Source organism: Rattus norvegicus, chromosome 1 (assembly GCF_021556685.1).
Source record: "Rattus norvegicus strain SHRSP/BbbUtx chromosome 1, alternate assembly SHRSP_T2T, whole genome shotgun sequence".
Classification (NCBI taxonomy): domain Eukaryota; kingdom Metazoa; phylum Chordata; class Mammalia; order Rodentia; family Muridae; genus Rattus; species Rattus norvegicus.
In genome coordinates this window covers 74,529,172-74,601,260 of record NC_141534.1, presented here as the reverse complement: position 1 = coordinate 74,601,260, position 72,089 = coordinate 74,529,172, and the positions used below count along the sequence as shown (strand labels likewise).

At 36.3% G+C, this 72,089-nt stretch overlaps 2 protein-coding genes across 2 annotated transcripts; both read right to left on the bottom strand.

Moving 5' to 3' along the window:
- Positions 1-4,709: 4,709 nt before the first annotated feature.
- Positions 4,710-18,192, bottom strand: LOC134484882 (vomeronasal type-2 receptor 116-like). Its single transcript, NM_001099651.1, has 6 exons — positions 17,996-18,192; positions 16,815-17,106; positions 15,639-16,451; positions 14,118-14,345; positions 7,302-7,425; positions 4,710-5,629 (listed from the first exon to the last, which is right to left on the bottom strand). Exons 1-6 carry the CDS (start codon positions 18,190-18,192, stop codon positions 4,710-4,712), a joined length of 2,574 nt encoding a protein of 857 aa, NP_001093121.1.
- A 19,517-nt stretch (positions 18,193-37,709) lies between these two features.
- LOC134484881 (vomeronasal type-2 receptor 116-like) lies at positions 37,710-64,559 on the bottom strand. The gene is made up of 6 exons (XM_087609993.1): positions 64,345-64,559; positions 53,138-53,429; positions 51,901-52,701; positions 50,564-50,791; positions 49,415-49,532; positions 37,710-38,632 (listed from the first exon to the last, which is right to left on the bottom strand). Exons 1-6 carry the CDS (start codon positions 64,557-64,559, stop codon positions 37,710-37,712), a joined length of 2,577 nt encoding a protein of 858 aa, XP_087466119.1.
- Between the last annotated feature and the right edge of the window lie 7,530 nt (positions 64,560-72,089).

Genomic DNA, 72,089 nt, shown 5'->3' with positions numbered 1-72,089 from the left:
TTTTATTAACTTGGGTATTTCTTATTTACATTTCAATTTTTATTCCTTTTCCCGGTTTCCAGACTAACATTCCCCTAACTGGCCTTCCCGTTCTATATGGGTGTTCCCCTCACCATCCTCCCCACATTAACGCTCTCCTCCTAACAATCCGATACACTGGGGGTTCAGTCTTTGAAGGACCCAGGGCTTTTCCTTTCACTGGTGCTCTTACTAGGCTATTTATTGCTACTTATGCAATTGGAGCCCAGGGTCAGTCCATGTATATTCTTTGGGTAGTGGCTTTGTTCCTGGAAGTTCTGGTTGGTTGGCATTATTGTTCATATGGGGTCTCAAGCCACTTCAAGGTCTTTCAGTCCTTTCCTGATTCCTTCAACGGGGTCAGGGGGGTCCCATACTCAGTTCAGTGGTTTGCTGCTGGCATTCACCTAAGTATTTGCTGTATTCTGGCTGCGTCTGTCAGTAGAGATCTACATCTGGTTCCTGTCAGCCTGCACTTCTTTACTTCACCCATCTTATCTAGTTTGGTGGCGGTATATGTATGGGCCACATGTGGGGCAGGTTCTGAATGGGTGTTCCTTCAGCCTCTGTTCTAAACTTTGCCTCCTTAATCCCTCCCACTTGTATTCTTCTTCCCCTTTTCAAGAAGGAGTGATGCATTCATATTTTCGTCATCCTTCTTGAGTTTCATGTGTTCTGTGCGTCTGGGTTAATTCGAGCTTTTGGGCTAATATCCACTTATCAATGAGTGCATACCATGTGTGTTTTTCTATAATTGGCTTACCTCACACAGGATGATATTTTCCAGTTCCATCCCTTTGCCTATATATTTCATAAAGTCATTGTTGTTGATAGTGGAATAGTACACCATTGTGTTGATGTACCACATTTTCTGATCTAGCTATTATAAATAAGGCTGCTATGAACATAGTAGAGCATGTGTCTTTGTTATAGGTTTGGGCATCTTTTGGGTATATGCCCAAGAGAGGTATAGCTGGGTCCTCATGTAGTTCAATGTCCAATTTTCTGAGGAACCTCCAGATTGATTTCCAGAATGGTTGTACCAGTTGTAATTCCATCAACAATGGAGGAGTGTTCCTCCTTCTCCACATCCTCTCCAGCATTTTGATCTTAGCTATTCTCACTGGTATGAGGCAAAAACTCAGGGTTGTTTTGATTTGCATTTCCCTTATGACTAAAGATGTTGAACATTACTTTAGGTGTTTCTCAGCCATTCGGCATTCCTCAGCTGTGAATTATTTGTTTTGCTTTGAACCCCATTTTTAATAGGGTTATTTGTCTCCCAGCAGTCTAACTTCTTGACTTCTTTCTATATTTTGGGTATAAGACCTCTAACTGTAGTAGGATTGGTAAAGATCTTCTCCCAATCTGTTGGTTGTCGTTTTGTACTAAAAACAGTGTCCTTTGCCTTACAGAAGCTTTGTAGTTTTATGAGATCCCATTTGTCGATTCTTGACCTTAGAGCATAAACCGTTGGTGTTTTTCTCAGGAAATTTTCTCCAGTGCCAATCTGTTCGAGATTCTTCCCCACTTTTTCTTCTATTAGTTTAGTATATCTGGTTTGATGTGGAGGTCCTTGATACAGGTGGATTTAAGATTTTTACAGGGTGATAAGAATGGATCGATCTGCCTTCTTCTATATGCTGACATTCAGTTGAACCAGCAGTATTTGCTGAAAATGCAATCTTTTTTTTTCGTTGGATGGTTTTGGCTCCTTTGTCAAAAATCATGTGACCATAGGTGTGTGGGTTCATTTCTGCATCTTCATTCTAATGCTCAAAGATAATGTATTCTCTCTGTCAGACTAAATGACAGTACCATTTGTGGACGATGTCATGATTTGTTTGTAATGCACTTCAGATTGCGTTATATATAAATGCATGTTGACTGGGACCATGTTCACAAAGGCAAAGCAGACTGTATATTTTCCTATCTCTGTTCTCAAATGTGATAGAAAGTGGATGACCTGATCATTGAAATGGCCAGACCAATCCAGTTCCAACTGAAATGAATAATGAAGGGGACAAGGGCTAGGGCAAAACATGCTTCCTTAGGAGGCAGCTGATACAGATAGGGAAATTGTAAATTCAGGACATTATGGAAATTTCCATAAGTAAGGTAAAGAAACTCGAAGACAGACAGCAGCATGATGCTGAATATGTACAGAAGAATAGTTAAATATAATTTTCTAAAAAATATTCTAGAAAACCTCTCATATGTCACTTCTTCCTACATCTCTGTTTCAAACAAGGAAATGTGAAAGCCCCATCAATTCTTGGAATAGTGTCCTACAACTACATAGAATACATAATCCCAGAATCTGATATCTTTACATTGTTCTTAGAATTTGGGAATAGTACCAATGGAGACCTTATTCCATGAATTCTCACCCTACAATATCTTACTTGCTGAGATTTGCATAGGTCCAGGTATGTCAAAATTATAACACATGTATTTCAATTTGGTCCTGTCAACAACAATGTGCATATGGTATCATAATCACAAACATAATTAGGCAAAATATTATGATTTTGTGCAGACCAATGAATAAGTCTGTTTAATTGTGTGTGACTCTTACAAATGCAAAGTCTGATCTCAAATACTAAAGAGTCATTTGGTTAAAAGATTAGGGTTTCTGTTCATTTCATCCATGGGAAAAGCAAAGGTCACAGTTATCTTTGATTTTCAATATTTCTGTAAAAGATTAGAAAATTTATTATGGACAGAGATCTACAGATATCATTTGTAGTCAATTTAACGAATATACTGAACAAGGTGGTATTGCTCCAATCCCTATGCTTTGAAACACATAAGAGATGGGAGAAAGAAGAAAGTGATTGGAATATATTTTTCCACCCATCAACTATGTGTATGTATGCATTTGTGTTATGTTTATGTTAGAGAATTTTGGAACTTTGTAATATGTATATATGTAAGTATTTTTGTATGAGATTAGACTCATATATGTGTTGTGTGTGTATTCACACACATACATGAATATATGTTTGGGTTTGTCTGTGTAAAGTGTGTGTAAATATGTGTTCCATTTTTCATATCTTCACACACATATTTATGTAAAGATGTCTGGGTGTGCTTTACAACTTACTCCTTCTACCAATTGTATATATATATATATATATATATATATATATATACATATATATATATATGTATGCATTATATGTATGCATTATATGAAATAGTTGAGGCCTTTTTGTTGGAACTTTGTAACATCTACCCACTAGTGTGTGTGTGTGTGTGTGTGTGTGTGTGTGTGTGTGTGTGTGTATATTTGTGTGTGTATGTGTGTATCTATGCACAAATATACATATATACAAAAGCTTGGATCCTGCCTGTGGGAAATTTGTTACATCCTCCAACTAGTATGTGTATGTGTATGAGTATGTTTGTACACGTGCACATGTGTATATGTGTACATAGGTGTTTTTGTGAACTGTTTGGAAACTGCTTGCAGTAGCTGGGCTTCATCCATCAAGTGAGTGACTATGTATGTCTTTGACTGTATGTCTTTTTTCCTAAGTGTCTACATATATACATTTGTACTTGTTAAATTGCTGGAACTTATCTTAGCTTCAACCAGTAAGTGTGTGTGTGTATGTGTGTGTGTGTGTGTGTGTGTGTGTGTGTATTTGAATGTTTGATCTTTTTCTTTCTTTTCTCTTCTCTAAATTCAGCATGTCATAGCCAGTAGTCCCTGTGAGTTTCTGAGTAAACCCATGTCTACTGTTCTAAGTACTGACTTGCACAACCTGCCTGTCTTGGGTTACTCTGTGCTGTCAAAGCTGATTTATTGCATAGAGTAAGCTAAATTCCACACAGAGAAGAGATTATTTCAAGAGGCTGTTCTTTCTCTGACAATTTCACAAGGGTGTTGTTGATGATATACTTAAAGATGTGTGTTATAATGTAAAGTGTCTAAAAAATAAGCCCAGTCATCTCTACCCATTTGTGATCCTTTCTTTGTGGGTCCCTATATACTAACACCTTAGGGGAACATGGAGAAGCAAACTCCCAGTATAAAGTCTTTGTACCATTCTTCTATCCTCTATATCTTTTTTTAAACCTATGTAATTTTAGTTATTTGCATCTCTCTCTCTCTCTCTCTCTCTCTCTCTCTCTCTCTCTCTCTCCCTCTCTCCCTCTCTCTCTCTCCTGTGTGTGTGTGTGTGTGTGTGTGTGTGTGTGTATGTGTATGTGTGTGTGTGCATGTGATTATGGGCTTAAATAGCTTCAGTTAATTATAGTACCCAGAAGAGAACATCTATTTCATTGTAGAAATTGGTACAAGTGTTTGGTAAGTTCTGTAGGTTGGACTAAGTATTGAATCAGTCCCCCTGTAAGAGCAGGCTGTAATTATGAATGAAATTACAACAATTCATCTTTGGAAATATTCTAACAACCTGTTGGTAAAAATATTCCTTTTCCCTCTGTGCTCCTAGAATAACTCTTCTAACTATTATATAGCATCAGGAATTCATTATCTCCTGTTAAAGAGGAAGACTGTTTTAAACATTGTAGAAGATTGTAAAAGACAATGGGAATGTCAGTAAACATGGTATTGCTAGGCAATATAGTCACAGGAAACGGTGAGAGCCATTCCAAACACAGATAGGTATGGCAATGTAATCCAATATTTGGTGATAATGAACCAAGTATATATTTTTAAGAATTTATGAAATATGAACATGGGAAGATGATTTCACCCTGACCATTTGAAGAGAATTTTGTTCTGGTCTGAACAATACTGTGTAACATTTGGGAACAAAGATGCATCCCAGCATCCCTGCACTGGAGGCCAAAGTGGAGAATATCTCCACCGCCACCATCATCTTGCCTTTGCTGCTATGGTAAACAGGAATGAAAGTGACCCAGACACTGCAGAACACCAGCATGCTGAATGTTATGGATTTGGCTTCATTGAAAGCACCAGGAAGATTTCTGGAAAAGAAAGCCAGAGTGAAGCTCCCAAAGGCCAGGGTACCCAAGTATCCCAATACACAGTAAAAGGCAGTGACTGAACCCTTATGACAAACAATGATTATATGGCCATGCTCAGATTGTGCATCAATATCCACAGAAGGAGGAGAAGCTCCCAACCAGACTGCACATAAAATGACTTGAATGAGAGTACACACGAGAATGATGTAGTTAGAAGCCCTTGAAACAAGAATATACTTCATCATTCTTTGTGAGGCTGTGATTTCGAATGCTAGAACGACAGTAATTGTTTTGGCCAACACAGTGGAAACAGAAACAGAGAATACCACTCCAAATGTGATTTGTTGCAGGATGCAGGTAGCTGAGTTTGGATGGCCAATGAAGAGCAAGGGGCAGAGGAAACAAAAGATGAGTGAGATGAGCAAGATGTAGGTGAGAGTGCAGTTATTGGCCTTGATAATAGGAGTGCTGTGATGCTTCATAAAAATTCCAAGAACCACAGTTGTGAATGCAGAGAAGCACAATGAGATTAAGGAAATTGCCATTCCCAGGGGTTCTTCATAGCTGAGAAATACAACAGCTTTGGGAATGCAGTGACTCTGCTCTGTGTTTGGATATTGGTCCTCTGGACATCGGGCACACAAATCAATATCTAATAGAGAAATGAAGGTATTGTTAGTTCAACTTCAGCAATTTGACTGATAGGATATTTCATGTAACCGTGTAGAAGAGGTGTTGCCGTGTATGAGTCTAGTTGCTGAGAATGCATTGAATGTCACTGCTACATGAAATAATGGAATCTATTTTGTAATCGATTTAATCATCGTTAGGGAAATGAAAGTAACAAATATTTTTGTCTATTTTACAGTATTGTTGTGATCTTTTATCATGGGTGCTTATATTTATTAGTGTCTTTGCAGGTAAAAGTAAGAGAAGTTCTCATTAACATGATAATTGTGTTTATATAGGGGAAGCATGACAGTGAGAGTGAGACTAGAAATTTATATGAATATAACATTGGTGTTTGTCCGTGAAAAACTAAAAGAAATTCATAATTTATCCAATTATGCAGTAGTAACACCACATTCCTAAACCTTTTCATAAGAAGAATGCAGCCTATTACTGAAGGTACAAATGTCAGTAATTTCCACCATTGTATGTGAAGGAATCTGATAGCCATGGCACTGAGTCATTGACTGATTGCAATAAGAGATAATGTACTTCCTAGTGTAGAAGTCTTTTACATGGAACAATGCATTTGTGGAGAGCCATTATCAATTTATTTTAAAAGAGAATACAAATTAAGCTTGCTTTTGAGCAGAATATGTTGGTCTTGGCGAATACTCGAGTTTGCTTCATAGCACCAAGGTTACCTATCTCCAAACAGTGTTGTTGAATTTCTTATGTCTATGTCTAATGTGAAACTGCATGAATATTACAAAGCAACAGGTAGAAGTTGGTTACCTCCTACAATTTGATGGGATCTGGAGGTAAACCTATACCATCATGCTTAGTGGGAAAGGATTTAACTGCTAAGCCAACTTACTGACAAATAAATGTCCCTATGAGATGTCACTTTAATTATATTGGTTCGTACAAAATAGACCAGAATAACAACATGCTTGTCATTTGTCTTTATTTTGTCTTGACTAAATAGTTATTTGATTAACTTGGGCTTTGGTAGTGTCAATGCCATTTGAAATCTGTGGCTAATTCCTTTCAGATCAAAACAATTTTATGTGTTTTACTGTGGAAAATTTTAACTAAACAATATGTAAAATTACTATTATGAATATGAATAGAGGAAGGAAATACTAACTTGAATATATAATAATTTTGTAAGTTATTATTTGCTGTCTTCACTCATCTTACAGAGAATAAGGATTATTTTTTTAACCATACTCAAATGGCTAACTTTGTCTTCCTTGTGTTTCTGTACATGTAATGTGTGCATAGAGTTATGTAAGGGTACAAGATCAAGACAACATAAAGAATACTTTAAAGATTCATGATCTATGTATGTTTTTTGAGAACATTAAATATTAGAAAATATCTTGTCTAGGGTACACTGGCACTGAAGTTTTCTTCTCACAACTATTCAGTTGATAATATGCCATCTACTATAACATTTGAAGGAGGCAAAATATAGAACAATATCTACTTTTATCTTAATAAGGACATTTTAAATTATTTTATTCCTATGATGACTAACTGGGAACAAGACATATTTTATTTTAACTTCCACTGTAGACCACTTAAGCATTCCAATAGAGAAACAAGATGATGATCTGTTTGAAGAACTTATTCCAGCAGGAAACACTCACTTGTCTCATTCGAAATCTCATTTTCTGGGCAGGGTTTGCAATGAAAACAGCATGTTGCCATTCCATCCTTCCCGAATTTTCTATATCCAGGACCACAATCAGCACTGCATACAGAAGTTGGCATCTAATGAAAAGTAGACATATGCTGCTAACAGAAATTTTGCTTACTGCTTCTATAATTATACTACATTAGCATGTGATGTTAATGAGCTAATTTTATATATACCAACTGATTACCAGATTTTACTTAGTGCATTGTATGATGACAGACATCAATATATGGAAAAAATTGAGGAGACGTTGAATTGTTTCCCAACTCCTTGAAATTCATGAGCAAAAGCTGCTAGTGTCCTATGTGCAAACACTACAGAGATTTCAAGGTTGTTATTCTAGTTAATTTCTCTCCCCTAAACACATAACACAATATAAAGATATAGAGAATCCTATTTAAAAAATTAGCACCATCACTTTAGCCTGTCATCAAATATGTGAGGCATATATTAAATTGTTAATTGATGTAGGAGTGCTCAGCCTATTGGGAACAATGTTGTCTCTAGCCAGTGGAATATTAGAAATCATGCAGAACAAGCCAGTACGCAGATTTCAACGAGTTTCCCTTGCATTATCCAAATCCATGTCTTGTCTTTTCTTGAGTGTACTCCATGAGCCAAATTGACCTTTCCTCCTCACTTTGTAGTAACTGTATAATAGCAGCAACATAGTAGCAAATTAGGAGTAAAGGACATATAAAACAGGAAACAAGGCCTCAAATAAGGCATCACATAGAGCTTGCAAAGGGTGTGAAAACCTGAGGAAGATTTTGATTTCCTGAAGTTAATTCAAGTATTTCTTAAATTAAGAAAATCTTGGTTTTCCAATGAACCTCATGATGGGTATCTATATGCTGCATTGGAATGTTGCTGATATCTTCATTCTGAATTTCCACCCTTTTTTCTTAGTTTCCTATTGTCATCACAGAGTTGAATATCTACAGATTCAACTCATGATCTCTAGGAATCTGGTTAACCACAACTCTTCCTTTTTTGTGTGAAAAAAATATCTCCCTTTATAGTATTAGTAGTTCTCATCTTCCTTTATAGATCAAAGCATAAAATTTTTCTTCCTTTTACTGGTAGTATTTTTCATTATTCATTTTCTCACTAAGATTTTAAGACATTTAGGATGAGTTGAGAACATGCATTTCCTTGTCCAAATTCTTTTCATTTCACTTAAGGCAGAGTATCCATTTCAGCCCGGGTTAGAAAAGTGTAACTGCGAAAGTCTGAGTAGCCCCAAATGCTTAGAGATTCTCCTCACACATAATTCAAAGAATGCAGATTAAAGGCATGTACCACTACAAAAATTGGCCTCATTTCTGATTTTAATGGAAATTATATAATACTCCTGTTCATGTAATACAATTTGACATAGACAACTTCATTATTGCAGCATGTGTTCTCGTAGATTGCCAGATACTTATTTTTTCTCTTTTAAATTCTGAAATGATACTAGACTGCATTAAGAGCGTTTTCTGCACTTTTTTGTGTAAAATATAATTTTATCCTTTAGTTTATTTGTGTGATGTTTTAGACTTAACTGATATGCACATGATTGGTCATGCTTACAATCATGGAGTAAAGTTATTTGAGCATAGGGACTAGTATTTTAGCTCTGTTCTTTACGTCTATTAGGAGATGTTCAGTCAAGAATTATTTCAGGCATGTTGATCAATGGTCAATGAGGTAGTAATATAATTATATTTCTTCTGTTCAACTTTATTATATTGCTTCCCATCATCCCATTTTTATATGTGTTCTCCTTTCATGTATATAAAGGATATTTTATTATCCCCCAGGCAGGCCACAAAGGAATGTCCATTTTTTGTTAATCATTTTATTTGTTTCCATTTCAATTGATATACCCCTTCCTGGTCTCCTGTCACCAAGCCTGCTTTCCTTGCCCCTCCCCTTGCCCTCTAAGAGAGTACTCTTCCATTTACACTTCCACTTCAAATTCTTGTATCTCCCTTCTCTGGGGCATCAAGTCTCCACAGGACAAAGGGATAAAAATGTCAACCATTAGTAAACCAATAATTCCCACTATGGCCATATTTATGTGAGTGTCCTATGCTGTTATCTTTAGCCATGGTGCTATTTGGGTCATTACTACTAACAAGATCCCTATCCTGGCCCCTGGCTCTGTGGAACCCAGCATCTTTGCTGATATCTGTGTTTTGTTTTCTTACCAAAATTTCTACAGATATATATGGTTGCCACTGTCAAAAGGTGCAATGTCTAGGCTGGATTGTCTGCACCCAATGCCCATGACCTGTGATAACACCAAAGGCCACGCGGATGCCCAAGCTGCTTACGTCATGCTCTCTCCTGGAGCCATACTGATCTAAGTAAGCTTCACTGCTACAAAGACAAGTGGAATGACAGGATCCAGGCTGCTCCATATGGCAATTTCTTGATCCATGTTCCTATTGCACCATTCAATGTCTATGTTGATATTCATGGCCCATATTATGATTGGGAAGACTTGGGAATTTTCATATTCTGGACTGGAGTGTGAAACCACGATGATGTACATGAGGTGTGCAGACTCTTGAGGGCCTTGCCTGTGTCTGTGGCCTAGCTGCATTTCGACCCAAGGTTTCTGTCTCTGATAACACTATAAACAATGTAGAACCCCATTATTTTTTCTCCTGATGCGGTAAAAATGCTAGGCAACTACTTTTGCAGTAAATTGAATGATTGTATATTCATAGATGTGAGCGAGGTACAGGAAAGTTTTAGGTAGCAAATCCTACTGTCATCCCCACCACGACCCTTCCCCCACCATCCAAGGAAAAGAAGTAGCTTAAACAGGAAGCAAATCCAAAAGAAGTCTTAAAATATATGATAAAGAACCTGATGTTAGTTATTCACAATTGAGGGCTTCTAGAGAGACTTTGTCAGGGAACAAATATATCCTATTTATAAAGCAGGAACTGAGAGTTTTGCCATGTTCCAGTGAGTAGAAAAATAACAGAATGTGGACTTTTTCATTTAAATTTTATAAAAGATGCTCTAATGCAGAGGCAGATAGTACTGGGAACTGGGTATTATGTGAGATTCCCAAGGAATCAATGAAAATATTATGTTAAAAATAAACCAAACTCATTGTGTTTTTTGATTAGAGAAGATGACCATTAATGCTCAATTATTACTAAAATTATTTGTTAATTATTGTTCAGTTGTTACATTAATTTTGATATATTTTTAACAGACATTGTTCTGTCAGGCATTTGAATGTTGTTTATATGTTATTTTGACCTCTTATGCTCATCTTACTTTTTAAAAAGATTTATTTACTTTATATATGTGAGTACACTGTCACTATCCTCAGGCACACCAGAAGAGGGAATCAGATCCCATTACAGATGGTTGTGAAACATGTGGTGGCTGGGAACTGAACTCAGGACTTTTTGAAGAACAGTCAGTGTTTTTAACCTCTGAGGCATCTTTTCATCCCTCATATTACTTTTATATATGATGGAGTTCTTTTAATGTCCTTAATTTTGTTCATGATGAATATTTTTCTGTCTCCTTTTATTATAAGAAATAAACTTACTGGATATTGTAATTAGATTGGCAATTATATCTTTTACTTTTTGAAAGACAAAAATTTTATTCTACACATTTAAGAATGTCTGTTGCAGGATAAAATTGCCAAACATATAAAACCCATGTAAAAAAGATGGCAAAATGTGGAACCCACATATTCCCCTGAGAAGGGGAAATAGAATAGACACCATTGGTTAATGTGTTTATCCACTGAATGGAGCTGGGTGGGATGAGATTATAATGGGATGACAGGGGGAGAATGGATTACAGAATATTTGGAGATACTATTTGTATTGGGTGTTATGTCTGAGTGAAATTAGAAAACTAAGGCTGTAGAAAATCCCAGAAATCTATGAGGGTGACTTTAGCTAAGTCTCCAACAAAGCATGATAGGGAGACTGAAATGTCCATCTCCAAGAACCTGGCAAATTTTCCAGGGTAGGGATTGACAACATGCCATCTCCAAAACTATTGATCTAAATTTGTCTTACCTAAACATATGTGTGAGGAAAAATGTAGCAGAAGATGAGTGGGTAAATAACCAATGACTGGTTTAGCTTGAAAAACATCCCATGAAAGGAAGCTTACCCCTGATGCTGGCCATAATATTCTGTTACACTTGAAGGCAAGAGCCTAATAGATCCATGATATGAAAGGCATCACTCAGATATTAAAGGAAGCAGATACAGAGATCCACACCCAAACAATAGGTTGAACATGTGGAATCCTGAACAGGAGGGGAAAGAAGGATTTTAGGAGCAAGAGAGTTAAAGGAAACCCAAAGAAAACCTACAGAGTCACCTAACTTTCAGACCTAAGCTCTTAGAGAGACTGAACCAACCACTATAAATAATGCATGGGACTGACCTAGGCATTCTAAACATTTAACCGTTCTGCAGATTTGTCTTTATGTGGGACTCCTAAGAGCAATACTGATGTCTGCATTTTACTCTGTGCCTTTCTTTTGTGACAGTTTATCCTACTGGGCTGCCTCTACTGATCCCAATAGGAGAATATTAATCTGTGCCTAGTTGTTGTGCAGCATGATATGCCAAAGAACGTTGATATCTGGAGAGTGGAGACTACCCTTTTCTGAATAATGATGGAGTAGTGAATGAAAGTGAAGTGTAATGTAGGAGAAAGAATAGAAGAGAAGGGTAAGGAAATGGTTATCAGTCAGTAAAGTGAAAGACTGAAAAAATTAACTACATTTAAAAATGGGTGAAGCTAGTGGAACCTGCTGTTATCCAGAGATAGACGTTCTAGGAATGAGGGTTCTCACCTTCAGCTTTCATATCTACTCCTTGTCCCACTATAAATTTTACGTAGAATTTGTCAAGGACTATAACATTTCAAAAGCTGACTATTTGCTTTTTCAAAGTTGCTGTTTATATGCTTCTAGCATACATATGTCTACCTTTTTCACCTTATTTTGCATATGTACTGCTGCAATATAATGGACATATTCTGGATATCTAGAGTGTCTTGTGCCCGGTGGTTTTAAATTTGATCTTTTAATCATACTTCCTTATTCACCTCTGACTTTCACTTTTCCTTGTTGTTATATCTGTGTCATAGTTTGAATTTTCTACATTTTATGCCTCTTCCTTCATGTCCTGCCTATTTTGTCCACAAACTGGTGCACGCCTTTTGTTAGGCTATTCACTAAGATTTGTTTATATATTAGTTTGAAATTCTTTCATCATTTTGTAACTTACTAGAATCTCTTTGTCATATCCTCTCTCAGTGTCTCATTTTATCAGAGTTTTCAAAAGTTCATTGCATCCTCCCAGAGATGATTACTGCCCTCTTTATTTTTTTTACCATTCTTATAATAATTATTTGATTCCTCATTTACTGAATCAATGAACATACTTTCATTTAAATCTATGACTCTAATGTTTGGTATATTTCCTTGATGATTCACATTTTTATATTAGATTCCACATTGGCACTAGATTATATATGAGGAGAACACAGTTAACGTTTTTATAAATCTATATTCCTCCAGTTAACAGTTTATAAGGCTCATGTGAGGCCTGAATAGAATACACAGAGGATTTCAATGTTGTCCTCTAAATGGATATATATTTCTTCAAGTATACTTTCAGCTCTTATGTTCTTTTCCCTAAGATTGGCATTCTTAATCATATTGTTGAAGAACAGTAACTTTAAATTTCATACCATCTGAGCAACATGAGATTTTACTTCAAATGAAACAGGGCAGTTTGAATATGATACATGAAAACTAATCACATCAGCATTCCTATCTATATTATACCTAAAATGCATATGAGATATATAATTTTAAAAATTCCTCAACTGCAAATTTTTATTACTAACAATTTCTCTCCATATAGAGAAGGCAGCTAAGTATAGACTTCTTTGTTTGAATAATATATGCAAGAATCAATGGGCGAGATAAGTTTCCTTTACTAAGTATTATATTTTACAAGGTATGATTCATGGATGGAGCCATGGCTAAATTCTGAAGAACAATTGTTATTCATGAAGAGGACCCATATTTGATTTCTAGCATCCGTTATGTGGCATGAAACTCCCACAAATGCTCTGAGATTTGAATAAATCTTCAGCTATCCACATATACTACACGTGCAGGTGATGCAAATATACTCATGCAGACAACACTCTCATACCAGCATAAAAAAGGAACAGAAAAATCCAGAGTGTCGTTCATAGGGTATGTAAATTTATCATAAAATGTTAATGTCAGGTTAGTAAGATGTTTTGGAAATTTAGAATTAGTTATTAAACAGGTTTGAGAATTCCATTATAAAAATTGGTAACTTGGTTATGATGAATTTACTCTGTCCTTACAAAGAGCCAGAGTCTTTAAACATCCATTGAAATGGTTTATCATCAGATTGGAAATCATTCTGTAGTAGCAATAACGGAACTAATAGAATATTACTTACTATACTGGGAATAATATCAAACTGTTTTCTAAAACAGTTAATATTAAACGAATGAAACAGGTTCTGATATAATGCAAATATACTCTATGCCTATTGAAAAATCCTCAATGAATTCCAAAAAGTCATCTTAAACAGGAAACAATGAGCATAATAGAGGATTCTAGAAATTAGTCTCTCACATGACAATAAATTTCATTTCACCAGTTTCAAGGAAGTTTGTATGCACACACTTGACAGTATAATTTAAATTAATACAACTATGCTGAACCCACCTGTGCATTTCCTCCGGCCCACTCTGTTACATCTTCAGAGAAATGTATCTGTTGACCATTTGGAAAATATGGACTAAACATTCCTGTTTTAACTTTAAGTTTAAGGCCCTGTGGGGAATTCCAAATATAGAAAATATCATACACTTCCTGCAGTTTGTCTCTTCGGTTCATATTTACTCTGTCCCCAACAGGATTAGTGAACGGGTTCTTCCTCAGCAAGGAACACAGCTGAAAGACAGGCACCACACTAGAGTGTACTCTCTTCCTTAAGTAAGAAAATATATTCTTATTTCATCTTAAAGGCAGCTATATTGACACATGTAGGTGAAATTTCTCAGAGAATGTAAAGAGATGTGCAAAATTATGATGTTATTTTAGTTCTTTAAGAGTAGATTAACTCTCAGGCACAAACATGCATGTAGACAACAAAATATGTTTGCAATATAAAACATACACAGAAACAAAAAGACTAGCATCCATATAGAGGTTCACACGTAACAGAAAAACATATTTACTTATGCAAACGTACACATACATGCCCAAACACACATGAAAATATAGATGTACACAGAGACAGACTATGCAGGAAAAACCTTGAACAGACACAGATACACACAAAATACATATGCATGTATACACACACAGAAACACAAGCATAGAAGAATATTTATGGGTAGACATATATATGTACTGGCCTCTACATAGAGAGACACTGACAAACAGATAAATTGATGACATTGTTTGTAGACAAACAAGCAAAAATGAAAAAAGCATACACAAATGCACACAAAACACAGAGACTCCTGCAGATACATGAATTGATAATTATATACAGGAATATGCATACTGACAAAATTCATCATACAGAAAGAACTGGAAACAGACAACCTTATTTTCATTGACATAGGCAGATGGGGAAATATATCTATAAAAACCCTTCTATTTCTACGTCCTTCTATATTTCTCTATCTAAATATCTAGATGCAGTCATAGATATAGATATATACCCTGATATACAGGAACACAAAAACATAAATATACACTAAGAAATACATATTAACACACATTCCCACACATGAATGTATTGCACTGAATTCTAGCACTATTTTCTGTGTGCATATTCTCAGAGTATTAACTGATTCCACAAGCCTAGAGTCAGAACAGTGTGAGCTGGGATCTTTAGTTAAAACAATCCCCTACAATAATAATAACATACATAAGAATTAATAAACAAGGACTCATCATGGACTGGACTCCTGTGGATGGACTCAATATATTTTCAATATTAAAACATATATGATAATACTCAGTTAATATGTAACAAAATCACAGATCTACACTGATGCACAATGACTTCTACTCTATTCTCTTAACATTAGAGTTTTATACTGATATCACGATTTACTTAGTAAAAATTCTTTGATTTTGGAAAATATTTAGCACACTCATTTCGGGCATTTACAGTCTCATAAAACTATGATATTGATAATACTAAACACCATCTAACAGTAGAAATATTACCTTCTTACAGCTATAACTATAATTTTTGCCATTGTCCTCAGTCATATTATCAAACTTTTGAAACGTCATCTCATGGAGTGCATGGGCAAAAGCATACACAGCATTGTATATGTCATAACTCCCTTCAATAAAGGCCATGTCAAAAGTTTGTACCATTAGCCATTCCAGTGAGTGATTGGAAGAGCAGTTCTTCAGTGTCTTACATTTAGATGCTGAGACTTCACAGTTAAAGTGCATCCATTCCAGCTTTACCAGAAATTCATCTGAGTATTTGACAGGGTTCAATTTCTGGACAAAAGTTTTAAACCCAGAAATCTCACCATGGTGGTGTCCAAAAGCAAAAGTCCAGTATCCGTTACCAAATGTGAAGTCTTTCATACTAGGAGTGACGTCCCACTGTGAGGTGGTGATCCATATTTTGTGTATACCTAGAGATTCCCACATTCCAAAGCTCACAGCTAATGTACTGTCTGTGTCGCCATAAATGATAACAACATTTGCGGATGATGTCATGATTTGTCTGTAATACACTTCAGCTCTTGACATGTATGAACTCATATTGACTGGAAGAATGTTGACAAAGGCAAAGCAGACTGTATTTTTTTCCATCTCTCTTCTCAAATAAGAGAGAAATTGGATGCCTTGATCATTGTCTAAGATGACCAACCCTACCCAGTTCCAACTGAAATGAATTATGAAGGAGACCAAAGCAAGGGCTAGAGATGTATCATCAGAGGCCATCTGATATAGATATGGAAATTTTTCATCATCACTCAAGACAGGATGATAGGATCCATAAGTAAGATGAAGGAACTAGAACACAGGAAGCACATGATATACAATGTATTCCTAAGAACTTATAAACACATTTTTCTGCACAGTTCTAGAAATCAAAGCTAGCTATTATCTCCCCCTAATCTCTTTTTCATATAAGGTGATCTGGAAGCACTATCAAGCTTGTGAATAATCCGTTTGAATTACAGAAATTTGCCCAGGCCTAATAAAATCATGCTGTCAGAAACAGATACATGATTTCATGATTGAATCCCCAACCTTCCCCCAATACACACAGACACACAGACACAGACACACAGACACAGACACACACACACACACACACACACACACACACACACACACATGAACAAAAAAAAAACAAGCCTTACCTTACCTTACCTGCTGAGATATGAAGTTGTTTAGGATTATGTGAAGTGTCACAGTTGTTGCCCAATTTAGTCTTGTAATTGCCATTACACACTTGGAGAATTCTTTACAGACATAATTAGGGAGAATATCATGATTTTGTAATCCCATAGAAATGAGACTGTTTAACTCAGATTCCCAATCACAAGAATATTCTGAGAATTTAGATATTAGAGACATATTTGGCAAAAGATCAGGGTTCCTGTTGATTTCATATATGGAAAAAGCCAAAGCCAGAGCATACTTGTGGTTTTCAGTATGTGTTCTGTAAAAGGTTAGGGTGTTTATAATGGAGAGCAAATTATAGATATCATTTGAAGTCAATAAAAGGACAGTCCTGCATTGGATTGCATTATCCCAACCCCATAAATATTAATAAGTGTAATGTGGTTAATATGAAAAATGAAACTGGAAGTTCATAAATCCTTTGAAATGTTCATGAAATGTCATCCTTCATAATTGATGTTATCACTAATAGTAATGATATCACTTTTCAAAGAATGCAACATATCCTTCAGCATCCATATATTGCTTCCTTACTCTAAAGAGAGCATAAATACTGGACTTTGTAAGACCTTAAATCCAGTGAATTTGTAAAGATAAAAATATGAAGTTAGTGGTGGAAAGATTTCTTAGTTCAATTTTTGATGCAACATAAACAGGGACCACATCTAGGAAATGTATGATAGTAAGTGAATGTTTATATGAAAGCTCTATAGAGCTAGGTGTGTCACCAACATTAGTGACCATAGCAGATGCACTGGAAACTACACTGCGATGGAAGGATTATTAGCAGACTCTATGGCCATTTGCCTAAATGCACCTGGGATAGTCATTGAAAATATATGGGGATTCTTTTATAAGATACCATTGGCTACTATGATATGGAAACTGTCTAGGAGAGGGATGAATGTGATAGATAAATATTCACATTTGTTGTATTGCTCAGTTTGCATCTCTATATGTGTAAAAAATACTCTGTTTCATATTAAAGTTGTAATATAACATTAAGTCTCTAATAGAATTTGGGATTATTTTTTGTTTTGCAGGTTAAATCAGAGTACAAAAGACTCAGCTTTGCCTTGATTCTCATGCTCAGTAGTTTTGGCAATTATTGATGATGACCGTTCCATGGAAAACACAAAACAACTTACTGTATATTTGAAATGTGACTGAAGTATTCATTCTCCAAATGCCGTTTTACTGCATGCATCAAGAAAGTACATCCGATTCCCATGTTTCCATTCTTTTCTTCTTTCTGCTTCATTCTCCAAAAGCATCTGGGATAAATAAAATCAGCCACAAGAAGTGGAATGTTCAGGAGCAAGAAGAGTAAAATTATGGTAAACATATTTTTCCTGCTCTGATCCTGGTAAAATTGGTTGTAAAGTGCCAAACAGATCAGCAAATCAAACAGTTAGCAAAGTATCCCCGTGTACTATTATCACTGTGACTGAGGAAGATGCTGCATATGTATTCATGTTTCCTTTTTTAGAGCAGTTTCTTCACCCCTAGAGGAATCATTGACTCTCTCTCCTGAGAAGCTTCATCTCATGTGCACAGCGCATGTGATAAACATGGTTGATAAATACAGATGAGGATGGTATAGGTAGTTCAATGACATCACATGTGTCGGTGAAAATTAAGGTCCCTAGAAAGATTCTACTTTGTGAAAATTCGGTCCCACAACTGCCTCAAAATCTGTTTATATGAACACGTTAAATAATATCAATGAATTTTATTAGTTGATTCACTGTGAGACAAGGATTAATGGTTTAGAAAGGACTCACAAAATCTGAGGTCACGGCCCTTGTGTCACAAATCCCCAAAAGGGAAAAAGTACGATCATGTTTGGAGCTTTGGTATCCACTGACAATGTAGTTTGGACAATGTTACAACAGTGACAGGTATAGAATATTTAAACAAAATCTGTCTTCAGGACTAAAAATTATGAAAAATGCATAAATGCCTTGAATCTTGCTGTACTCAAAATTATGCAGGTCATTGTAGAACCACAATTTACTTACATATTATTATTTTTATTAATCTCATTACTTATTTTGATTTGTAAATACATTTAGAATATTCTACTTTATAGTTAGAATTTTATTTTCTTCTAATATATAACATGAAATTTTATATGAATTCGAAATATTTTGTTTATTTGCATTCTATTCAGTGTTCTGCTCTCAGTCCTCTTGCATTTTAAATATTCAACAAGGTCCAGTGAAAATACTAGATCTGTGTATTCATTTCAAAACCTAAATAAGTCTTAGCACTCATATTCCCAAAAAATTTTAATGAAAAACTAAACTGAATATTTGAGTTCTAAAACAGGATCTTCGTATGTAACCAACAGATCTCACAGATCAATACCTTTAGACCTATTTCTCCTAGTTTATATTTGATTTTCTACCTTGCTTTTGCTAATTTTATATTCCTGTAGTTGCAGTGAAGAATTCTTACAATTATTATCTTAGAAGGAAATAGTAAGTGGAAAGAGAACCTGTGTTTAATGAATAAACTATTATACAACTTTCCTCACTCTTCATCCCATAGGAAGAACAACCATATCAGCCAATCAGACCCCACGGAGTTCCCACAACTAAACCACCAACCAAGAGTACACATGGAGCGACACTTGCCTCAAGCTGCATATGTAGCAAAAGATGTCCTTGTCAGACATTAATGGGAGGAGAGACCCTAGACATCAATGGGAGGAAAGGCTCTTGATCCTGTGAAGGCTTGATGCCCCTGTGTAGGGCAATTGGATGGCATGTAGGCCTGAATAGGTTGTTGGGTAGGGGTGATCACTCTCATAAAACTGGATGAGGGAGGATGTGAAAGGAGGTTTCCAGGGGGAACCTGGAGAAGGGATAACATTTGAAATGCAAATTATCAAAGATAGACATCATTCAAAACAGACAATTTTTTCAAAAGATATCACCTGCCTAAGTTCAGTCAAGGCTAGATTTAAATAAACTTATGGTCATTAATAAAATAAAAGCAATCATATTTTTTAAATTAAACAAAGACACAAACAAAACAAAAGAAAATAATACAATAGCTCAGGACAAGCACAAAATACTCTTCATATAATTCCACAAAATAGAAAAAGACCGTAATACACAAACCATACAAAGATTGAAGAAGATGAATTATGGCACAATTACCCTTATAAACATTGATGCAAACATAATCAAATATTTACAAGCCAAATCCAAGAAGACATCAAAAATATCCACCACGACCAAATAAGCTTTAACCTAGAGATTCAGTAGTTATTCATCATAAAAATCATCTGTCAATGTAATCCAACACATAAACAAAGTGAAAGAATAAATGTAACAAAAATAGTATTTGATCCCAAAAAAGCTTTGGTGAAAATGAATACTACTTCATGATAAAATTTTGGAGAGAATATGGTTGCAGGGATCATACCTCAATAAAATATAGACAATATACACCCATCCTGTAGCCAATGTCAAATCAAACAGAGAGGCAATTCTTCTAAAATCAAGAATGGGAGAAGGCTTTTTTCTCCTTCCTTCCATAAATATTAAATATATACTTCAAGTCCTAGGTACATATTCTTTGAAATATAAATTTGGCTTTTCGGTCTTTCTTAATCTTTTTGTGGGTATGTGTCTTTTGCCTGTATGTATGACCATTCAATTCCTGCATGTGTGAGGCATAAATATACCAGAATGATGATTCAGATCTATGGTAATTGGAGACAGCTTAGTGCCCCTCAGTGTATGCTGAAAATCAGACTTTGATTTTCCTCATGAACAGAAATTGTTTTAAGTCAGTTGAGCTATCTCTCTACCATTGAATTTTACCCTGTAAACGAAACTGCTCACTAAAAGAACTTTGCTTTGTTTCCTTAATTATGTCATAGCTTATTAAAACTAAGGCTTGTCTATGATGCTTTTCTCTATGGTGATGTATTGGTAGTAATAAAAATTTCCCTTTTAGGATATTTGAAAGCAGTATTTTTTATTATGGGTCCTAGGTATATTGTTAGTGTGATGATGTGGATGATTTTAAGGTAATCACTGCAAACTGTCAAATAACAGAGCAGTATGACTTTCAGAGGGGTAACTTCAGGAAAGTATTCAAACTTTAGATAAAGAGATATCTTTGGTTACTCAGATAATATAATATCAGCAGTAAACATTCTTCCTCAGATTGATAAAGAGATTCACTCTCAGGGAAAATAACACAAGAACTGAAAGTGTGGTTACTGATCTACACATCCAGAGAGCAGCAGTGAATTCTTATGTCTAAACTGTAATCTTGGGATGGGTAATCTCTTGACTGAGCAAGAAATCTAAGGCAATGGAAATTTCCAGGAACCTATGAGGGTGATCCTAGCTAAACTCCCAGCAATAGGTAATATGGCCCCTGAACCAACCATCTCCTATGATCAGGCAAGATTTCCAATGTAGTATTTGGGATACCAATTCATCCTCAACACCCTTGACCTACTATTTGTCTTGCTTATAAGAAATGTAGGTGTTGGTAACCAAATCCAAATCCTCTGTAAGCTTAAAGAAGAGGAAAAATAATTACTTATAAAGTTATCAGAAGTTGCTCATGATGATACAAGATTGAACGCAATATCTAGACAACTACTTCCTACTTGGAAGGGGGTACAAAATACTCATGAGAAGAAATACAGAGATAAAGTGTGGAGTAGAGACTGAAGGAACGGCCATACAGAGACTGCCTTCCCCCTGGGGATCCATCCCATATACAGACATCAAACTCAGACATTATTGCCAATGCCAAGAAGGACCATTATTTACTATTTGATTTTTTCTTTCATTCTTGCCTAGGGACACCGCCTACCACAGTGGGCTGGGCATTCCTACATCAATTACCAGTTTATAAAATGTGTCACAAATGACAATAGACTAATTTGATGAAGTCCTTTTTGGTTAAGTTTCCACCTAAATATTTAGGTACTTTAAAGTTGAAAGAAAATTAGTGTATGCACATAGTAAACCAAATGTTCATCCTATATTTCAACATTTTGTACGTAATTCAACTTTTCATCAACTGCTGTTTTGATTGTAGGCTCTGCCTACAATGTGTTTTCTGCTTGGCTTCATATCCAACATTCTCACTTCCCACACTGGGATGCTGAAGAAGTCTAAAAGACAACTGTACACATAAAATATATCACTTACCTAAGTCAATATTACAGGAATATGACCAAGAACACTGTCCATGACAAAACACTTAGACACTTTGTAATCTCAAAATAAATGGCATTTTCTTAAAGAAACCATTTTGAATTTCAAGGTACAGTATGAGAGAATTCTATTTAATATTATTCCTAGTGATTAGTACCCTATAAAACTTCATGTAGATTATCTAACCCACATTGATATTTAATAATATTAATTTATTTTTCTTTCATATGTCCCTACATAGGTTTATGGGCACTATACTTATGGATGACACCTATGGAGAACAGAATAGGGAAAGAGATTCACTAGAATGTGTCATGTGAGTGTTGGTAACCAAATCCAAATCCTCTGTAAGCTTAAAGAAGAGGAAAAATAATTACTTATAAAGTTATCAGAAGTTGCTCATGATGATACAAGATTGAATGCAATATCTAGACAACTACTTATCAAATTCAAACCTACAAAGATGGGATAAGGAATGACATGGGGTGTACAAAATAAGAAGAGTCTCATACTCAATATTTTATATGTAGCACCCAGTTATGTGTAATAGTAGTAGATTAAAGTTGTTTGTTAGAATCAATCAGCCACAATTATTCATATGATTATCATATCTTCACAGTCCATATTAATCCAAAGATTGTTTTAGGTTTTGCTACATACAAATATCAGGCAGTTTTCTTTAGCCTAAATGAAATGAAAATCCTTAATGGGCATGGATAGCCAATGAGATGGATCAAAACTCAAGTCCCTATTCAGTAAATATGATGGCCTGTGTTAATTTCCTGGATATGTGTAGTAAGTATATGTTCCTAACTCTTAGAAGTTTTCTTCTTTCCTTCACATATGTCCACTAACAAGGTACCACAATGTAATCTAAGAAGGTGTAATGAAATATTTTCAATGTAAAGCAAATTAGAATAAAATTCATTGTTAACAATTAATACAGCAAAAACTAAACTTGTTTTTTTCTTGAAATGGTCTTTTACAATATCAACTTCACCCTGAGTATACTCAAAGTTTAAAGGTCTTAAGAGACAGAAATTAAGTAATGAGAAGGACACTATCTGCTCCCAAAGGTGATGGATTCAATACATAAGACTTTTCAGTGAAAAGTAGGTACAGAAGTTTCTACCTTCATTGATAGGTTTACTGAGTTTTATGAACAAGAGTCAGGAATTCACTTTCACTACTGAGAAATGTAAAGCCAGCTAAGAGTTTATTTACTTAATTAAATATTTTTTAAACATATATACATATATACATATGTTTAAAAAATATATATATTATATATGTTTAATATATATTATATATATTTTTATTATATATAAATACATGTTTCTTTTAATATGTGTTCCTGTTTTTTTACAAGTTACTTTTATTTTCTTATAGTCTAATCATTAACCCCCCCCAATTCTGGTCCACCGTACCATAGTTGTTCTTCCCATTCCTCCTTCCCCTCTTTTCAAGACACCCACAGACCCTATACCAAATCTCCCCACTCCTAGGGTGTCAAGTCTCTGGAGAGTTAGGAGATTCTTCTCTCACTGAGGCCAGACCAGGCAGTCTTCTGCTGTATATATGTCAGGGACCTGATATCAGCTGGTGTATGCTGCATGGTTAATGACAGAGAGATCTCAGTGGCCAAGGTTAGTTGGTCTTCCTATGAGGTAGCCATTTTCCTCCTCCTCCTCCTCCTCCTCCTCCTCCTCCTCCTCCTCCTCCTCCTCCTCCTCCTCCTCTTCAGCTTCTTCCTGTCTTTCAGTAATTCAACCACAGTGGTCCAGACTTCAGTCTAATTGTTGGGTGTAAGTGTCTGCTTCTGTCTCAAACAGTTGATTGTTGGGCCTCTCAGAGGACAGCAGTGCCAGGCACCTGTCTGAAAGCACACCATAATATCAGTAATAGTGTAAGGCCTTGGTGTTCCCTCTATGAGATGGATCCCAAGTTGGGCCAGTTACTGGACCACATTTCCTTTAGTCTCTTCCCCATTTTTGTCCCTGAAGTTCTTTTATTTTTTTCATATATTAAATATTTTTTTTATTATTAACTTGAGTATTTCTTATATACATTTCGAGTGTTATTCCCTTTCCCAGTTTCCGGGCAAACATCCCCCTCCCCCCTCCCCTTTCTTATCGGTGTTCCCCTCCCCACCCTCCCCCCATTGTCGCCCTCCCCCCAACAGTCTAGTTCACTGGGGGTTCAGTCTTAGCAGGACCCAGGGCTTCCCCTTCCACTGGTGCTCTTACTAGGATATTCATGAAGTTCTTTTAAATGGGAACAATTCTGGGTCAGAAATTTTGACTGTGAGCTAATAACACAATCCTTTTTCTTTGATTCCCTGTTTACCCATAGGAGGTGGGTTCTTTGAGTTCTCTCTACCTAATGTTAGGTACTTTGTCTAAGGCCGTCCCCGTTGACTCCTGAGAGTCTCTCACCTCCCATGTCTCTCATATTTTCTAGAGAGTCCTGCCACCTCTCAAGCCCTGAGGCTGCTTATTTCCCTTAATTACCTTGGCCCTCTGGGCTTTTTTCTTAGAGTTTTACTGCTATGAACAGACACCATAACCAACGCAAGTCTTATAAAAAGGAACATTTAATTGGGGGTGACTTATAGATTCAGAAGTTCAGTCCAGTGTCAAGGCAGGGACATGGCAGCATCGAGTCAGGCAGGTTGCAGGAGCAACTGAGAATTCTAGAACTTGATCTTAAGGCTACTAGTAGAAGACTGACTTCCAGGCAACTATGGTGAGTGTCTTATGCTCACAAGGTCACACCTCCACATAGTGCCACTCCCTGGACCAAGAATATTCAAACCATGACAGCTTCTCTCATGTTTATCACCCCTATCTGATGCTTTTCCACTTTTTCCTTCTCCCACCCTTCTTCCAGTCAGGTCCCTCTCTCCCTCTGCCTCCCATGATTATTTCCTTCCCCATTCTAATTGGGATTGAAGCACCTCCACTTATACACTTATCAATGAGTACATACCATGCATGTCCTTTTGTGTCTGAGTTAGTTTACTGAAAATGATATTTTCTAGTTTGTTCATTTGCTTGCAAAATCCATGAGATCCTCATTTTTAATAACTGAATAGTATGAAGCCCATTTTCTGTATTCATTCATCAGTTGAGGGACAATTGCTTTATTTCCAACTTATGGCTATTACATATGAGGCTGCTGTGGACATGGTAGAGCATGTCTCCTTGTGGTATGTTGGTGCATCATTTGAGTAAATGCACCAGAATGTTATCCCTGGCTCCTCAGATAGAACTATTTCCAATTTTTTGAGGAACAGTGAGAATGGATTCCAGAGTGGTTGTGAAGCTTACAATCCTACCCACAATAAAGGAATATTCACTGTATCGACATGCTAGCGAATATATGCTGTCACATGAGTTTTTGACCTTGCCTATCCTGATTGGTGTAAAGTAGAAAGGGCGAATCATTTTGGTTTGTATTTCCCTGGTGACTGAGGAGGTTCAAGATTCCTTTAAGTACTTCTCAGCCATTCCAGATTCGTCTGTTGATAATTCTCTGTGTAGCTCTTTACACCATTTTTTAAAATTGGGTTATTACAGTTTTTGAAGGTTAACTTCTTGAGTTCTTTTTATGTTTTGGATATTAGCCTTCTATAGGATGTAGGGTTAGTGAAGATCTTTTCCATATCTGTAAATTGCCTTTTTGTCTTATTGACACTTCCTTTTGCCTTACAGACGGTTTTAAGTTTCATGAGGCCCCAGTTTTCAATTGTTCATCTTAAAGGCTAAGCCATTATTCTGAACAAGAATATTTCTCCTATGACAATGCATTTGACGCAGTTTTACACTTTCTCTTGTATTAGATTCTGTGTATCTGGTTTTATATGGAAGTCCTTGATCTCTTTGGACTTGACATTTGTGCAAGTTGATAAATATAGATTTGTTTTCATTCTTCTACATGCACCCTGCCAGTTATACTGGCATGATTCATTGAAGGTATTTTCTTTTATCCCACTGTATTTTTTTAGCTTCTTTGTAAAGATCAAGGGACCTTAGGTAGGTGTGTGTGTGTGTGTGTGTGTGTGTGTGTGTGTGTGTTCACTTGTAAGTCTTCTATTCTATTGGATTGGTCAACCTGTCTGTCTCTATCCTAATACTACATGGTTTTTTATCACTATTGCTCTGTAGTTCAGTATAAATGGAGGGATGGTAATTTCCCCAGAAGTTCTTTTATTGGTGAAAATTTTTTTGAGTATTCTGTTTTTTCATTTGTTTCTTTTTCTATATGATGGTGACAATTGCTCTTTCCATGTCTGTGAAGAATTTTGTTGAAATTTTGATGGAGATTGCACTAAGTCTACAGATTTCTCTTGGTAAGATGCCCATTATCACTGTGTTAATCCTACCAATCCATGAACATGAGAAATCGTGCAGGTTTCTGAATTCTTCTTGGATTTCTGTTTTCAGGGATTTGAGGTTCTTGTCATAGAGATCTTTCACTTCCTTAATTAGAGTTACACAAAATATTTTATATTATTTGTGGCTATTGTGAAGGGTGTTTCCCAAATTTTGTTCTCAGCTTGTATATAGTTTATATGAACGAAGGCTACTGATTTCGTTGAGTTGATTTTATATCCAGTCACTTTGCTGATCTTTTTTGTCAGCTGTTGGGGTTCTATGGTGGAATTTTGGGGATTACTTATGTATACTATTATATAGGCTTCAAATAGTGATACATTTTGTGCGTGTTCAAAATAGGCAATATGTTTCTTTTTTCTTTTTCATTATTTTAATTAATCATTATATTTATTTACAATTCAAATGATATATCACTTCTTGGTTAACCCTTCACAACCCTACCCATCCCATCAACACTCTACCCCCTTTGCTTCTATGAGGTTTTTCACCAACTCATCCATTCCTGTTCCACTGTTCCAGCCCCCTCTCCTCCACTGTGAGGCAGCAAACTTCCACTGGACCAGGGGCCTCTCTTCCCATTGATATCAGACAAGGCCATCCTGTGCTACATATATGTCTGCATCCATAGATCCCTCCCTGTACATTCCTTGATTAGTGGTCTAGTCCCTGGTAGAACTGTATAGTCTGGCCAGCTGACTTTGTTCTTCCAATGGGGTTGGACTCCTCCTCAGGTCTTCCAGTCCTTACTACAGCTCCTCTACTGGGCTCCTTGAGCTCAGTCTGATGGTTGACTGTCAGGATCCACATCTAATTTGGTCACACACTTGGAGAACATCTCAGAGAACAGTCACACTAGTTTCCTGTCAGTTAGCATCTCTTGGCCACAGAAACAGTGTTGGGGTCTGGTGTTTGCAAACAGGATGGATCCCTAGGTGGGGCTATTCCAGATGGCTGATACTTCAATCTCTGCTCAATATTTTGTCCCTTTCTTTCCTTTAGACAGAAACATTTATTTCTGTGTTAAAAACTTTGAGATGGGTGGGTGGCCCCATTCCTCGACTGGAGGCTGTACCTATCTAGTGGAAGTGGTCTCTATAGGTTCTATCTCACTAACACTGTGCATTTCAGCTAAAGTAATCTCTGTTGGTTCCTGGAAGCATCTTGTTACTCTGGCGTCTGGCATCCTCCAGTCCTATACCGATTTCTACTTCCCCTACTGCTACATATTTTTATTCCATTTCTTGACCCTCTCTGTACCTCTCTCCCCTGTACTCCAGTACGTAATTCTATGTATTTTTTTTAAAATCACTATTGCTCTACAATACAGTTTGAGTTCAGGGATGGTGAATCCCCCAGAAGTTCTTTTATTGTTGAGAATACTTTTTACTATCCTGAGGTTTTCTTCTTGTTTGCTTGGGTTTTTTTTGGGGGGGGGTTAGTTTTTTTTTTCTTTGCTGTTGTTGTTTTTTGTTTTTGTTATTCCAAATGAATTTGAGAATTCCTCTTTTTAAGTCTATGAAGAATTATGTTGGAATTTTGTGGGGGATTGTATTAAATCTGCAGACTGCCTTTGGTAAGATGGCCATTTTTACTAAATTTGTCCTACCTATGCAGAAGCATGGGAGTTGTTTTATCTATTGTGGTGGTCTTCTATTTCTTTCTTCAGAGACTTGAAGCTCTTCTCATAGAGATCTTTCATTTCTTGGTAAGCACCACCCCAACATATTTTATATTATTTGTGACTATTTTGATTGGTAAAATTTCCTTAATATCTTCCTTAGCCCTTTAATCCTTTGAGTAGAGGAAGGCTACTGATTTTTTCGAGTAAATTTTATATCCAACCACTTTGCTGAAGTTGTTTATCAGCCATAGCATTTCTTTGGTAGAGACTTTGGACTCGTGTGTGTGTGTGTGTGTGTGTGTGTGTGTGTGTGTGTGTGTGTGTATTAGCATATCATCTGCAAATAGTGATATCTTGGCAAATAGTGATATCTTGACTTCCTCTTCGTTTATGTCCCCTTGATCTTTTGTTTTCTAATTGCTTTTGATAGATCATCAAGTACTCTGGTGAAAAGTTAAGGAGATTGTGGGCAGCCTTTTCTTTTCCCTGATTTTAATGGGATTGCTTTTTATTTCCATTTAGGCTCATGTAGGTGACTGATTTGCTGTATATTGCTTTTACTATGTTTAGGTATGGGCCTTAAATTCATCATCTTTCCAAGAAATTTGACATGGAGGAGTGTTCCTAGAGAGTAGTGAGTAACATTGTTCCAATTTCTATTTTGTGGAATAGTTTGGAAAGTATTGGTATTAGGTCTTCTTTGATGGTCTGATAAAACTCTACAACAAAACAATATGGCCCAGGGCTAGTTTTAGTTTGGGAATTCTAATGATAGCTTCTATTTCTTCAGGGTCATGGGATTGTGTATATGGTTTATCTGATCCTTTTTTAACTTTGGTATCAGTTAACCTTCTAGAAAAACATCCATGTTATCTAGATTATCCAGTATTATTTAGTAAAGAGTTTTGTAATAGGATCTGATGATTTTTTTTTTTTTGCGTTTCTTCAGTTTCTGTTGTGACATTTTTCTTTTCATTTCTGATTTTGTTAATTTGGATGTATCTCTGTTCCCTATGGTTGGTTTGGCTATGAGTTTATCTACTTGTTAATTTTATCAAAGAACCAATTCCTGGTTTTATTGATTCTTTGTGGAGTTCTCTTTGTTTCTCCTTGGTAGATTTCAGCCCTGAGTTTTATTATTTCCTGCTGTCTACTTCTCTTTTGTATATTTGCTTCTTTAGATTCCAGAGCTTTCATATGTACTGTTAAACTACTAATGTATACTCTTTATTATTTTTTATGTAGATACTCATGGTTATGAATATTCCTCTTAGCACTGCTTTCACTGTGTCCCATAAGTTTGAGTATGCTGTGTCTTCATTTTCATTAAATTCTAAAATGTCTTTAATTTCTTTCCTTTTATCTCTTCCCTGACCAAGTTATCATTGAGTAGATAGTTGTTCAGCTTTCATGTGTAGGTGGGATTTCTACTATTTTGTTCTTGTTTAAGAACAGCCTGCCTTTTGCCTAGTCCATTCTGCTGGGATATACTGCTAGCTAGTCTGCTCCCCCAGAAGAGGCTATATCTTCAAACATACCAGAGGATCTGCTGTACTCAACATTTGGTAAGAAGATCCCCCTATCAAGTCCCACAGAAGCTGCTGGGGGAGAGTGGACTCAGGGACAAACCATCCCCTATAAACCCCATCTGCTGAATATCAATCCCCTTACACCTGGTCAGGTCTGCTGGAACAGACTGCTAGCTAGTCTGCTCCCTGGAAGAGACTATATTCTCAGACATAACTGAGGACCTGCTGCACTCAGAACATTTGACATCATATTCTGAAGCATACCAGAAGAGCCATTGTACTCAAAATATTTGATACTCCACCCGAAGTCATCCCGGGAGATGTGCTGCACCCAGAGCATCTGACACCACAACTGGAGATATCCCAGGAGATCCATTGAACCCGATACACTACAGATTGAAGGCATTGCAAGAGTTCCTCTGTACACAGGGCAAATGGGTATTTGACACCATTTTCTGAAGATCTCCCAAGGGCTCTGAGGCATGCAGGGCAACTGACCCAAAAGACTGAAAACCTCCCTGGAAGGCTGCACACAAGGAAACAGAAACCACAGTCCATTGATACCCTCTCATCCCTGGAGAACACCTTCTCATAGAACAACCATGTGACTGCTCCTCTGAAGATCCAACAGTCTGAAGGCCTCTCAGGAGATCTACTGCAGATCAACAATCAACAGCTTCTTTGACCCTCTGAATAGTCTCCAGTTGGAAGACCCCACAGAAGGTCTGCTACAGCCATGGCCACAGGCCTACCAGGAGGCATCATATCCTGATGCAACCCAGGGACAAAAGAGGCAGACTACAGACAGAGTCACCCAGACCAGCAAACACTAAGTATAGTCAGATGGAAAGAGGCAAGCACAAAACCATAAGCAACAAAAGACATTATATGTGGGCATCATCAGACCCAGTTCTCCTACCACAACAAACCCTGAGTAAACAAACACTCCTGAAAATCAGGAAGCTGACCTAAAATCCTATCTCATGAAGATAATAGAGTCTTTTAAGGAGGATAAAGATAACTCACTGAAAGAAATACAGGAAAACACAGTAAGTAGATAGAAGTTTTTAAAGAGGAAACAAATCCCTTAAAGAAATACAGCAAAACACAAACAGGTGTATGAATTGCTAAAGTGGTCCAAGTCCTAAAAGTGGAAAAAGAAACAATAAAGAAAACAAAAATGGAAGCAAACCAGCAAATAAAAAACATAGGAAGAGGTCAGAAAATATATATGTAAGTATCAGGAACAGAATACAAGAGATAGAAGAGATAATCTCAGATGTAGAAGATACAGTAGAAGAGATTGACACAACAGTCAAAGAAAATTCAAAACATAAAAATCTCCTAACCCAAAACATCCAGAAAATTCAGAACAAAATGAGAAGACCAAAACAAAGAATAACTAGAATAGAAAAGAATGAGGATTCCCAGCCCAAAGGACCTGAAAATATCTTCAACAAAATCATAGAAGAATACTTCCCCAACCAAACGAAAGAGATAGCCATGATGGTACTAGAAGCCTACAGAACACTAAATAAATGTGATCAGAAAAAAATCCTCTTGTCACATAATAGTCAAAACATTAAACCCACAAAACAAAGAAAGAATTTTAAGACCTGCAAAGGAAAAGGACCAAGTAGCACACAACGACAGACCAATCAGAGTTATATTGGACTTCTCAAGAGAGATTATGAAAGCCAGAAGAGCCTGGTCAGAGCTCATGCAGAGTCTAAGAGAGCACAAATGCCGACCCAGGCTACTATATACAGGAAAACTCTCAACATAGATTCGAAATCCAAAATATTCTAGAACAAAACCAAATTCAAAAAGTATCTATCTATCAATTCAGGCCTACAATGGGTCTTAGAACGAAACTCCACTACAAGAAAGATATGTATACCAATGAAAAGACAAGATATTAAACATCTCACAACTAAGACAAAAGGCGAAACCTCAAGCATGTAATGCTACCTACAAAAGCAAATATACCAGGAACCATCAGTCATCTCTCTTTAATATCTCTTAATATTAGTGGACTCAACCCACATATAAAAAGACATAAGCTAACAGACTGGATACACAAACAAGATCAGCATTTTCCTGCATAAAATGAACACACTTCAACGACAATAGTAGATACTATCTAAGAGTAAAATGATGGACAAAGGTCTACCAATCAAATGATCACAAGAAACTAGCTGGAGTTGCCATTCCTAATATCCAATAAAATAGACTTTGAACCAAAAATTATCAAGCATGATGAAGAAGGACACTTCATATTCATCAATAGGAAAATCCACCAAGAGAAATTCTCAATTCCTAACAGCTATACCCAAAATGCAAGAGCACACATATTCATAAAAGAAACTTTAGTTAAGTTCAAAACACACATTGAACTCATGTAATAAGAGTTGGAGACTTCAATACCCTATGCTCAACAATAGACAGATCATTGAAACAGAAACTAAACAGAGACACAGTGAAACTAATAGAGGTTTTGAACCAAATGGATTTAACAGTTATCTGCAGAACATTTCACCCCAAAACAAAAGAATACACTTTCTTTTTGGCATCTCATGGTATCCTCTCACAAAGTAACCATACAATTGGTCACAAAACAACCCTCAACTGATACAAGAAGATTGAAATAATCCCATACCTCCTATCAGATCACATGGACTAAGGTTGACCTTCAATAACAACAAAAACAACAAAAGGGCAACATGCACATGGAAGTTAAACAAAGATCTACTCAATGATAAGTATTTCCCCAGTCAAGGAAAAAATAAAGAAAGTAAAAAAAAAGACTTTTTAGAATTTAGCGAAAGGGAAGGCACAACATAACCAAACTGATGCATGCAAAGAAAACAGGGATAAGAGGAAAACTCAACTCTGAGAGACTCCACAAAGAAACTGCAGGGAACATACACTAGCAGCTTGATGGCACACCTAAACGTACTCCACAAAAAGAAGCAAATACACTGAAGAGGAGTGGACAGGAGGAAATAATCAAATTCAGGACTGAAATCAACCAGTAAAAAAAAAGAACTATATGAAAAATCTATAAAACCAGGAGCTCATTCTTTGAGAAACTCAACAAGATAGATAAATCCTTAGCTAGACTAACCAGATGGCACCAGGAGTATATCCAAATAAACAAAATCAGAAATGAACAGGGAGACATAACAACAGAATCAGAGGAAATTCAAAAAATCATCAGATCCTACTTCAAAATCCTATATTCAAACAAATTGGAAAATAGGGGTGAAAGGGACAATTATCTAGACAGATTCCAGGTACCAAAGTTTAATCAGGATTATAACCATGTAAACAGTCCCGTAACTCCTAAAGAAATAAAAGTAGTTATTAAAAGTCTCCCAACCAGAAAAAGCCCAGGACCAGAAGGGATTTAGTGGAGAATTCTTTGAGAATTTCTTAGAACTCCTAATATCAATAGTGTCCAAACTACTCCACAAAATAGAAACAAAATGAACACTACCCAATTCCTTCAATGAAGTCACAATTACACTTATACCTAACCAATACAAAGACCTAACAAAGTAAGAAAAGTTGGGACCAATTTCTCTTATAAATACTGATGCAAAAATACTCAATAAAATTCTCACAAACTGAATCCAAGAACATACCAAAATGATCATCCATCATGATCAAGTAGACTTCAGCCTAGGGATGCAGGGATGGTCCAATATATGGAAATCCATCAATATAATCTACTATACAAACAAACTCAAAGAACAAACACATTATCACTTCATTAGATGCTAAGAAAACATTTGACAAAATTCAACACCTCTTCATGGTAAAAGGTTTGGAATCATCAGGAATTCAAGAGCCATACATAAACAAAGTAAAGGCAATATACAGAAAACCAATAGCAAACATCAAACTAAACTGAGTGAAATTTGAAGCAGTCCCACTAAAATCATGGACAAGACAAGGCTGCCCACTCTCTCCCTACTTATTCAATACAATACTAGACATCCTAGCCAAAGCAATCAAACACAAAAGGAAGTCAAAGGGATTCAAATTGGAAGGGAAGAAGTCAAAACATCACTATTTGCAGATGATATGATAGTATACTTTAGTGACCCCAAAAGTTCAACCAGAGAAACACTAAGCCTAAAAAACAACTTAGATAAAGTTGTTGTGCATATACTTAAGTCAAACAAAATAGTAGCCTTCCTCTACTCAATGGATAAATAGGCTGAGAAAGAAATTAAGGAAATGACATCCATCACAATAGTCACAAATAAGGTACAATACCTCAGTGTGACTCTAACTAAGCAAATGAAAGACTGTCTGCCAAGAACTTCTAGTCTCTGAATAAAGAAAGTGAAGAAATTCACAGAAGATGGAAAGATCTCCCATGCTCATAGATGGGCAGGATTAATATAGCAAAAATAGAAATTTTGCCAAATGCAATGAAAAGATTCAATGCAATCCCCATCAAAATTTTAACTCAATTCTTCATAGAATTAGAAAGATCAATTTGTAAATTCATTTGTCATAATAAAAGACCCAAAATAGCGAAAAACTCAACACTAAAAGAACTTCTGGGAAAATCACCATCCTTAACCTCAAACAGTATTACAGAGCAACAGTGATAAAAAAAAAAAAAAAAAAAAAAAAAAAAAAAAAAAAAAAACCCTGTATGGTATTGGAACAGAGACAGGCAGATAGATCAATGGAATTGTATTGAAGACCCAGAAATCAACTCACACACCTATGGTCATTTGATCTTTGACAAAGGAGCTAAAACCACCCAATGGAAAAAAGGTAGCATTTTCAACTGGAGGTCATCTTGTAGAAGAATGCAAATTGTCCCATTTTTCCTGCACTGTAAAAAGTTTAAGTGCAAGTGGATCAAGCACCTTCCACATCAAACGAGATACACTCAAAGTCATAGAGGAAAAAGTAGGGAATATTCTCGAACACATGGGCACTGGGGAAAATGTCCTGAACAAAACACTAATGACTTATGCTCTAAGCTCAAGAATCGACCAATGGGACCTCATGAAACTGCAAATCTTCTCTAAGGTAAAGGACACTGTAAATAGGCAAAACGGCAACCAACAGGTTGGGAAAAGATGTTTACAAATCCCACATCTGATAGAGGGCTAATATCTAAAATATAAAAAGAACTCAAGATGTTAGAGTCCAGAGAGCCAAATAACCCTACTAAAAAGTGGTACACAGAGTTAAAGAAAGAATTCTCATCTGAGGAATATTGAATCGCTGAGAAGTACCTAATGAAGTGCTCAACATCCTTACTCATTAGGGAAATGCAAATCAAAACAACCCTGAGATTCCATCTCATATAAGTCAGAATGGCTAAGATCAAAAACTCAGGTAACAACAGATGGTGGCAAGGATATGGAGAAAGAGGAATAGTCCTTCATTGTTGTTGGGATTGCAAACTGGTACAACCACTCTGTAAGTCAGTGTGGAGTTTCCACAGAAAATTCAACATTGCATTACCTGAGTGCCCAGCTATATCTCTCCTAGGCATATAACCTAAAGTTTCTCCAATATACAACAAAGACACATGTTTCACTTGTTTATAGCAGTCTTATTTATAATAGCCAGAAGCTGAAAAGAACCCAGATGCCCTTCAACAGAGGAATGGATACAGAAAATATGGTACATCTACACAGTGAAGTACTACTTGGCTATCAAAAACAATGACTTCATGAAATCCATAGGCAAATGGATTGAACTAGAAAATATCATCCTGAGTAAGATAACCCAATCACAGTAAAACACACATGATATGCACTCACTGATAAGTGGATACTAGCCCAAAAGCTTGAATTACCTAAGATACAATCAACAGACCACATGAAGCTCAAGAAGACAGATTACCAAGTGCGGATGCTTCAGTCCTTCTTAAAAGAGGGAACAAAAATATTCTTAGGAGGGAATATGGAGGCAAAGTTTGGAGCAGAAACTGAAGGAATGCCCATTCAGAGCCTGCCTCACATGTGGCCCATATATATATATATATACAGCCACCAAAACTAGATAAGTTTGATGAATCTCAGAAGTGCATGCTGAAAGGAACCGGATATAGATGTCTCCTGAAAGACACTGCTAGAGCATCTAAAATATAGAGGCAAATGCTAGTAGCAAACCATTGAACTGTGAATGGGACCCCCATTGCAGGAATTAGAGAAAGGATTGCAAGAGCTGAAGGAGCTTCCAACCCCATAAGAACAACATTGCCAACCGACCAGACCTCTCAGGGACTAAACCATTATCCAAAGAATAAACATGGATTGACCCATGGCTCCAGCTCCATATACAGCAGATGGCGGCCTTGTTGGGCACCAATGGAAGGAGAAGCCCTTGTTCCTGTCAAGGTTGAACCCCCATGTAGGGTAATTTTGGGGGGAGGTGGGAAAGGGAGGTGGATTGAGAGGGGAACACTCTTATAGAAGAAGGGGATGGGGGTGATATAGGGGGGCTTATGTCTAAGAAACTGGGAAAGTGAATAACATTTGAAATGTAAATAAAAAAATAGCCAGTAAAAGGAAATTGTTTTAGCAAGGGGTGGTAGTACATGCCTTTAATCACAGATATTGAAAAGCAGACTAAAATGAATCTCTTTGAGTTTGATGTCAGGCTGGTATATAGAATGAGTTCCAGTACAGCTAGAGCTACACAAAGAAACCTTGCCTTGATAAACTTCCCCAAAATGTTTTTACTGTATACATTCATGTATTTGGCTTATACTTATGCCTTGCACCATGTTCATTCCTGGTGCTTGTAGATATCAGAAGAGGGTACTGTGTGTTCCAGAACTGGAGTTATAGATATCTCTAAGCCACCATGTGTCTGTTGGGAATCAAATCCTATGACCCTCGAAGAGCAGTCAGTGCTCTGAACTACTAAGCCATATCACAAATCTTAGCAGATCTTAAGTATTCAAAAATTATTTTATAATTCAGAAAACCTTTTTGCAAAGCTAGCATTACACTGATAACAAAGCCAGAAAGATACATGATAAAGAAGAAAATAATAGGCTTGGTGTGGTAGCACATGTTTTTAATCATTCTAAGATTTGAGAGGCAGAGGCAGGTAGGGGTGGACCTTTGTGAGTTTGAGGCCAGTCGTGTCTATATAGTGTGTCCAGAAAAGCCAAGGCTTTGTTAAACAAAGAAACTGTGTATTGAAAAAGCACACATATCCTCCATCACACACACACACACACACACACACACACACACACACACACACACTGTACAGATTTAGTTTTTAAAAGAACATAGGCAAATAATTATAGTAAGCATGTTTTAAACATATTTAAATAACACATCAATAGTCACCAATTTAACAAAAGACAAGGAACTTTGAAGAAATAAATGGGCAATGGCTTTTAAGGTGTTTAGCCTAAAACAGAGATGTGAAAACTGAGTCAGAGATATTCACATCTGATGTCACTAATTCAAAGGGTGGTTTCACATATTGATTACAAATTGGCTTTTCTGTTTAACATTTTGCAGTGGGTTAAAAAATAAAGTCCTACTTTCAAAATAACTTGGTATGGGGATAATTATGCAGTGATCTGACATAGAGTAACCTTATGAAAGTTTACATCAAGTACAAATGAATTCAATTTCTTCAGAATAAAACATAAAATAAAAATGCATAAGATTGTGAGCTGTCTTGACTTCAGAAACAAAATGATGTATTGATACATATTTGCTCTGTTGAATATCAAATTTATAAAATATTTCTAAAAGGCAAAGTTTATATATAACTTGAAACTGTTCACCAAAACATGATTGATACAGAAAATAATTGTTCAGGAATAAAGTTGTCAAATAAATAAAACATGTGAATTCTGTAAGGGAAATAACTCATAAATAAGGATTTCAAAAGAAAACTAAATAAAAATAATAGTGAATACAGGAGGAAGACTATAAACACAGCATACATTTCAACATAAAAAAAGAGTTTAGTCTAATATGATTCACTAACGAAATAAGAGATCATTGCATTAACTACCACATAAGAGCTGTATATGTGAGTTTTCAGATGCTGAAGAATAAAACACCTTTAAATATGTTGTTTAATTTAATAAACAAAGAAGCTAGTTTTTACGAAGGTTTTTGTCTCCTACTATAGGTTTTGTCCCTTACATAATGAAGTGAGTTCTTTTCTGGCCTTAATAATATGATGTAGCACTTGGGAGCAAAGATGATACCTAAGAGTGATATACTGGAAGCCAATATAGAGAAAACTTCCATAGCCACCATGATCTTTCCTTTTGTGCTGTGGTAGACAGGGAGAAATGTGACCCAGACACTGCAAAACACCAGCATGCTGAAAGCCAGAAACTTGGCTTCATTGAACGTATCAGGCAGATTTCTAGACAAAAAAGCCATAAAGTAGCTCCCTAGCGCTAGTGTTCCCAGGTATCCCAGGATGCAGTGGAATGCAATAGATGAGCCTTTGTTGCAAATGAGGATGATGTGTCCATGCTCTGAGTGAGCATCTTTATCAATAAATGGAGGAGAGGTTGTCAGCCAAATTCCAGAAAGAGCAACTTGGATCAGGGTGCAGATGGGAATAATGTAATTAGGGGCTCTTGATATCAGTAGCCATCTCCTCATTTTTCCTGAAGCAGTGATCTTGAAGGCTATCACTACAGTGATAGTTTTGGCCAACACAGTAGAAAGAACCCCAGTGAAGAGAAGTCCAAAAATGTTTTGCTGCAGGATAAAGGATGCTGTGCTAGGACAGCCAATGAAGAGCAAGGGACAGAGAAAACAGAGGAACAGAATGATCAGCAGGGTGTAACTGAGAGCTAGGTTATTGGCCTTGACAATTGGGGTGTCTCTGTTCTTCAGAAACACCACAAGAACAACAGCTGTGAGTGAGGAAAAGCTCAGGGACATGAAGCTGAATGCCTTCCCCAAGGGTTCATCATATGCCAAAAATGTAACAGACTTCTCTAGGCAGTGGATCTTCTCTGTGTTTGCATAGTGAGTTTCTGGACACTTCACACACTGATCCATATCTATAGAAATGGAGGTTATAGTGAGTGCATACTCTGGTTTTCCCTTTTATTCTAAAGCATTTCCAGCACACTGCACTGCAATCATAACAATTTTGCTTTGTTTATGATGCAAATATAAAAACACTTTCCAGATAATATGTCTCAACTCAATTTTCTTTTACTTCATTCTGACATGAATCAAACAGCCCAAATGCTTCTTCCTTTGCCTTTACACACATGGTCCTCTTGCATTTAGTGACACAGTTCTATCTGTTTTCAAAAAAATCAGAACACTACCTAACTTTGCTCTGACATGCCTCTTTATTACTACAGCTACATTCATAAGAGGATATTGGACTTGAATCCAGTAAGAGAGCATCATTTGGAATCTAAATCTTATAATGAAGTTCTCCTATACATGTCCCAAATATACCTACATTCATAAAAATCAAGTCAAACAAATCCATTCAAATCCATACTGTTCCCTAAGTTTCCCCATTCTCTGAAAGAATTTTAGTGAATTAGTAGTCTGAAATTCTTGGAGCCTTAAAAGGTTTCACCTGTGACACAGTTCTCATAACTCTGTACAATACTAGGTATGTAACACTAGATACAGAACTTCTCATATATTCCTACGCTTATTGAACAATGTTGGAACACTGTGTCCCTGAAAGATTGTCAATTTATCTTAGATTGTAATGCTCACTTATAGATTTTTGCCTTATATTCATTATGTTAATATATCTGCAATTCTATAAACCCATTAATTTGAATATATCTGATTCTTTATACATCATCACATTACCAGTTATATTCCATATATAGAACATTATGATCTTGATTTTCTTTAACAGAGAAATAAAGAAAGGCCCATCAAACTAAACAAAGCAACAATGAAAAACCTCACTCTTCTTTTTTTAATTTTTTTTATCTTTATTAGCTTGAGTATTTCTTATTTACATTTTGATTGTTATTTCCCTACCCCGTTTCCAGGCCAACATCCCCCCAACCCCTCCCCTTCCCTTCTATATGGGTGTACCCCTCCCATCCTCCCCCCATTACCACTCTCCCCCCAACAATCATGTTCACTAGGTTAAAAACCTCACTCTTATGCTCATGTACAAACACACTAGAAAAAATATAAAGTTGTAAACCAAAGTATAAGGAAAAAGTCCAATACCTCCAAAAGAAGTCAGGAGAACAGGTGTAGGCTACACTACTCAGAAAAACAGAGCTTGCTGCACCAAGCTGGCTATGAGAAGTGCTGCTCTTAAACCGTTCAGAGAATTCCTTCTGAATCAGAGGTCAGGCAGGTCCCAAGAATATTCAGGCCATGAAGACCAGCAGACCAAAGAAGAAACAGAAACCAAGGAGCAAAAATCAAGTGCAGAAAAGAGCATTGAGACTTATAATGGTCCCAAACACAGACACTTAAAAACAATCAACAATAGTTTGGGCAACATGCCACTACCAGAGTCCATCTACTCCAAGACAGTAATACTGGAATATTTCAACACAGCTGAAGCACAAGAAAAAAGTTTATGAAGATGATTCTGTCCTTAAAGCAGAAATGAGATAAAAAAAATCCCCAAAAGAAATAGAGTAAAGACAGATATATATGGAGGAAATAAAAAAAAAAATCCTGAAACGAAAACTGAGAAATACACTCCCATTCCAGCCTGCAACCTCTGCCAGGCAGATGATCAGCTCGTTTACTCCTCAGAAGACAGCATAGTCTGAAGGTCTGCTGCAGCCAAGGCAAGAGATAACCTGAGTACATGCCTGGCTATAGAACCCACAGTCTGAAGACTTCAGAGGATACCTGCAGTAACCCAGGGACACAGAAGGCAGTCTTCAGACAGTAACACCCAGGCCACTTAACACCAGAAATAATCAGATGGCAAGAGGCAAGCACAAGATCATAAGCAACAGAAGACAATATACTTTGCCACCATCGGAACCCTCTTCAATCATGACAGCAAGCCCTGGATAACACAACACACCTGAAAACAATAATGGTACCTTAAAATCCTATCTCCTGAGGATGATAGAGTCCTTTAAGGAGGATATAAATAATTTACACTAAAAGAAAAACAGGAAAACACAGTAAACTAGTAGAAGTTCTTAAAGAGGAAACAAATAAACCTCTTAAAAAGTACAGGAAAACACAATCGATTGGCTTAAAACATTGAACAAAGCAGCCCAAGGCCTAAAGATATAAGTGGAAACAATAAAGAAGGCAGAAATGGAAGCAGCCCTGGAAATGGAAAACCAAGGAAAGATGTTAAGATCTACAGATGCAAGCATTAATGACAGAATATAAGAGATACAAAAAGATTATCTCAGGCATATGAGATACCTTAGAAGATATTGACCCAGCAGTCAAGGAAAATTAAAAACGTAAAAAGCTCTTAACCTAAAATATCCAGTAAATCCAGGACAAAATGGGAAAAAAAATCTAGGAATAACAGGAAGAGAGTAAAGATTTCCAGCTCAAAGGACCTGAAAACATCTTCACCAAAATCATAGAGGAAAGCTTCCCCAACTGAAAGAAAGAGATGGCCATAAATGTACAAGAAGCCTACAGAAAAACAAGTAGATTGGACTAGATAAGAAAATCCTCTAGTCACACAATAATCAAAACACTGAATGCACAGAACAGCAAAAGAATATTAGATGCTGTGAGGGAGAAAAGCCAAGCAACATATAATGAAAGGCACACCAGAATTACACAGGACATCTCAACAGACACCCTAAAATCCAGAAGAGCCTGGACAAAGGCCATACAGACCCTAAAAGAAAACAAATGCCAGCCCAAGATACTATACCTGGCAAAATTCTCAATCATCATAGGTTGAGACACCAAAATATTCTAGGACAAAATGTTTAAACATATCTATCTATCACTTCAGCCCTACAGAGGGTTCTAGAGAGAAAATTCCAACACAAGGAAGTTATCTATACAAAAGAAAAAACAAGATATTGATCATCTCACAACAGAACCTAAAGGATAGAATCACACACACAATGCTATCTGCAACAACAAGCATAACAGGAACTAGCAATCATCTGTCTTTAATATCTCTCAATGTTAACATACTCAATTTCCCCAGTAAAGATACATAAGGTGAGACTGGACTTGCAAGCAGAGTCCATCATTTCGCTGCAAACAAGAAACACATTCCAATGACAAAGATAGTCATTACCTCAGAGACAAAGGCTGGAAAAAAGTCACCAAAGCAAATAATTCACACACACACACACACACACACACACACACACACACACACACAGAAACACACACACACAGAAACACACACACACACACACACACACACACACACACACAAACAAGCACACACAAACCAAAAACAAAAACAAAAAATAAGTGGGTATCTTCCTAATATCCAGTAAAATAGACTTTCAACCAAAAGTTAACAACTAAGATGGGGAAGGACACTTCATATTTATGAAAGCAAAAATCAACCTTAAAGGATACATACATTTATAAAAGGAACTTTACTAAAGATCAAAACACACATTGAACTGCACAATAATACAGGAGACTTCAACACCACACTCTTCACGAATGGACAGGTCATTGAAACAGAAACTAAACAGAGACACAGTGAAACTAACAGAAGATATGAACCAAATGGATTTAACAGACATCTGTATAACATTTCATCCTAAAACAAAAGAATATACCTTCTTCTCAGCACCTCATGGTAACTTCACAAAAATTGACCATATAATTAGTCACAAAATAGTCCTTAATAGATACAAGGATACTGCAATAGTCCCATGCATTCTATCAGATCACCATGAAGTAAGGCTGGTCTTCAATAACAATAAAAACAACAGAAAGCCCACATACACATGGAAGCTGAACAATGTTCTACTCAAGGACAACTTGGTCAAGGAAGAAATAAAGAAAGAAATAAAACAGTTATAGAATTCAAAGAAAATGAAGGCACAACATACCCAAACTTATGGGATATAATGAAAGCAGTGCTAAGAGGAAAGCTCATAGCTCTGAGTGCCTCCAAAAAGAAACTGTAAAGAGCATATATTAGCAGTTTGACAGCACAGCTAAAAACTCTAGAACACAAAGAAGCAAATTCACCCAAGAGGAGTAGACAGCAGGAAATACTCAAACTCAGAGCTGAAAGCAACCAAGTAGAAACCAAAAAGAACCTTGCAATGAATCAACAAAAGTAGGAGCTGATTCTTTGAGAAATCAACAAGATAGATAAATTCTTAGCCAAACTAACCAGAGGCAGAGAGACAGCAAACCAACAGCCAATATTAAGTTAAATAGAGAGATACTTGAATTAATCATATTAAAACGAGGAATAAGACAAGGATGCCCACTCTCCCCGTATCTATTCAATATAGTAATAGCTAGAGCAATTAAAACAACCAAAGGAGATCAAGGGGATACAAATTTGCCATGAAGAAGTCAAGGTATTTGCAGATGAAATGATCACATACATAAGCAACTCCAGAAATTTTACCTGGGTACTTCTACAGCTGAAAAACAACTTCAGCAAAGTGGCTAGATATAAAATTACCTCAAACAAATTAGTAGCCTTCCTTTATATATAATAAACTGGCTGAGAAAGAAAATAGGAAAAACATATCCTTCAGAATAGTCACAAATAGTATAAAATATCGCGGGGTAATTCTAACAAAACAGGTGAAAAGTATATATGACATTTACTTCTAGTCTCTCAAGAAATTAATTGCAGAGGACCTCAGAAATTGGAGAGATCTTTCATGTTCATGGATTAGTAGGATTAACATAATAAAAATGACCCTCCTACAAATAAGCAATCTACAAATTCCATGGTGAAATACCCATCAAAATTACAACACAATTCTTCACTGACATTGAAAGACAAATTCTCAATTTCATATGGAAAACCAAAGACCCCGGATAGAAGAAACAATTCTTTACAATAAAAGAATTTCTGAGGGAATCACCATCCCTGAATTCAAGCTATATACAGAGAAATGGTGATCTAAAAAAAAATACTGAATGGTATTGGTACAGCAACAGACACATTGATCAATGGAATGGAATTGATGACCCAGATTTAAAACCACACACTTATGGACACTTGATCTTTGACAAAGATACCAAAAAATATACAATGGGAAAAGAAAGCATCTTTAATAAATGATGCTGAACTTACTGGCAGTTAGTGTGCAGAAAAATGAAAATACATTCATGTTTGTCACCTTGCACACAACTCATGTCTATGTGAATCAAGGACCTCAACATAAAATCAGATATACAGAATCTAGTGGAAGAGAAATTGGGAAAGAGCAAGTCTTCAATTTACCGACAGGGGCAGGAGGTGTTTCTTACGGAGAACTCAGATGGCTCAGGCTCTAAAGTCAAGAATTTATAAGTGAGACCTCAAGAAACTGAAAGGCTTCTGTAAGGCAAAGGATATAGTCAATAGAATAAATCAAGTTACAAATTGGGAAAATTTTTATACTAACTCCACATCCAATGCCATGCTAATATTTAAAACACAGAAAGAACAAGTAGCTGCCCTCCTAAAAACCAAAAACTCAATCAAAAAAGGGTTATTGAATTAAACAGAGAATCCACAAAAGAGAAATCTCAAAAGGCTGACTTGAAGAAATGAGGAAAATCTTTAGTAATCAGGAAAATGCAAATCAAAATGACCCTGTGATTGTACTTAACACTAATCAGAATGGCTAAGAGAAAAAATTCAGGTGACATGTTGGAGAGAATATGTAGAAAGAGCAACAGTCCTCCTTTGTTGGTTTGACTGCAAACTAGTACAACCTGGAGATCAATCTGGAGATTCCTTAGAAAATAGGAAATTTATTTACCTGAAGTCCCAGATGTACAACTTTTGGGCATATGCCCAAATGATGTTCCACCATCTCACAAATGCACATGCTCCACTATATTTACAGAAGCCTTATTTATCATAGCCAGAAGCTGAAACAACCCAGATGTCCCACAAAGGAGGAATGTCTACAGAAAATGGGGTTCATTTACACATGCAATACGATTCAGCTATTAAGAATGAGAATATCATGAGTTTTTCTGGCAAATAGATGGAACTAGAAAATATCATCCTGAGTGAGGTAACTCAAGCACAAAGGACAAGTATCATATGTACTCACTGATAAGTGGATTTTATCCCAAAAAAGTACAGAATAATACAATCCAAAGAACTCAAGAAAGTTAACAAGCTAGAGGTTGGGGATTTAGCTCAGTGGTAGAGCGCTTGCCTAGGAAGCACAAGGCCCTGGGTTCAGTCCCCAGCTCCGGAAAAAAAAAAAGAAAAGAAAAGAAAAAAAAGAAGAAGAAGAAGGTTAACAGGCTGAAGGGCCCAAGTGAAGCTGCTTCAATTCGACTTTGGAGGAACAGAAAAGTAGAGAGTAAAAGGAGGGCATAACAAGGTTGGAGATCAGAATGGACAGGAAATTGGGGAATGTAATCAGTTACTATGGGCATAAGATTGAAATTCTGAGGGCCAGCAGCATGAATGAAAATATTCAATTTTGGGAGGTGGGAGATAGGAGGTGGTGAGACCCTCTAGAATGTACCAGAGACCTAGGAGGTGAGAGACTCTCAGGACTCAAAGGGAGTGACCTTAGATGAAATATTCAATAGTGGGTAGAGGGAATTTGTAGACTTCACCTCCAGTAGAAAGACAGGGCATCAACCAGAGCAATTGGATTTCCATCCCGCAGTCACATACACAGAAATGTTCCTGTCTAATAGAACTTCAGGGACAAAAATTAAGAAGAGACTGAGGGAGAGGAGGTCCAGCACATAGTGGGACTCATCTTAAGATGATGCTCCAAGGCCTGACACTATTATAGATATTATGGTATACTGACAAACAGGAGCCTAGAAGGCCTGCCTTATGAGAGGTCAAACAAGTAGTGTACTGAGACAGATGCAGATACTTATATCCACCCAATATCTCAAGTCAACAACCTTTGTGTTTGAATGAGGGAAAGACTGGAAGAAGTTGAAGAGGAGGGTGACCCTACTTGAAGACCAGCAGTCTCAATTAACCTGGACCCCCAAGATTGCTTAGGTACTAAGCAACCAACCAGGAAGCCTACACCAACTGGTCTGAAATGCCAGACCCCTATAGAACAGAGTATTTCTGGCTCTGGTCTCAGTGAGAGAAGAAGCATCTAACCCTTGAGATACCTGAGACCCCAATGTGTGTGTGTGTGTGTGTGTGTGTGTGTGTGTGTGTGTGTGTGTGTGTGTGTGTTCGTGTGTGTTGGTATATCTTGTTGAAGACAGGGGAGGAGGAATGGGATAAAGATCTGTAGGAGAACAGAATGGTAAGTGGTATAAGGAGTAGACTGAAAAAAAAAGATTAAAGGTAAAAAAGAAAGAATGCCAAGAAGCAAACAAACACATATACGTACAAATTGGCAAAGGAAATTGTTCAAGGACAGAAAGTGGAAATAAAGCAATAGAGAAACCACAAAGAGGGATTTCTGGAAATGAAAATTAGGTAAGTGAACAGGAGTTACAGGTGCAAATATCACCAACAGAATGCACAAGATGGTATAAAAGAATCTCATGGGTTGAAGATTTGATAGAAAAAAATAAATGTATTGCTCAAAAAGGATATTCATCTAAAAACTCCTAACACAAAACATCTAGTAAATCTGGGACATTGCAAAAGACCAAACCTAAAAGTAATAGATATACAAAAAAAAGATTTCCAGCTGAAAAACCCAGCAAACACATTTAACAAAACTACAGAGGATTGTATCATTGCATAACCTGAGATTTGGGGCTAATATCCACTTATCAGTGAGTGCAAACCATGTGTTTTTCTTATGATTGGGTTACCTCACTTGGGATGATATTTTCTACTTCCATCCATTTTCCTATGAATTTCATGAAGTCATTGTTTTTCATACCTGAGTAGTATTCCGTTCTGTAAATGTACCACATTTTATGTATCCTTTTCTCTCTTGAGGGACACCTGGGTTCTTGCCAGCTTCGGGCTATTATAAATAAAGGTGTTTTGAACATAGTGCTTTGAAATAGCTTGTTTTATTTTGCATCATCTTTTGAGTATATGCATAGGAGTAGTATAGCTGGGTCCTTGGGTAGTACTATATCTGATTTTCTGAGGAAACTCCAGACTGATTTCCAGAGTGGTTGTACCTGCTTATTATCCCACCAACAATGGAGGAGTATTCCTCTTTATCCACATCCTAATCAACATCTGTTCTCACCTGAGTTTTTTTTTTATCTTAGTCATTCTGACTGGTGAGAGGTGGAATCTCAGTGTTATTTTTATTTGCATTTCGCTGATGACTAAGGCTGTTAAACATTTCTTTAAGTACTAAGGTCATCCAGACACTGTCCTAACTGGGGATCCAGCCCATATACATATAGCCACCAAATACAGACAATATAACTGATGCCAAGAAGTGCATGCTGAGAGGAGCCTGAAATAGCTGTCTCCTGAGAGGCTTTGCCAGAGCATGACAAATACAGAGGCAGATACTCACAGCCAACCATTGAACCAAGAAAAGGGTTCCCGATTGGATGAGTTAGAGAAAGGATTGAAGAAGCTGCAGATGTTTGCAATCTCATGAAAACAAAAATACCAACCAACCAGAGCTCCCAGGGACTAAACCACCACCCAAAGAGTACACATAGACCCTAGGCTCTACCTGCATATGTAGCAGAGGATGACCTGGTTAGGCACCAGAGGGAGGAGAAGCCTTTGATCCTGCCAATGCTGGACTCCCCAGAGTAAGGGAATGTCAGTGCGGGGGAGGGGGCAGGGAAGTGGTTGGGGGATGGGAAATGGTGGGCAGATGGAGGAAACAACCTCTTAGAAGAAGGGGGTTGGAGATGGGATAGGGGTTTATGGAGGGGAGACTGGGAAAAGGATACCATTTGAAATTTAAATAAAAATATCCAATAAAAATAAAGAAAATATATTGTAGAGGAATGACTTTCTAACCTTAAGAAGGTTATAAATATAAAAGAAGTTTGCAGAACATCCAGTGATTTGATGAGAAAAGGAAGTTCCCAAGCCACATAATCATCAAAACACTAAATGTACAGAAGAAAGATTATTAAAAGCTTCAAGAGATAAAGACTCAATAATGTATAATGGCAAATCTATTAACATTACCCCTGACTTCCCAAAGGAAATCCTAAAAGCTAGAAGAGCTTGTAAAGATGTCTTGCAGACCATAAGATACCACAGACGCTAGCCCATACTACCACAGCTAACAACTCTTTCAATCACTATATATGAAGAGATCAAGATATTCCATGTCAAAATCAAATTTCAACAATATCATTTCACCATCCAAGCCATAAACAAAAGTAGTAGAATTAAAACTCCAACCTAATGAGGTAACTCTACTCAAGAATACAAAAGAAATAAATAATTTCAATAATACTCTAAAAGCCAGAAGGGGCTACAGAAATGTTCTGCTGATTCTTGGGAGATGACAGATGCTAGTCAGCAAAATTTTTATTCCCCATAGATGGAGAAACAAGGTATTTCATGAAAAAGTCATATTTAAACTATATCTATCTATTAATACATCCCCATAGAAAGTTCTAGAAAAAAACTTCAATACAAGAAGATTAACTTGTGAAAACACAAGCAATAAATAATTTCACATCAGCAAAACTGAAGGAAGGGAAAACACACACACACACACACACACACACACACACACACACACCACTATTACCACCTCTAAAATATTAGGAATTAACAATCATTAATCATCAACATGTATTAAGATTTATGACTCAATTTCCTAATAAAATGGCACAGGTTAATAGAATGAATATTAAAACAATATCCATCCTTCTATTGTTCACAAGAAATACATCTGAACATCAAATATAGGCTTTACCTCAGAGTAAATGTTTGCAAAAGTTTTTATAAGCAAATGGACCCAAGAAGCAAGCAGGTATAGCTATTCAAACATCTAACAAAATAGACTTAAAACTAAATTTAATCAAAGAGATGGAGAAAGACATTTTATGTTCATCAGAGAAAAAAATATACCAAGATGATATTTGTGATGAGCGCCCACATCTGTAAAATAAACATTATTGAAACCTAAATCACATATTGAACCTCACACACACATTAATAGTGAGAGAATTAAATATCCTACTTCACCAATTAATAAAAATTAACAGAGAAATAATAAATTAAAAGACATTATGGATCCAAATGACCAGATGGATATCTACAGAACATTTTACTCAAAAAAAAAAAAAAAAACACACCTTTTCTCAGCACCTCATAGAACATTCTCAAAAATTGACCACATACTTGATCTCAATGTAAGTCTCAACATATTGAAGAAAACTGAAATACACTCCTGTATCCAATCAGACCACCATGATTAGAGTTAGACTTCAACAACAACAGAAATAGTTTAAGTCCTATAAACTCATGTTGCTTTGTCATATCAATAGAAAAAAGCTAAGTCAAAATGCATGGTGAAATGTAGCACATTACTTTGTTGTAGATAGAGTGGTTTTCTGAAGTCAGTCATAACTACAATGTTTGAAGAACACAAAGCAGGTATGAATTTCAATGTTAAGCGTGAATTATTTATGTTAGAAAATGTACTGTAACCTGTGACATTTGGAAGGGTGACATTTTTAATAAAATTCATTTTTAACTGAACTGATTGCAGCTCACTTACAGATGTTTTCCTTTTGCTTAGATATTGCAGATGTCGACAGGTTTGAATGTCTTCTTCATGACTGAGACTTACCTGTCTCATTGGAAACCTCATTCTCTGAACAAGGAATGCAGTCAAAGCAACAGGCAGCCTTGTGGTGGGTTTTCCTGAATCCAGGATGACAGCTCTCACTGCATACAGACTGTGGAATCTGGGAATACAATGTGTAATAGCAAATTGTCAGGTTTTTAATGGAATCTCCAATAGAGTGGTTTTGAAACCATTAACTTGTTTATGTCAATTTCTCTAAATGCAGATAGTTGAATTGTAGTTAATATTAATGAATCATTCACAAGCTCATATGGAAAATGCTTGACTCTAATAACATGAATTTGTTAGTAAATTGTTGAAAGCTCTTGAGTTGAGTCATGAAAGTAAAATTTTAGGTTGTTGGCATCATATCTTGGTATGATCACAAGCCTACTGCCTCTTTATTCTTTAATACAAACACAAATCATTTTTCCTATGGTAAAAAGTTATTCTTATCAATTCATAGGTTTTAGAAACATTATAGAAAGCAATGTAAGAGAATTATGGGAAAAGTTGATTTTAGATTAGATTACTGGAGTTCAAAAGATCATCTCTAGTAGTGGGTGACCCTGATTTAATGGTCATGGTTCCTGAGTAAATGAAAGGCCAAAAGGATGGTAGCAGCAGCACTGAACAGTCTGTGCACCCTGATTGTTGATGTAATGTGAGTCATTGCCTCCACCACTAAGAATATAGCTTCCTCCATTGATAGAATATACTCTCAAAATGTGAACCAAGAGAAAACCTCCGATATTGTTTCATTAGGTAGCATTTTTGAAACAGCAGAACAAACCACTAACACAGCTACACATTCTAATCTTGCTTTTCTGTCTTGAAAGGAGCCTAGAAGCAAAAGCCCAACTGACCATGAACTGAAAATTTCCAAGCTGGAATCAAATAAATATTCTGTCAGATGATCTCTGATGATGATGAAAATCATGCTGAAAAGATTCCGTATTTATAGAATTAAGTAAAGGAGCTGGTGCCATTAAGTAGTTCATTAGTCCAAATTAGGTGTTAAGATAACTCTTTTTAGTGTCTATATTATCTTTCTATGAATGGGTCCTGTTTGAGCAATGAAGTCTTGACACTCAGAGATATATTTTTGATTTTTACATACGAGCCAACATACTGAAGTAGCTTGCAACCCACCTCTGTCAATCCTGTGGCCCATTGTATCATGTTTTGAGTTACAAACAAAGTCTGGCCCTCTAGAACACTTGCAGAAAATGTTCCTACATTCACAGTTAGCCCAAGACCTTTTGGAAAATTCCAGAAGTTGAAAATGTCATACTGTACATGTGATTTCCTTTTCTCATCCAGAACCACATTGTCTCCAGCAGGATTGATAAATTGTTTGTTCTTTAGAAAAGGGTGAAGCTAAAAGAGATGCATATGCTTATGTTACATAACTTACTGAGAATTTAACCAGAAGCAGAAATAGGAAACACCTCCTTTTTTTTCTTTTTTCTTTTTTCTTTTCTTTTTTTTTGGGGGGGGGGGGAGCCGGGGACTGAACCCAGGGCCTTGCACTCGCTAGGCAAGTGCTCTACCACTGAGCTAAATCCCCAACCCCTGAAACACCTCCTTTTGATTCTTAATATCTGGTATGAAAAGCACCTTTAATATAAGATCAATATCATCTAAGATATGATATCCAAGGATAATGAAAACATCATTAGACTTCTAAAGGTTACAGTCAGTTTCATTAAAAACTTTACAACCAAGTACCTCTAAATCATGACTGTGCATGGAGAAAATTCTCAGCTTCTTTGAAAATATAATCATACCCAACTAAATTTTGCAAACACTTAGAGTTTCATACTATAAAATGAATGATCTTATAAGTGATCATTTAAAAAACATAAGCATTTTAGAAGTGTTCAGGTACATTGTGATAATTTTTTTTTATTAACTTGAGTATTTCTTATATACATTTCGAGTGTTATTCCCTTTCCAGGTATCCGGGCAAACATCCCCCTCCCCCCTCCCCTTCCTTATGGGTGTTCCCCTCCCAACCCTCCCCCCATTGCCGCCCTCCCCCCACCAGTCTAGTTCACTGGGGGTTCAGTCTTAGCAGGACCCAGGGCTTCCCCTTCCACTGGTGCTCTTACTAGGATATTCATTGCTACCTATGAGGTCAGAGTCCAGGGTCAGTCCATGTATAGTCTTTGGGTAGTGGCTTAGTCCCTGGAAGCTCTGGTTGCTTGGCATTGTTGTACATATGGGGTCTCGAGCCTCTGTCTTGTCTGTTATTTGAAATCTCTGGAGTAAATGGAATTTTCATATTGAAATTTTTACCAAGAAAATATTGCATGGCCCTTTGAAATGCAACTATATATTGACTTAAAAGGGATTTTTCTTTGTACAGTCTCTCTTTCAGGTTTTCTCCAAAATAGTCTAAAGTATATATTGCAAATTTAGAGTGCATTTATAAAACCTTAGCGTGCAATGTTGCTTATGTCACAATACAACTGAAGTGTCATCACCTGCCAGGGGAAGAATGTCATTTCTTTTCCTTTTCCATGAGTTTGAAATTGATTGATAATCATCTCATGAAGGCTGTGGGCTACAACATACACAGCATTGTATACATTGTGACTCTCTTCAGTCATGGCCATTTCAAATATGTTCCCAGGCAAGAATCCCAAGGAGGCATTAGGCAAACAGTTTTGTGAAATTTTACAATCTTTCCTAAAAAATGAGCAATTGAAGAATGAGTGCCACAATACATGAAGATAAATGTCTTCTGGGTATTTGGAAGGATTGGCTGCCTGGATAAAATCTGTAAAATTAACAATTTCTTCATTGTGGTGTGAAAAAATAAGAGCCCCATGCAATGAATCTATCATGAAATAATCATCAAATCTGGAATTATCCCAGTGTGAGTTCAGAACCCAGACTTTCCCCATAGGTAACTTCTGTTTTATATTCACTATCAAGCTTAATAGAGAATCAGAGTCCCCATAAATGATAATCACATTTGATGATGATTCCAGGATCTGCACCTGATTTTTCCAGGATTTGGTCAAAAATGAACCCCTGCTGACAAGGATCATTTCCACAAATGCTATGCAGACTCCATTTTTATCCATCTCACTTCTCAAATCTGACAGTGTCTGGGCACCTTTGTCATCATCTATGATTAATAGCCCCACCCAGATCCACTTGAAATGAAGCATCAAAGATACAATGCCACGTGTCAGAGATGTATCCTTGGGGGCCACCTGGTACAGAGAAGAAAACTGTCTTTGTTCACTCAAGAGACTGTCAAAAGGCCCAAAAGTAAGCTGTAGGAAAAAAAATAAGAAAGAAAGAAAGAAAGAAAGGAAGAAAGAAAGAAAGAAGAAAGGAAGAAAGAAAGAGAGAAAGGAAGGAAGGAAGGAAGAGAGGAAGAGAGGAAGAGAGGAAGAAAGAAAATTGTCACACAGCTTATTTCAATTCTACAGTTAAAGTTTGAACACTGTATGAAAATCCATATTTGAAGATCAAACTTGACTTCCTATTAGTTGTCCAAAAAAGTACAGAAAATATTCCTTGGTTCAATAGTATGCTGTGCTGACTCTACCATTCATATTATAAGCTATAAAAGTATAGATGTACCATCAACTATATACACCATTTCCCTATCCATGAACATAATTAATTTTCCCTCATTTCCCTCACAGCATCCTAGCATGTCATCAAGTAGAGTTGACTCAATGTCCTATCTCATCACCCTCTCACCTGTGGAAATTTGTAAAGATCCAGCAGTGTCCCTATGTTTTCAGATATTGCCCATGATGGTCCTGTAAGTACAGCAGCTGAATTGCTCTTTCTTGGATTTCTGTAGTTAGGAATGACATGATCAGACCCTGACAGTGAGCCAAAGAGATTGGCTAGAATATTCCTTTGACCATGTGGGATATTGTGGACCTCAAATCCCAGGGATGTGTTGGGTAAAAGAAAGGGGTTGCTGTTGATCTCCTCAATGGCAAACTTCATGGCCAAAATACATTGGTAGTTCCTCAACTTAAACCTGGATAGAAAGTAGAAGAATATTAAGCATCATACCACATACCACATAATTTAGGTGCAATTTTAATGTAATTGCTTTTTCATTTTGAATGCATCTGTTTCCTAAACTCCATGTTTAAATATTTTACCAATATTTGGTGGTATTAAAACAGTAGTATTCTTTCTTCTTTTACTCAGAAATAGTTTATTTTCATACAATATATTCTAATTACAGTTTGCCTCCACCAACATTTCCCAGGTCCTCCTTACATCTCGTTCCACCAAAATCTACACCCATTCTTTCTTTCTGTTGAGAGAAAACAAAATGCATCTAAAATTATAATAAAGTAAACTATAAGCAAATAGCCAGAATAGTACAAAATAAATATGCAAATAAATAAATTAAAAATAATCAAAGAAAAGGACAAGGATGAAAAATACATAGAGATGTAGAGAAATACTTCTTTTCATATACAAAAAACCATTAAAAACAACAAAAACATAACACATATGCAAAAAACTTGTAATAAAAAATTACCCTTCAAAATTCTATTGTTGATTAATTTTGTTTTCTACTTACTCCTGAACATGGGCCCTGGTCTTAATAATAGTTTGCATACCCAATGAGAATTCTTTGGTGGAAACTAATTTTTGTATTTCCCACTGGGTTTGGAAAGGAACTAGTCATATTTTGGAGACAGCTTCTGAATTAAGGAAGGGGGCTTGTCTCCACTTCCCTTCTCAGCACTGGTACCTCATCTGACCTAAAATGATACAGGTCTTGTGCATCCTTTCATAGTCCCTGTGAGTTCATATGTCTTGTTATTTAGAAGCCCTTCTTTCCAGAGTGTTCTCCATCTTCTCTGTCTAGTAGAATTTTTACCTCATCTTTTGCATCATTACATGAGCCCTGAGTAAGTTTTATGAATTCATCCTGCTTCTTGAAAGTGTTATGACGATAGTTGAATGAGACATTGATCTACCTAAAAGAATGTTCTAAGGAGTCATTTTATTGCTACATACTTTAGCAAAACAATACTGTTTGGTTCTCCCCAAGGTCCATGGACTGTTTAGTTTTAGGTTTTTAGAAACCTGAGCCGTGTTGAATTCCATCTCAGGGAGGAGTGAACCTTAAATCTAGTCAGAAATTTCTTGGTTAGTCCCATAAGCTTTGTGCCAATATTGCACTATTGCATACTTGTATGTTGCAGCCAGAAAGCTGTTAATGATCAAAGGGTCTGTAGCTGGGGTGAATTGTACATTTCTCCTTTGATAGAGTGCAAAGTACTTTCCAGTACCTAGAATGCTACTCCATAGAAATAAAGGCTCTGGGAAGGCACTAGCTCAAATTCTTCGTGTCCAGTACATTGTATTGCTATCGTTTTCAACAGTAGTGCTTTCCTTAATTTTATATTGAACAACCAATAGCCTTGGCTGTAGTCTGAGTTGTTTGTATATTTCCATGAGGCTCATCTGGCCAACAACTCACCTAACCCATTCCCAGAACTGTAAGTTTCATTTTTTGATGAGAATAATAGTTGTGGCTTGGTCTCACGTGTTATTTGATGAATCCATTGAGATTTCTTTCAAAGTATGTATAAGTTTTTGAGAAGCTTCTACTATATTAAGTTTTCATATGACGAATATGGCACACAGTTTTGATTCTTTAGGATGTTGCAGAACCCTGAATGTGGACCTCTCAAGACCTTGATCTCCAAAATGGATCAATTCATTTTCTATGTACCCATGATTAATTCTGTCCATCAATTAGAAACAGGTCTTTCATTTTCTGGAATTCAACTTCATCTGCAAGTCACACACACACACACACACACACACACACACACACACACACACACACACACAAACAAAAAGAACAAAAAAAAAAAAACCCCACAAATGTTTCTTGATCAAGCCACCAGCTACTAAGACATTGTTAATTCATGAATACCCAGGTCATTCAACTGGATATCAGATGCCATTTCTATGATTAATTTTATGTGAGTGTTTGTGGGATATATGTACATAATTCTCTCTCTTCTCTCTTCTCTGTCTCTGTCTCTGTCTCTCTCTCTCTCTCTCTCTCTCTGTGTGTGTGTGTGTGTGTGTGTGTGTATCTATGCAAAAGGATGCTAGGCTTAAAACATTTACAGAAAGAATCATCATCATCCTTGTTTAATACCATGTCATTTTATAACTCACAGGACAGTTGGGATTCTCCTGCCTCTGTCCCTCATTTTATAAAGAGCAACAGGTTTACACATATGCAGTGCAATGCCCCTGCTTTTTTTTTCCTTTTTAACAAACAATCTGTAGATGTACATTCAGGTTTCACATTTTCACTGTAAACATGTAACCTTTTTATCTATTTACTCATTCACTAAATACTAGTCAATAGGGAAAAAGTAATATACGCTTTAACAACAAAATTTATACACATGGGGAACTATCATTATAGTTCACGCAAATAATACAATATCCATACATGTTAGTTTAATTAGGGTAGTACTTTGTAAAAAGTTAGCTTGAATTGTGTATCAAAGTTCATTCTTGTGTGACATATTTTTAGTAACTCATAAAAATGCAATATTATTTTCTTCATTTTTGGAAAGAACATTGGAAAGGGAGATAAATAACATCTTAAGTCCATAAGAAAACAAAACAATCTTGGATGATCCAGAGGAACCCTGTGTATTTAGTAATCTATGCTTTTTCTCAATGAACAGTGACAATCTAAAACCAAAAAAAAAAAAAAACCCAAGTATTATGATTTTTCTGATATAAGAGAAGTAGAGTTATGGGAAAGTGGAGATATTTGGAAGAAACAAAACAGGGCACCTTAAAACATAGGTGTGTGGACATGTTTCCCATTTTATATCCATGTATTTGATGCTTTGAGTTGAATTTACCATAGGATGAGAAACTAGGGATGAACCTCAATTTTCTGCCTGTCACTTTCTAATTACACCAAAATCATATTCAAGACAGTGATTTTTTTTTGCTCATTTTGCATTTTCTTTTCACTTCCATGATGAATCAGAAGATTCTAATTTTCTTCATATGTTAATTTGACCTATTAAACTATGAGTAACATCATTTGCATCTTTTGTGTATATTTATTTGGAAGAACTTTTTTTAAGATAGTAGATTGTATCGCGTAGATAGTATCTATTTTTAGATATTAGATTAATTCCTTACTATGAGACAATTAAGATTATAAAATATTAAATATTTATCATGATTTTCATCTAAACATATGAACACTAGGATTGAGAAGGTGCTCACTAAGGAAAGTGCTTGCCATTTCAACATGAGAAATTGATCTTGAACCCCAGTACTCATGTATCTCACAGTGAACACTGGTGAACACTTTTAGTTCCAGTTTAGGAGTTCAGGAGAAAAGTGGATCCCTACATCTTATTCTTCTCTTATTTAGCCATTATAGTCTACTCCCAAACAACGAGAGACCATCCTTGGAAATATGGCTGAGTCCACCTCAGGTCATTGATCAATAATATCTCTCAACACCATTGGCCTCAATATTCAGGTAAAAAGACACATGTTAACAGAATGTTTGCCAAAATAGGATCCATCATCCTGCTGTATAAAAGAAACATACTTCAACAATACAGATAGATATTACCTCAGAATATAGGGCCAAAATGTCTAAGCCAATAAACCCAAGAAGACAGCTGGAGTAGACAATCTAATATCTAATAAAATATGCTTGAAACCAAAATTAACCAAAGAAGTAAGGAAGGCCATTTCACATGCATCAAAGGAAACTTCTACCAAGATGATACCTAAATTCTGAACTTTTATGCCCCAAACACAGGGCACACACATTTGTAGAAAAAAAATGCTATAGAAAAATTGCACATGGAATCACATACTTTAGTAGTGGAAGACTTCAATCTCATCAATTGTCAGGACATTCATACAAAAACTAAATATTAAAATACAAAATTAACATATATTATGAATGAAATGAACCTAAAAGATATATATATATATAAATATATATATAATATTTCACCAAATCAACAAAAAATATACCTTCTTCTCAGCAACTAATGGATCCTTCTCCAAAATTGACCACATAGTCAGTCGCAAAGCAAGCATCAACATACACAAAAAATTGAAATACTGACTCATATCTTATCAGATAACCATGGATTAAAGCTGGGCTTCAACAACAACAGAAACATCATAAAGCCTACATACTCATGAAATTGAACAACTTTCTACTCCATGATCGCTGGTCATAAAAGAAATAAAGAAAGAGATTATAGAATTTCTAGAATTAAATGAAATCAAGGTACAACATACCAAAATTTATGGGACACAATGAAAGCAGTGTTAAGAGTAAAGTTCATAGCACAAAGTGCCTACATAAAATAGAAAATTCATATATAAGCAATTTAAAAGTACACCTGAGAGTTCTAGCAAGAAGAAGAAGAAGAAGAAGAAGAAGAAGAAGAAGAAGAAGAAGAAGAAGAAGAAGAAGAAGAAGAAGAAGAAGAAGAAAGCACACCAAAGAAGAATAGAAGACAGAAAATACTCAAATTCAGGACTGCAAAAAAATCAGTTGAAAACAAACAAATAAGCAAACAACCTAAAAAAAAAAAACATACAAAGTGTCAATAGAACAAAGAGTGAGTTCCTTTAGAAAATGAACATGATAGGCAAAACCTTAGACATATTAACCAAGAGACAGCATATACTATACTTTATTGTCTATCAGAATCACAGTACGAGAGTTTTTACCTGTTTTCTGATACTTTGGATTTTGACAAACTCTCTTGTTCTGACACGAACCTTCATTAACTCTTTCAAGACAAATCCCGCTGTCTGCCCATCCAACGTTTTGTCCTTGTATACAAACTCTTTCAGACAAATCTGTGTGAATCAAGTATTCTTGAACACATGTTCTCTCATTGAAATGTCAAATTATGAAATTATGCATTCTTACAGAAAATTGTCTTATCCACTCCCAGTAACTAAAATTTGTCCTTCACTCTGCAGCTTTGTGTGAGATTGCTCAACTCCCTTCTGCATACTGAGATTCAGTCTGGTCTGGGCTGAAACAGGTGTAGCCCATGCTTTCAAAATTGTGGTAAATACCTAAGTGCTACTGCTTTATTATGTCTAGATGTTTCCAGATATTCACCCATCACCTCTAGCTCTTACATGTTTTACGGTCTTTTGGAATTTTGTGAGTATAATAATGAGATATGATCCTTTCTTTGATGAACATTCTCTTGCCTCTTACTCTATGAACTTGCATTTGTTGTGCATCATTGTGTCTATCACTACCTATTCTAAAATAGTAGCTTCTATGAGTATAGCAATATTTACCCATATTTCATCTTAGGTCTCTGGATATCCAGCTTATTGGTCCTGAAACTTTAGGCAGTGTCATGGGTTTACTACTTCTCATAACATGGATCTCATGGTGGACCAATTACTGCTTGGGCACTTCCACAGTTTCTGTTCCACTTTTCCCGCAACACATATTAAATGTACGAAAATTGTCTAAGGTTTTTTGGTGTTGTTGTTTTTGTTTGTTTGTTTGTTTTGTTTTGTTTTTTGAGTGTTGTTGTTGTTGTTGTTGTTGTTGTTGTTGTTCTGGGCTGGTGTCCCAGTCCTTCCACTGGAATTCTTGCCGGGTTACAGGAGATACCCAGTTTAGGCTCCATATCTTTCATTATAACAGTCTTAGCAAGGGTCATGCTTATAGATTCCTGGAAGTTTTCAGTGCACTAAGTTTCTAGTTTGTCCCCAAGATGCCCCCCTCCATTCCAGTTGTCTCTTTCCATACATTCTCTTTCCATCTTCCACTGACCTGAGCCCTCCTGTGACATCCCAATCTTTTCTGGTATCAGAAAAGATTCATTTAGCAACTTATAGAAACGGATGCTGAGATCTAAAACCAAACATTAGGTGGAGCTTGAGAATCCTGTAAAAGAGGGGGTGGCACGATTGTAGAAACCAGAGAGGTGAAGGATACCACAAGAAAATCCATAGAATCAACTAAGCTGAGCTCATAGGGACTCAGAAAACCTGCACTCATGACCAAGAAGCCTTCATAGGATAGACTAGTCCCCTTGCATATATGTTTCAGTTGTGTATATAGTTTGATCTTCTTAAGGTACTCCTAACAGAAGGATCAGGATATGTCTGTGGTTCTTTTGATAGCTTTTGGGACCATTTTCTTAATACTGTGTTGCTAATAGTAGTAGTAGTAGTAGTAGTAGTAGTAGTAGTAGTAGTAGTAGTAGTAGTAGCAGTAGCAGTAGGAGCCTCTATGACAGGTGTTGGGGGAATCAATATGTATAATGATATATTGTTGGGATTCAGTTTTACATTGTATCAATGTAGAAGGATAATGGTAATTGTTTCTGTACTAAGGCCTGTATTTTGAGTAATTGTCAATTCTTGACACAACACTGGTGCAAGAGGTGGGTTTTGTCATGTCAAGCAGAATTTACTCCAATTATAGTATGAGCTATTAATCTCATGAAAACTGTCTTAGTTTGCTTCCTGTTTTTTTTTTCTTTTCTTTCTTTCTTTCTTTTTTTTTTTTGGTAAAACAGTGACCAAGTGAAACTTGGGGAAGAAAAGAATTATTTTGCCTACATGTCCATAAACATGGGAAACCATAGCAGGAATCAAAGTAGCAGCCTAGAAATAGGAATCTACCTTACAGAGACAACAATAAAGCAAATTTTCTAGCTCGCTGCTTGTGAATTTCTTAACCTGATTTCTAATATAGCACAGAACTACTTGTGCAAGGATGGCACCACACACAGTAGTCTAAGACCTTACACATCAATCAGTGATTGAGAAAATGCTGTGGAGTCTTGCCTACAGGCCCACCTTACAGAGTAAAACCTTCAATGAAGAATCAATCTTTTCATATTTGTCTAGATTTATGCCCAATCAGCACAGTGTTCTTTTTACTCTTGTACTAGGGGGCAAATCTTACCATATTTACTGTTGTAGTTCAAAAGGCTGATAGTTATATGGGGTTGGTGCTTACTTTTTTCCTCTGACAGTGTTCAGAGCATCTTCTCACATTGAAAAAGCTAGCCATCAAGGATGAAGCTCTAGGATCTAGTTCTGTTTGAATTTTCTGTATGCATCAACTCAAGTATGGATTTTCTTCTTCAATAGGGTCTTACCATTATGTTCTATAGAGCAGACAAGAGCAACAGTAATAATCTGTACTAGTTTGGTCTTACGTTGAGGTTCTTGATACACTGAACTCCTCATATGATAGAGTGCTAAAATCCAAAATATATAATAACACAGAAAAAACTAAATATCAACAAGACAAATAATTCAAATAAAGGCATGGTACAGAACTAGACAGAGAATTCTCATCAGAGTGAACTCAAATGATTATAAAACACTTAAAGAAATGTTTCACATCCTTAGCCATCAGGATAATGCAGTCAAAGTGAGTACTACTCAGTTATTAAAAACAATGGTTGCATGAAATTCTTAGGCAAATGGATGGAAGTGGAAAATATCATCTTGAGTGAGGTAACCCAGTTACAAAAGAACATTCATGGTATGGTATGCACTTGCTGGTAAGTGGAAATTAGCCTAAATTTTGGAATACCTAAGAAAAATTCACGGATTGTATGAAGCTCAAAAAGAAGGAAGACCAAAATGTGGATGCTTCAGTTTTTTTGAAGGGAGAACAAAATACTCATGGGAGGGACAAAGAGTGGGGCAGACTGATGCCAAGAGGTGCTTGCTGATAGGAGCCAGACATGGATATCTCCTGAGAGGCTCGGCCAGTGCCTTACTAATATAGATGAGGATGCCTGCAGCTAACCATTGGACTGAACAGAGGGACAAAAATGGAGTAGTTAGAGAAAGGACTGAAGAAGCTAAATAGAGAAATTCTGCAGTTATGTTACATTGCCAGACAATTCTAACACTATATGTAATATACTTCCTGCCTTATAAACGTCCAGATAAAGTTTCAGTGTCTCATGTTGTTTGTCCATTATGCACCTGGCAGCATTTAGTGAACCACCCACATAAAATATTGTTCTCAAAATATATTCAACATGTGAACATTCTGTACCAGAACCATTTTGTCCTCTATCAACCAATGGTTTATAAAATCATTGTTCGTTTCACATAGGATGAATTGTCATCTTCTACCCAAAAATAGTTACTGAGTTCATGATGGTAAATGAATGTGTATAAATATGAAGTATAGCTCAATCAATGCAAAACTTAAAGAAACTGCTGGAAATGATTTTAGAACAAAACAGGAAAGATGTGCCATATCTGAACATTAGAGTTTGAGAACTAATAAACATGTCTTTTACAACTAAATGTTTGTGTAATTTTGTACCTTCAGTATGAAATATCAGACCCATTTAACGTAGACAAGTTGTAAAAGGGTTTCAAGCAATCAAGAAATAGATATTTATGTCCTTTAATTAGAAAACTACTGAAAACTGAAAATTATCCACAGAAAAGTAGAAAATAACTTAAAGTTTCACTTTTTTCTTCTAATACAGAAAACTTTTCTAATTATTAATATACAAATGAATATATAACTGCTATAATGAAACTTGGACATACTAAGTACATGCTTAATCAACTATTTTTTAAGTTAGTGTGAGGGAAAAGCATTCTAACACACAATGAAAATGTCTTTTATTGGGGTTGGGGAATTAGCTCAGTGGTAGAGCGCTTGCCTAGGAAGCGCAGGGCCCTGGGTTTGGTCCCCAGCTCCGAAAAAAAGAACCAAAAAAAAAAAAAAAAAGAAAAAGAAAAAGAAAGAAAAAGGAAAAAAAGAAAAAGAAAATGTCTTTTATTATTGCTTTGTAAGGAAATCAGCTACCATGCATGAAAGTTCTATAGTGTGTATGTGTAGTCTCATGAATTAATCTGCTTTAATCAGATGGTAGGCGTATTACATGTATTTTGAACCTATGAAATATTCATTTATTGTCATCTTAATTTTGACACCAAGAAAGTTAAATTCATTTATAAAATTAGACCACACCAAAATACATCATCAAAAATAATCTAGTTGCACTACTTTTGATCTTCTGTAGTTATTATGATTCAGTATAATTTTGCAGGTAAAATTAGAACATGAAGAAATTTAAATGAATAAAGAGAGAACAATTTCTCTTGGAAATGACATATAATGTCTCTTACACCTATTTAAAACATTTTATTAAATGTATGAACGCAATTGTGACCCTTGAAGTTTATATGCCTGCATGTGCCCCACCCTCTATTAAAAGTATATTTAAAAAATGTTGCCTAAATCAGACATGTTATTTTATAGCTTTCATAATCATAAATTCATTTTGGTTTTATTTCTAGCATCATAAGGTAATATATTGCACTTTTACTGCACTCTCTCCTTAGGTGTATTAAACAAGCCACAGAGGTCAATTTTCTAATTGAATTTAACTTTTTTGCTGTCAAAATTAAGAAGACAGGAATTAACTTTTATAGGTTCAAAATATACAAAACATGTCTACCACCTGAGTAGAGCAGATTAATTCATGGATCTATATGTAAATAAAAGTGTGGTTTTGCAAGCATGGGGTTGCTGAAGTACATCCTGAAGGACTCGGGGTGATAGACAGTGGTGCCTGAGCTGTCCAGACTGGAAAGCAATGGAGAAGAGGAAGAACATGGATACCATCAGCTCTAAAGCAGAATAGTCTCCATCTTAGTATGCATGGTGCAAATGTCTGGTAGATCATACCACTTTGTAATCTTATTTGAATTAATCAATGAACCCTGGAGCTAGTAGACTCTACCACAGATTATTATATTATTATATGTAAATTCCCTGCACTGAGTTTCTTATGTTCATTTCTGACTAAACAATTGCAATACCCTTAATTTCCAAAAGACATTCCCCACATGAACATTTGTATGATTCACTGATGAACTAAGGGTTTAACTGCTCATGCACATTTTAGCAAACACAATAATCCCACAGTGATAATAATCTGTCCTCAGTTCTATGTTTATTTTAAGTGAATTTTCATCTATTCTCTCCAACATAATTCCTGAATGTATTTCCATATTCTATTGTTGAATGGAGACTTGAGAGCAAGCTGAAATTCTCGTTTTCAGATACTTATTGGGTGGTTACCTACAGCAACTGACATTCTGCCTGGGATAAAATACACCTGTCTTCCTTTAAACACTGAAATGCATGATTGTTTCTCATTATCAGGATTTAAGAAAATCAAACATTTTTTGTCTGACTTTTGTCTTATATCTTATATCTTTGAGAATGTCTAGAAACATTTTTTCAGAGACCCAAGGAAAATCAGTATGTGCATAAAAGTTCATTCTTGACAGTGGACAAATACACATTGTCTATATATGGAGCAAATAAGTCAATGTTATCAGAGACTACAAATATTAAAAGTTAGATAAAGTTATTTCTAAAGCAGAGAGGAAGTCTCAATTCCTAAGTTTGACATTCCTGCTTCCAAGTCATTATCAGCACACAGAGACAACATTTGTCACTCCAGTGTCACACAAGGAAATTGCTTGAAAATAACCTCAGTCGCATTATCTGTTCTCATAGGAGTACAGCTATATTTGCAGAACCCCCTCAAATAGTCTATTAAACTTTTAGTATGTATTTATTTTCCTGTAGAGCTAACATTGAAAACATTCAAATTTTGAGGAGTTGTAGGCAGGGCAGATAATATGAGGGGATATAGGGTAAAAAGCTTAAACTCCTTTGCCTTTGAAAGTACCAGGTGAATCACCAAAAAGAAGCATTGCAAAAGGATGTAGAAATGGAAGAGAGAAAATGTCTTAAAGTGGTAAAATGTTAGAATAATGATGTTTGAATCTGTCCTTTTCCAGGCATAAGAATGTCAAATATTGAAACAGAATAAATAAATGTATAAAGGACTCACTCGATCATAAACTCTTTAGTAAATTTAGTCATCCTCCAATCAGTTGTTTTGTTGAGAGGGTAGGCAGCAAAAGGAGGGAAAAATCGAACAATCACCACGTTTCCTTTACCATTTAAGCGGTAATTCATCCTGACTAGGCACTCACTGCTTCTGTAGGAGCCTGAAAGAATTGGAATCTGCAGAAACCAAGAAATAGAAATCCATGAGAACTGCATATTAGCAAAATATCCACCTCTTTGTGAGGATGGTAAGGTAGACCCTGTAGGGTCCAGCAAATATGCATGTTATGTCTGCATGTTTGTTTACGATTTTATTGGTGACTGAAGTTATCACTTGAATAGTCCCAAGTTCTTTCTAAAATGACTCTTCACTCAACTCTCGAAATGCCCAATATTTTGTTCCCACAGGCTTTGAATCTGAGTTCCTGCATTCATTATGGTTAAAAAATATTTTTAAGGATTTTCTCCAGCCACAGGCAATTATGATTTCACAGAAGGCTACAGACATTCAATCCCAAGACCCAAAAGCCTTAGTGAATTCATCACAAATATGAACCAACAATCTACTCATGGGAAAGCTACTGATGATGATACAAACATGTTGCCTGTTACACCATATGATGTCATAGTAAATGAAATGGTAAATGGCAAAAGCAAGCCAGGTCAGGCCTGATCAACTCATGGTGACCAATAGCAGACATTGTGTTCTGTAGAAGTGGAGACTATCAATCCTAGTTTTGCATTCTGGGTCTTCTTGAGTCACATAATATTTTTTTAGCAGTAGCATGTCTGCCACCAATTTTATGTACATGCCCCATTCTTCAAAGTTTATCCTTCTTTCAGATGAAACTAAAGGTTCTGTTGTACTGATTTTTAAAGGATCAACTTCATGCCAATACAGAAATCAAGTTTTCTGTCTGAATCTGAATTTCTGTCCCTTATCCTCCATAAACCACAGTAATAATTACTTACTTACTTACTTAATTAACTATTAATCAGAATCATACCTATGGCCATGATTCGCCCTAATAGTAGAGCATTGAATCCACCCACTGAATATTCATATCTGAGAATGCAGTATTATTAAGAAATATAATACCTTAGAAAGGCATCTAAGTATTTCTTCCCCACAAATATTGAATTAGGCTGTCAGGAGAGAAGGGCTCTGTTTCTAAAACCACAGAGATGAGTTAAGTCAGGGACTCTATTTTCTAGGGGCACTACAGCCATGGTGCATGTTAGTGCAAATGACCATAATGAAAACTATGCAAAGCATAGAGTGTGGATCATTGTGTAATAATGGCTTCTCTTTAATTGGGATGAATCAATATTACTTGGCTAGAACAAAGATGAGTTCCATTATCCTTCCTGCTCTACTCTACTTTAACTGTCTAGATGAAGAAGCCCTTCCTCCCACTATACCTCCATTCCTGGTGACTCCATGGGTAGAGTAAGACTTTACTTCTACATTTGTCATTCAATTTTTGGTTATCCTTTGCCATTCTGATTGAGGAAAAATCAGTTATCAAAATTCTTTGGATTAGAATTTCCCTGGTAGCTAAGGATGATCTTTTGAGGAGGATTTCTTAGCCATTTTTCTTCTTTTTATAACTCTCTGTACAGGTCCCTGCCAACTTCTTAAAGCTGGTCATTTGTTATTTTGATTCATTATTTCTTGAATTCTTTGAATGTCCTGTATATAATGCTCTATCATACATAATGCTAGCAAAGATTCTTGATCATTCTGTGGGATCCATTTTTACCCGTGTGACTGCTTTTTTAGCTGGACAGGAACTTTAATTTCTAAAATCCCCCTAATCAATTGTTTGGTATAATTCTAGGACCCATTCAGAATGTCCTATAATGATACCATGTGGGATTCTGTCCATATTTCTTTTGGCAGTTTCAGTATTTTAGGTATATATTTCTAATTAACTTGGAGTTTATTTTAGTGTAGGGTGATAGATACTGGTCTAATTTCTTTCTTATGTATTTGGATACCCAGTTCTCTCAGCATCATTAGCTGAGAGTGTTTTTTCTCTTCTCCAACATATGCTTTGTTTTTATTATAAACTTTTACTTATTGGACATTTCTTATTTATGTTTCAGATATTATCCCCCTTTCCCCACCCTACCTCCCACCCATTCCTGCCTCCCTGCCCTGATATTCCCCTACACAGGGGTTGTCGGGTCCAGACATGGCAGGAGCAAGGGCTTCTCGTCTCTCTGTTGCCCAACAAGACCTTTCTCTGCGACATATGCAGTTAGAGTCACGGGTCTGGCCATTTGTACTCTTTAGATGGTGGTTTAGTCCCTGGGATCTCTAGTGGGTTGGTATTGTTGTTCTTATGGGATTGTAAACCCCTTCAGCTCCTTCAATTCTTTCTCTAACTCCTCCAATTGGGGCCCCATTCTCAGTTTAATGGTTGACTGCAAGTGTTTGCCTCTGTATTTGTCATGCTTTGGCAGAGCCTCCAGGAGACAGCTATCAGTCTCATGCCAGAATGCACTTCTTGGAATCAGCAATACTCTCTGGGTTTGGTGGCTATATGTATATGGGCTGGATCCTCAGGTGGGATGGGGTCTGAATGGTCATTCTTTCAGTCTCTGCTCTAAACTTTGGCTCCATATGTCCTCCTATGAATATTTTTGTTCCCCTTTCTAAGAAGGACTGAATCATCCACACTTTAGTTGTCATTCTTCTAGAGCTTCCTGTGGTTTGTGGATTGTATCTTGGGTAATTTGAGCTTTTAGGCTATTATCCACTTACCAGGGAGTGTATATCATGTATTTGTTTTTTTTTTTTCTATGTGATTGGGTTACCTTACTCAGGATATTTTCTAGTTCATTCCATTTGCCTATGAATTTCACAAAGTCATTATTTTTGATAGCTGAGTAGTACTCCGTTTTGTAGATTACATTTTCTGTATCCATTCTTCTGTTGAAGGACATTTGGGTTCTTTCCAGCTTCTGGCTAATACAAATAAGGCTGCTATGAAAACATTGGAACATTTGCCCTTGTTATATGTTGTAGCAGCATTTGGGTACATGCCCAGGAGTAGTATATCTGGGTCCTCAAGTAATACTATCTCCAATTTTCTGAGGAACCTCCAGACTGACTTCCAGAGGGGTTGGGAGAATTTTAATGACAGCTTCTATTTTCTTAGGGATTATGGGGCTCTTTAAATTCTTTAAATATTTTAACTGGTCGTGATTTAGCTTTGGTACCTGTATCTGTCTGTAAAATCATCCATGACAGCCATTGCAGTACATTGAGCTCCATAGAGACAGCACTGGGGCAAGTGAGAGACAGACAGGCACTAGCTCTCTGCCTTGAGGACCAAAATCAACTAAACATGGGCAAAGGAGATCCTAAGAAGCAGACAGGCAAAATGTCCTCATATGCATTCTTTGTGCAAACCTGCTGGGAGGAGTACAAAAAGAAGGACCCAAATGCTTCTATCAACTTCTCAGAATTCTTCAAGAAGTGCACAGAGAGGTGGAAGACCATGACTGCTAAAGAAAGGGGGAAAATTGAAGATATGACAAAGCTCGTTATGAAAGAGAAATGAAAACCGACATCCCCCTCAAAGGGGAAACCAAAAAGAAGTTCAAGGACCCCAAAGCACCCAAGAGGCCTCCTTCAGCATTCCTCTTGTTCTCTTCTGAGTACTCACCAAAAATCAAAGGCTAGCATCCTGGCTTATCCAGTGGTGATGTTATAATGAAACTAGCGGAGATGTGGAACAACACTGCTGCGGATGACAAGCAGCCCTGTGAGAAGAAGGCCGCCAAGCTGAAGGAGAAGTACGAGAAGGATATTGCTGCCTACAGAGCTAAAGGAGAACCTGATGCAGGGAATAAGAGGGTGGTCAAGGCTGAAAAGATGTGTTTGCTTCTGTTTTGTTTTAGAGCTCTTATGTGTGCTGTTAAGTTGCTACTGTAGGATCTCTCCAAATCTTTACGAAGGCACTTAGTGTTGTGCAATTTTTTCTTAGCACTGCTTTCGTCGTATCCCATAAGTTTGGGTATGCTGTGTCACCATTTCCATTAAATTCCTAGAAGTCTTTAATTTCTTTCTTTATATCTTTCCTGTCCAAGATATCGTTGAGGAGAGTGTTGTTCATTTTCCATGAATATGTGAGTTTTCTGTTGTGTCTCTTTCTATTGAAGATGAGTCTTAATTCTTGTTGATTTCATACGATACGTGCAATTATTTCATACTTCTTATATATGTTGAGTTTGTTTTGTGGCTGATCATATGATCAATTTTGGAGAAGGTACCATGAGGTGCAGAGAAGTAGGTATATTCTTTTGTTTTAAGATGACTTGTTCTGTGAATATCTGTTAAGACTATTTGGTTCATAACTTCTCTTAGCTTCACTGTGTCTCTGTTCAGTTTCTGTTTCCATGATCTGTGCATTGATGAGAATGGCATGTTAAAGTCTCACACTATTATTGTTTGAGGTCCAATGTGTGTTTTGAATATTAGCAATGTTTCTTTTACAAACATGGGTACTCTTGAATTTGGGGAATAGATGTTCAGAATTGTGAGGTGAACTTGGTGGGTTTTTTCCCTTGTTATACATGAAGTTTCCTTCCTTATATCTTTTATATTTTTGCTTTATTAGTTAGATAAGACTACATAATTTTCCTACTTCCTTTTAGTTTCTTGAGTAGCTCCCAAATGCACTCCACATTCTTTCTCTGTCTCCTTCTGTCTCTTTGTCTTTCTCTCTATCTCAGTCACTTGCTCTCTGACTCTCTCTTTCTAATTCATGATTAGTTAACTGTTGCTAATTTTTGATGACATATATTATGAAAACACATGTATCATAAAAAATTAAAATTTTCAGAATAAAATACAGCTAGGTCTCTAGTCCTGTAATCTAGTCTAGTCTAGTAATCTTCTTGCAACAAAACCAAAAGAAGAGGGCACACAAACATAATTTTTCTCTAAATAAAAAAATACCAGGAAGCAACAATCACTATTCCTTAATATCTCTCAACACGAATAGACTCCATTCCCCCAATAAAAAGACACAGAGTAACAAACTGGATACAGAAAGAGGACCCAGGCTGGAAATCAACTTTCCAAGCAAATGGTCCAAAGAACCAAGCTGGAGTATCCATTCTAGTATGGAATAAAATCAACTTTCAACCAAAAGTCATCAAAAAAGTGAAGGAAGAACACTTCATATTCATCAAAAGAAAATCCAGCACAATGAACTCTCAGCCCTAAATATGTATTCTCCAAATTAACAACATCAGAAATGAAAGCAGATACATATCAACAGAATCTGAGGAAATTCAAAAAATCATAAAATCCTACTAGAAAAGCTTGAAAAACTGGAGAAAATGAAGTATCTTGTAGACAAATACAATGTACCAAAGTTAGTTCGGGAACAGTAAAGTCATCTAAGCAACCCCATAACTCTTAAAGAAATACAAGCAGTTTTTAAAAGTCTCACCACCAAAAAGAGCCAAGAACCAGAGGGGTTTAGTGCAGAATTCTATCAGACCTTCATAGATGACCTCATGCCAATACTGTCCAATAATTCCAAAAAATAGAAACAGCTGGAGAACCAGAAAATTCCTTCTATGAAGCCCCAAGTACTCTTATAACTAAGGCACACAAGGGCCCAACAAAGAAAGAGAACCGCAGACCTATTGCCTTATGAATATTGATGCATACATACTCAATAAAATTTTTGCAAAAGGAATCAAAAAACACATCAAAATAATAATCCATCATGATCAAGTAGGCTTCATCCCAGGTATGCAGGGATGGTTCAATATATGGAAATCCATCAACCTAATGCACTATATGAACAAACTCAAAGATAAAAACCACATGATCATTTCATTAGATTCAGAGAAAGTATTTGACAAAATCCAACACCCCTTCATGATAAAAGTCCTGGAAAGAAGAGGAATTCAAAGCACATACCTGAACATAGTAAAAGCAGCTATATACAGCAATTCAGTAGCTATCATCAAACTAAACAGAGAGAAATTTGAAGCAATCACACTAAAATCAGGGAATAAACCAGGCTGCCCAATCACTCTCTAATTATTCAATATAGTTCTTGAAGACATAGAAAAAGCAATGAGACAACCAAGGTGGTCAAAAAGATACATATTGGAAAGGAAGAAATCAAAATATCACTATTTGCATATGATATGAAAGCATACTTAAGTGACCCCAAAGATCCACTGGAAAACTACTTAAGTCTGATAAACAACTTAGGCAAAGTGGCTGGGTATAATATTAACTCAAACAGATCATTAGCCTTCCTCTACTCAATGGATAAACAGGCTGAGAAAGATATTAGGGAAATGACACCTCTCAAAATAATCTCAAATGATATATAATACCTTGGTGTGACTTTAATCAAGCAAGTGAAAGATCTGTATGACAAGAACTTCAACTCTTTGAAGAAAGAAATTGAAGAATATGTCAGACTATGGAAAGAATGCCCATTCTCATGGATTGGCAGGATTATTATAGTTAAAATGGCCATTTTGAAAAAAGCAATCTACAGATTTAGTGCAATCCCTATCAAAATTCCTACTCAATCCTTCATAGAGTTAGAACGACCAATTTGCAAATTCATTTGGAATAACAAAAAACACAGTATATTTAAAACTATCCTCAACAATAGAAGAACTCCTGGGAGAATCACCATCCCTGACCTCAACCAGGATTACAGAGCAATAGTTATAAAAACTGTATGGTATTGGTGCAGGAACTGGGAGATAGATTAGTGGAATAGAATTGAAGACCCAGCAATGATCCCAGACAACTCTGGTCACTTGATCTTTGACAAAGAAGCTAAAACCATCCAATGGGAAAAAGATAGCATTTGCAACAAAGTGTCCTGGTTGAACTGGAGGTCAGCATATAGAGTAATGCAAATTATTATCATGCTGTACAAAGCTCAACTCCACGTGGTCAAGGATGTCCACAACAAACCAAATATGCTCAAACTAATAGAAGAAAATGTGGGGAACATTCTCGAACACATGGGCACTGAGGAAAATTTCCTGAACAGAAAGCCAATGACTTATGCTCTAAGATCAAGAGTCTAATTCAGCAGTATCAAGACCAATGTTTTATTTCAACAGTAATGTGATAAATGCAGAGAGTTTGGATGGCCAGAAATGCACAAACCAGTGCAGGAGAAACAACGAACAGCTTTTGAACTCATGGAGTATGGCCCACCAATTAGGAAAACCATTGTGGTTATGTCTCTATGTCATTAGCCATCACAGGACAAAGTAATAATTAACCCTTGATCTTACTGAAGTAACTTCAATTTAGATAATATTACAAAGAAGCTCTGATAGCCAGAGCCCAGGAGTAAATCATTTTAGAAAATTTTCCTGTTATTAGTGTGCTTTTCCATTTATTATTAATAGAGTTCTCACTAGATATTAGCCCACCCCTTTTGAGCAGATACCTGCAGATCTCTCAAGGTAAACTGTTTTGTAGTGATGCTATATAGACTTGTAGATGACTTCTTCTTACATAATGAGGATCCGAAAAATTCCTAAAAATATAACAGTTATTTCAATTTAAGCTCTTTTATAGTGGGATTGCTATTAGGTCTGATGTGATAGTCAAAACTGCAATGAGAACTCTGCTAGTTTCCCATGAGTCACCGTTTAACTGCTTGTCTACAGTAACCAGACATTCTACAGCTCAGAGCAGATTCCAAGACGTGGGAAAATTGTTAACCAAAG

Bases quoted from the DNA above. Each gene is read 5' to 3' on its own strand.
- LOC134484882 (NM_001099651.1), bottom strand. From the start codon at position 18,192: ATGTTTACCATAATTTTACTCTTCTTGCTCCTGAACATTCCACTTCTT. The intron at 17,107-17,995 runs GTAAGTTGTTTT...AACCTTTTACAG, and splicing joins AGTCACATTTCAAATATACA to AACACATACTGAAAACCACA. The intron at 5,630-7,301 runs GTGAGTGTTTCC...TTTCTCTATTAG, and splicing joins TGAGATTTCGAATGAGACAA to ATATTGATTTGTGTGCCCGA.
- LOC134484881 (XM_087609993.1), bottom strand. From the start codon at position 64,559: ATGCAGTTCTCATGGATTTCTATTTCTTGGTTTCTGCAGATTCCAATT. The intron at 53,430-64,344 runs GTGAGTCCTTTA...CTTTCTATCCAG, and splicing joins ACTAAAGAGTTTATGATCGA to GTTTAAGTTGAGGAACTACC. The intron at 52,702-53,137 runs GTGAGAGGGTGA...TTTTTCCTACAG, and splicing joins ATCTTTACAAATTTCCACAG to CTTACTTTTGGGCCTTTTGA.